The sequence below is a fragment of the Monodon monoceros genome, unplaced genomic scaffold, assembly GCF_005190385.1.
Source record: "Monodon monoceros isolate NGI ecotype Baffin Bay Population unplaced genomic scaffold, NGI_Narwhal_1 Super_Scaffold_19, whole genome shotgun sequence".
Taxonomy (NCBI): Eukaryota; Metazoa; Chordata; class Mammalia; order Artiodactyla; family Monodontidae; genus Monodon; species Monodon monoceros.
In genome coordinates, this window is record NW_021703775.1 from 60,978,550 (window position 1) to 61,050,638 (window position 72,089).

A 72,089-nucleotide genomic window follows, 5' to 3' on the forward strand; every position below is an offset into this window, starting at 1 on the left:
TTTTACTTCTTCTTTTCCAATTTGTATTCCTTTTATTTCTTTTTCTTCTCTGATTGCCATGGCTAGGATTTCCAAAACTATGTTGAATAATAGTGGTGAAAATAGACAACCTTGTCTTGTTCCTGATCATACAGGAAGTGCTTTCAGTTTTTCACCATTGAGAATGATGTTTGCTGTGGGTCTGTCGTACATGGCCTCTATTATGTTGAAGTAGGTTCCCTCTATGCCCACTTTCTGGAGAGTCTCTATCATAAATGGGTGTTGAATTTTGTCAAAAGCTTTTTCTGCATCTATTGAGATGATCAGATGGATTTTATTCTTCAATTTGTTAATATGGTGTACCACATTGATTGATTTGCGCATATTGAAGAATCCTTGCATCTCTGGGATAAATTCCACTTGAGCATGGTGTATGATCCTTTTAATGTGTTGTTGAATTGTTTACTAGTATTCTGTTGAGAATTTTTGCATCTATATTCATCAGCGATATTTGTCTGTCATTTTCTTTTCTTTGTAGTATCTTTGTCTGGTTTTGGTATCAGGGTGATGGTGGCCTCATAGAATGAGTTTGGGAGTTTTCCTTCCTCTGAAATTTTCTGGAAGAGTTTGAGAAGTATGGGTGTTAGCTCTTCTGTAAATGTTTCATAGAATGCACCTGTGCAGCCATCTGGTCCTGGACTTTTGTTTGTTGGAAGATTTTAAATCACAATTTCAATTTCATTACTTGTGATTGGTCTGTTCATATTTTCTATTTCTTCCTGGTTCCGTCTTGGAAAGTTATACCTTTCTAAGAATTTGTCCATTTCTTCCCGGTTGTCCACTTTGTTGGCATAGAGTTGTTTGTAGTAGTCTCTTAGAATGCTTTGTATTTCTGTGGTGCCTGTTGTAACTTCTCCTTTTTCACTTCTAATTTTATTGATTTGAGTCCTCTCCCTCTTTTTCTTGATGAGTCTGGCTAATGGTTTATCAATTTTGCTTAATCATCTCAAGGAACCACCTTTTAGTTTTAGTGATATTTCCTATTGTTTTCTTTGTTTCTATTTCATTTATTTCTACTCTGATCTTTAGGATTTCTTTCCTTCTACTAACCTTGGGTTTTGTTTGTTCTTCTTTCTCTAGTTCCTTTAGGTGTAAAGTTAGACTGTTTATTTGATATTTTTCTTGTTTCTTGAGGTAGGATTGTATAGCTATAAACTTCCCTCTTAGAACTGCTTTTGCTGCAGCCCATAGGTTTTGGATCATTGTGTTTTCATTGTTATTTTTCTCTAGGTATTTTTTGATTTCCTATTTGATTTCTTCAGTGATCTTTTGCTTATTTACTAACATATTGTTTAGCCTCCATGTGTTTGTGTTTTTTACATTTTTTTCACTGTAATTGATTTCTAATCTCATAGTGTTGTGGTCAGAAAAGATGCTTGATATGATTTCAATTTTCTTAAATTTACTGAAGCTTGATTTGTGACCCAAGATGTGATCTATCCTGGGAATGTTCCATGCACACTTGAGAAGAAAGTGTAATATGCTGTTTTTGGATGGAATGTCCTATAAATATCAGTGAAATCTATCTGTCCTATTGTGTCATTTAGAGCTTGTGTTTCCTTATTAATTTTCTGTGTGGACGATCTGTCCATTGGTGTAAGTGACGTGTTAAAGTTCCCCACTATTATTGTGTTACTGTCAATTTCCTGTTTTAGAGCTGTTAGCAGTTGCCTTATGTATTGATGTGCTCCTATGTTGGGTGCATGTATGTTTATAATTGTTATACCTTTTTCTTGACTTGATCCCTTGATCATTACATAGTGTCCTTCCTTGTCCCTTGTAACATTCTTTATTTTAAAGTCTATTTTATCTGATACGAGTATTGCTACTCCAGCTTTCTTTTGATTTCCATTTGTGTGGAATATCTTTTTCCACGCCCTCACTTTCAGTCTGTATGTATCCCTAGGTCTGAAGCAGGTCTCTTGTAGACAGCATATATATGGGTCTTGTTTTTGTATTCATTCAGCAAGCCTGTGTCTTTTGGTTGGAGCATTAATCCATTCACATTTAAGGTAATTATCGATATGTATGTTCCTATTACCATTTTCTTAATTTGGGGGGGTTTGTTTTTGTAGGTCCTTTTTTTCTCTTGTGTTTCCCACTTAGAGAAGTTCCTATTGCATTTGTGGTAGAGCTGGTTTGGTGGTGCTGAATTCTCTTAGCTTTTGCTTGTCTGTAAAGCTTTTGATTTCTCCATCGAATCTGAATGAGATCCTTGCTGGGTAGAGTAATCTTGGTTGTAGCTTATTCTTTTTCATCAGTTTAAGTATATCATGCCACTCCCTTCTAGCTTGTAGAGTTTCTGCTGAGGAATCAGCTCTTAACTGTATGGGAGTTCCCTTGTATGTTATTTGTTGTTTTACTCTTGCTGCTTTCAATAATTTTTCTTTGTCTTTAATTTTTGCCAATTATGATTACTATGTGTCTCTGTGTATTTCTCCTTGGGTTTATCTTGTATGGGACTCTCTGCGTTTCCTGGACTTGGGTGGCTATTTCCTTTCCCATGTTAGGGAAGTTTTCGACTATAATCTCTTCAAATATTTTCTTGGGTTCTTTCTTTATCTCTTCTCCTTCTGGGACCCCTATAATGCGAATGTCATTGCGTTTAATGTTGACCCAGAGGTCTCTTATACTGTTCTTATTTCTTTTCATTCTTTTTTCTTTATTCTGTTCTGCAGCAGTGAATTCCACCATTCTGTCTTACAGGTCAATTATCCATTCTTCTGCTTCAGTTATTCTGCTATTGATTCCTTCTAGTGTATTTTTCATTTCAGTTATTGTATTGTTCATCTCTGTTTGTTTGTTCTTTAATTCTTCTAGATCTTTTTTAAACATTTCTTGCATCTTCTCAATCTTTGCCTCCATTCTTTTTCTGAGGTCCTGCATCATCTTCACTATTATTATTCTGAATTCTTTTTCTGGAAGATTGCCTATCTCCATTTCATTTAGTTGTTTTTCTGGGGTTTTATCTTGTTCCTTCATCTGGTACATGGCCCTCTGCCTTTTCATCTTGTCTATCTTTCTGTGAATGTGGTTTTTGTCCCACAGGCTGCAGGATTGTAGTTTTTCTTGCTTCTGCTGTCTGCTTTCTGGTGGTTGCAGTTTCTAATTTTGTGTATTTGCACATATTCCTTAAGTACTCCTTACATTTCAGCTATCTTTGGTGTGGCTATTCTATTATTATGTTGCTATTTTTATTAATATTATATTTTAGATCACCAAAATGAATGAGCAAAAAATGAATCAACCAAGTTAGTGCCAGTGAGCCAAGTTCATGTCTCTTACATAAAATAGAGGGTTTTCTGCTAGCATAAATAGTCCCCAGAGTGCAGGTTAATAGGAATTTGTTTGTGTGTTTGATGCCAAGAATAGGCAAAGAGAATGCAGATATTCAGAGATATTTAAATAAGCAAGTTCATGTAATAAGCAAGTTCTGACAATCGTAATAAAATGAAGCAAAAGGCTTGTCCCCATTTATTTCACCAATGAGGGATATTAAAAATCTGATCATACATTGCCTTAGCATTCATCAAACACACTGTTCTAAATAGCAACAACAAAAACATAGCTCCAGATGGGACTGCAAATATTTTGATAATGCTTTGAATCCAGATTGAAGAGGAATAAGTCAGAACTCTTAAGCCCCAAATCCTAAAATACTGTTAGAAATATTTAAGCTTTCACCCCCTCTTCATCCACATTGCAACTGTATATTCACATAGGCTTTTGCTACTTACTACTAGGTTTTTTTATTGTTTTAAATTTATTTTTAATTATAAAAGTAACAGACCAATTCATTTTTACTGTAAAATTTTAATAAAGTCAGGTTTAAAAAATATTCTCCATGACGTGTTCCCCACTGTTTTCTATTTGTATACTTGTGGGCACATTTAGAAACAGATATTTTTTGGGGGTGTCCTAAATCTGTCCATGTCCACACACACACACTCACACACACACAATTCTTTTAAGAGGCTATGTAATATTACATACTATAGTATAATCATCTTCCATTTAATAAAACCTTAAGTTATATTCTTGCTATCTGTTGTTAGTAACAAACTACCCTAAAACTAAGTGGCTCAAAACAATGACAATCATTTGTTTGCTTGTAAATCTGTAATTGGGAAAGGGCTTGGTGAGAAGCGTCCTGTATATGCCATGTGGCATCATCTGGGGTGGTTTCACTAATGGCTGCTTAATCTGCTTCCAAGATGGCTTATCCACATGGCTGGCAAGTTGGTAATGACTGTTGGCTGAGATCTCAGAAGGCCAACCAGAAACTGTTACTTAACCTAGGAAGTCAAATAGCCTCCTGTGCACAGGACTCCGTCAGTGAGTGAAAGCACAAACTCAGCCCAGGTTTAATAAATGGGGAGATAGACTCTCTCTCAACAAGGGAGTGATATATTTCTGAAAATTTGTGTGATAAACTCTATCTCGACGAGGGAGTGATATATTTCTGAAAATTTGTGTGCAATGATAAATATTTTTATAGTCATCTTGAAAAAAATAAAATGTGCCACAACTTATTTCCAAATCTTTCAGTATATACCATTGCATACCTCTTGGTGGAGATGTTAAATCTATCTCTATGAATTGGAATAGCCATACCTCCCAGTATTTCTAATCTATCTATCAATCATCTATCTATTGATGGGTAGCATCAATCACCTATCCAGCCATTCTAATATTCTATCAAAAAGCAATACATATTCACAGTATATGAGAGGCTCAACTTTCAACACAAATAACTCACACTAGATTTTGTTTTTTCTTTTTCTGGTCAATCTTATGGGGGAAAATGATATCTCATTGGCTCAGTTTACGTTCCCTTAATTACTATTTGTGTTAAGCAATTTTCATAGTTATTACTAACTTTAATTTTCTTTTCTGTGCCCTATTTAATATTTTTCATGTCTCTCACTAGGTTTTTTAATGAATATGCAAGACTATCTTATAGTGGTCTTATTTTTTAATACTATATAATTTATTTTACAGATTGCAAATAATTATCTGGTGTTTTGTTTTGTATTTTTATTTTCTATACTTTTTACAGAGTTTTGTGGTATGTAAATAAGTTTATAGGTTGTCAACTCATTTTCTATTATGGCTTTTGTATTTTATGACTTGCATAAGAAAGCCTTACACACCATATACCACTACCTTAAAACCATATTTACCTTTACTTTCTTCTAACGAGTGAAAGGTAGTTTTTAAATGTTTATCTGTTAATCTAACATGAGTTTTGCTTGAGAATGATGAGAGGTAGGTAAACGGTTTTCTTTTCCTGAGAGGTAGTCAATTATTACAGCATTATTTATTGATAGCTCAAATTTGCCTCCATGAATTGAAAATATCAATATTATTATTCATACCTCTTTTTATATATAACAATTCTATAAGGATAATATATATAATATATGTAATAGGCACAATATATAGAATATACATGATATATATACATATAATATAACATTTATAGATTATTGAACATATCCAATTATCCATTTTTCCATTTCTGGGCCAATGTCATGCTTCTTAATAGTAACAGCTTTGTTGTTATATACTTTAGATACTATAAAATTCACCCTTTTAAAGTGTACAATTTAGTGGATACAATTCACAGAGTTGTGCAAGCATTATCAGTGTCTAACTCTAGAACACTTCATCACTCCCCAGAAGAAACTTCAAATCCATTAGCAGTCAGTCCCAATAATCCCCTACTCCCAGACCCTGGCAACCACTAATCTATTTTCCATCTCTATCGATTCACCTATTCTGGACATTTCATATAAATGAAATTATGTGATGTGTAGCCTTTTGTGCTTCTTCACTTAGCATGTTTTCAGGAATGATCCATATCACAGTATGTGTTGAGGCCAATTCCATGTTGACGTATTTATTATACTTCTATGGAGTATTCTGACATCCAGCAGGGTAAATCATCCATCATTGTTCTTGCTTAAAATGTTCTTAGCTGTTAACTGTACATTTCTTCTTCCAGTTTAAATTTTGTATGTGTGTGTCAGTAAGTTTACTGGGCTTGCTTTGAGCTTACAAATTAATTTGAGTAGAATTGTTGACTTTGCAATATCAACTCTTCTTATCCGTGTACATGAAACATTCCTCTATTCAGTCAGGATTTCTTTTATGCTGAAGATTTGTAATTTTCATCACTGTGAAAATTTCTTCTCAAGTGAATTATAAAGAATTATTTAGTTTTAGTTACTATTGAGTCATGATTTTTTTCCTGTAATATATTTTAATTGGTTATAACAATTATATTATCGGAAAATAATTTTTTTCCTTTCCAATAATTATAATTTGTATTTTTGAAATATTGTCTTTTTTCATTGATAAAGCAGTGGTTATAAACTGGGTACTGTTTTCTTTCCCCAAGGGGACATTTGTCAATGTCCTGAGACATTTTTTTTTTTTTTTTTTTGCGATACGCGGGCCTCTCACTGTTGTGGCCTCTCCCGTTGCGGAGCACAGGCTCCAGACGCGCAGGCTCAGCGGCCATGGCTCACAGGCCCAGCCGCTCCGTGACATGTGGGATCTTCCTGGACCGGGGCACGAACCCGTGTCCCCTGCACTGGCAGGCGGACCCTCAACCACTGCGCCACCAGGGAAGCCCCTGAGACATTTTTGATTGTCATGACTAGGGAGATGTTATTCACATCAAGTGATTAGAAATCAAAGATCCTGGTAAACATCTTACACTGCACAGAACAGTCTCCCACACAAAGAGTTATCTGGTCTACAATAACAGTGCCAAAGGTAGAAACCCTGAGTCAAAACATTCAGTACAATGTCAAATAGCAGTAATGAAATCAGGCACCTTATATTGCTCCTGGATTTACTTATAGTATCAGTGATGCTTGTTTTTTGGTTTCTAAAAATGAGCTTTATGAAATTTTAAAAGTTTTCTTCTATTCCTAGTTTGCTAATGTAAGTTTGCATGTTTGTATTTTAACCAAGAGTGGGTGTTGAATTTATTATTATTCCTGTAGCTGATGAGATGGTCATATGATTTTTTAACCTTAATTTATTAACACAGTATAACAAATAAGCAGATTTCTAATTTTTGTCTAAACTCATATCCCTAGTAGAAACCTTATTCACTTCTCTAAATGTATTTCTGAATTCTATTTACTTTTTTTAAAGTCTAGGTTTATTAGCAAAAATGACCTATAGCATTTATATTTGTGTTTGTGTGTATGTATATAGTCTCATACAGCTGTGTGTTCATATTCTTTAAAACTGTGATTTGGAAGTTATTTGAACTTTTTAAAATGAGTTTTTAAATTGATTTCTTTATGCTATAATATTATAATATATGCTATAATATTCTATGAATTGAAAGATTGCTATAACATGAATGACAAAGTTCTCTGAGGGTTGTTTCAATTTACTCATAAAACTATTTTGTAATGGTGCTATTTTTGAAGATAAATTTTTTAAATAAAAATAATATACTAGAAAATACATTGTAAAAGACTGCTTCCAATGTTTCAATTAGATGCTTTAATTATACTAAGACATTTAATCTCCTTAACAATCGTATGAGATACTTGCATTTCCCCCATTATACAGATGAGATACCACTGTACCCAAAATTTAGTAACTGTTTTTAAGAAGCTTTGTCTATTCTATTAACTAGCCCAAGTATTCAAATTCTTTCATTTGAATCCCAATGACAAACAGCTGTTGGGATTTTCTGTCTGGAGACATCTCTTTACCAAGTTAAGGTACAAAAATGTGACTTGAACCAGATTTTAGTTAAATTAATTCTTCCAAAGTCCTAGGTTCCAGATTTGGCTATGTCACTTGCTAGTTGTAAGATCTTGATCAAGGCATTTCCCCTATATGATCTCAACTTTCTCATGTGTAATATGAAGCAGCATGAGTAGATGATGTCTTGGGGACCTTCTAGATACATAAAATTTGGCAGGTTTTCAACCAGTGCTTCACTATAATAGCTGTGCAGTGACAAATATTTTATAAATGGACAAATATATGAGGCAAGTATGCAATGGATTCAACTAAAGAAGGCCTATGTATTACTTGGGTAAGAATTTTACACTTAGCCAGAATTCCAATGTGGCTTAGAAATCAAATATATTATATTATTAGAGCAAGAATACTCTTTTAATTCCCAGGCTTTCATTCTTTGTTAGTGTTTGGCCAGAGAACTGCTCTGTGAAGAAATCTGAGGTTACTTCTGGACATGGTACGAAGTAATATCTGTCATGGGCATGGAATGTGAGAGCAGTAGCACATTGTCATTTATTTGCCATCTCTACCCCAGATTTGTATCTGTCTATCATCTATCTATCTATCTAAATACATACATACATACATATAAACATACATACATACAGCTTTCGTAATATAAAGGTCACATATTGTGAGTGACAACAGAAAGCAAAGAATCTTCCCTGTGAACCCCTGAAAAAATAAATAATGAGCCAATCCTGGAGAGAGATTAGCCTAATGTTTACATGTTAATAAGAGTCATGATGATTTACAACGTGTTCACTTTTCAGCAGAAACAGCATTTTCTTTTAGCAGGATGCTACAGAGTGCCTCATTCTGTGATGGAGTCAAAAGGTAATTCTCTTTTTCTAGCTGTTCAGCCAAACATAAATATCATGCTTTAAAATATCATTTGATTTTTGTTACTTTTTTTCCGGTACGTGGGCCTCTCATTGCTGTGGCCTGTCCCGCTGCGGAGCACAGGCTCCGGACGCGCAGGCTCAGCGGCCATGGCTCACGGGCCCAGCAGCTCCGCGGCATGTGGGAAGCCCTGATTTTTTAATAGAGAAATCTTCAAAGAGTTCTCTAGAGTTCACTCTCTTAATCAAATGTTTGATGAGAATTTTTTTTTTCTTGGAGATTATGGTTCTTGCTAGAGTAGAAGAACTTTCATGGCTTAAAATGTTAAGTAGGGCTTCCCTGGTGGCGCAGTGGTTGGGAGTCCGCCTGCCGATGCAGGGGACACGGGTTCGTGCCCTGGTCCGGGAGGATCCCGCATGCCATGGAGCGGCTGCGCCCGTGGGCCATGGTCGCTGAGCCTGCGCGTCCGGAGCCTGTGCTCCGCAACGGGAGAGGCCACAGAAATGACAGGCCCATGTACCGCAAAAAAAAAAAAAAGATAAGTAGTAGCACTATACTAAGAACATATTGATTGCTAGGGTTTGAATAAGGATTATCCTTTTTCAATACCTATAATTAACTACCTTCCAAATGTAATACTAAAAGTATGAAATGTACTTCACATTTAATTAGAGCAAATTTTTTTTCTTTCTTTCTTTCCTTCCTTCCTTTCTTTCTTTTTCTACAGTGAATAGATGAACCTAGTTCACTATAAGCTCATAAGTACTGTTTTGAAATGTACAACTTTTCAAAAGACAATTTATGTGAGACACCAAAGGCAGAAATAGTAAATATACACATGTACATCCCAGTGTTGTACTTTATTTTTCATACCTAAATCCTAGGGTCTATATTTAACTATTTGAGAAAAGCAGAAGAACAGAAAGAAATGAACCCAGTTGCAACTCATCACATAAATAGCTTTCCCATAAGAATGTCACCAATTGTTTAGTTCCTTTGTAAAGCCAAGTTAATAATAAATTATACTTTATCGCAGATGAAATTAACATAGAAATCTCAGTTGTAATCATTTTCAAAAGCGAATGAAATATTTCTCTCACCTGAATATTGGTAGCAACTTAATGGTGAGAATCACTAATTCGGAATTAGAATCAACTATAGTTTTAATTATGTGTAAACAGTAATTTATCTAGAAAGGTTTGAAAATATGGGATTGTTGCTAAGTATATATATAGATGGATTGTCCATATTGTGAAGAAGATATGCCTACAGCTGATTAGTAAAATCAAGGTACCAGGTGGGGCCTTTTAAGAGAGAGTATAAACAGAAAAGGAAAGAATCCTTTGCTTTGAAATGTTTTGTGGCTCTTTGAATTTCTTGGATTAAGTTCCATACTACTTACTGCTCAAAGTTCTATAATATCTAACCTCAGTTTGTCTAACATTAGTTCCCTACTCAAATATGTAAGCCTAATCAAACTGATCTGTTCTTTGTACCCTAATCAATTCATGTATCAGTGTTTTACTCTGAGATGTCTTACTATCCCTATCTGATTTTATAAGTTTCATCCTTTCTTTAAGGTCTATTGCCAAGAACTGTAAAGGATCTCTACTTAAAAGCTAACAGGTTAGTCTACCAGAGTTTCCTGATGAAGTTTTATGACAGTTTTATGACAGAAGACATAAAACTCCTGGGTCAGAGACAAAGGACTTTATTACTCAAAGCATAGCAAGCTTCATGAACTTCATGTTTGCACTGGTTCTCCTGGCCCACAAATCTCATGAAAGCAACATGGAGCAACCCAGGTGGATGTTATGTATTCAAGGGTTTGTGTCACAGCCAAGGAATTCAAGATTAGGAGACCTGAATCTTTTACACTGGATGCAAACAAGCCTGCCCAAAATCTTCCCCAGAGGGAAGCATTATTTTTACCATATTGGACAGCCTTCTGTTCTGCAAGAAAAGATACACTATTTCTACCTTTCATGACTGTTTAGTATACAAACATGCTTGTAAAGATAGTTCAGAACAAAAGTTGTTTGTATAAACAGTGCCTGTGCTCATAAGACATGAGAAATGAATGAGACCCATGTAGAAGTACCTCCCAACATTCATTACTCTCATGAAGCTTACCATTATGACCCAAGTCCTGTCCCCACTACCTTTTCTGGACTTCCACCTAACATTTAGTGCATACTCTCACATTTGTAACTTATCATGAGAGTGTACTTAGTATAATGCTTGGCACCTACTGAGCATGTAATACATGTCAGCTATGATCATTTGCTTCATTTGCTTCATTCTGGGTATATGGCTATCTCACAAAAGACAGAATAAATCCTTTGATGGTAAGAACAGAATCATTTTAGTAATCTCAGGAACTAGCATAGGCAGAAAGAGTATATACCTAAGTTCTTCAGAGTCTCCCTCTAACTGAAACTACTCCCAAGATTCTTAAACTGTCTTTCTAAAAGTATGTGAGTCTAAAGGACAAATACTTCCTGCTCCAGAATTAGGCTCCCTTAATGAATGATGTCAAAATGTTCTACTGCTCCACTTTCTGAATGATTGGATGCCTTAAGTTCACCTGGCTCTCTTGGACAGTGGACAGATGTCAGCCCTCATATTTTATATATGCCTAAACCCTTTGGTCTGCCAAGATTTCCTGGATTTCTGACCTTAGATACCTCACTATCTCACATATATAATCCTGAATTTGTCTAGAAATCATATCCTCCCACTGTTACAGAGCATGTTAACATCTTTCTGGATGCATTCTGACCTCACTAGACTTATCTACACTCTGGTTCACAATCAACATTTAGTGAATTGAGGTGAATTATCCATGTCCTACCAACAACTGACCATCTCATTTTTCCTACCATCTTCAGATTTTCCTTTCCAGCAGCAATATAAAATGGTGGCTAAGAGTTCAGGCCCTGGGTATTATGCTTGGGATCATATTTTGTTTTTGCCTTCTTATGGCTCTTGGGTAAGTAATCACTCTGTACTTTCTCATGTGTCAAATGTAGATAATATTCCTCATTTCATTTAGTTGTTATGAGGTAATATATCTAAAGCCCTTAACAAAGTGTCAACACATGACAATTGTTCAATAAATATTAAGTATCATTGCTTATTATTATTATTGTTGTTATTAGTATTATCATCAATCCCTGAAGAACTTGGATTATGACTCATAAAAGTGGGTGGGATACTATTCACATGATTAATCAAATAATACAAGTGATAATCCTACCATAATTTCAATGCCCAGGAACCCAATTCAAGCCAGAGAGATTGCTTGATCCACTGAGATAAAATTCTGCTGCAAAGATGTTGGAATTTCCTTTTGCTAAATGGATTCTATTTTTGAGCCTGGTCCAGCAGAACCTTTGTGATACGTGTATCCCCCTACATCATTCTCTATCCCTCTATCAGGTGTGCATGATTTTCTGAAAAATGACTGCTGTGAAGAATCTGGAAAGGGACCAGAAGCAGTAATGGTTGAACAATCTCAAGAAGGAAGATAGAAGTTGGACATATTCTAGGAAATTAAAAAGGGAAGATGGTTTCATAACTATCTTCAACATTACAAATGGTAATCATCTCTCCTCAAAATGGAAAGAGGAGGAAATAGGAATAAAATATAATCAGAGAAATTCAGGTTGTTTATAATGTAGTTTGAAAGGAACCATGACTCAAATCCCACAGCAGAGAAGGAGGACAATAAGGAAGTATAAAGATATCCTGGAAATGTTTATAAATTCTGTACATTATCCACCGCTTTCTTATCTCTCAAAAGCCTCCGATAAATGTGTCATTATGTATGCAAATAAGAGAAACTGTGCCATAAAAAATAATTCTTTTCTTGTTCATAGTTTTAAGTACTATTAATAATTGAATCATTTGAAGTATTCACATAGGTCTACTTAAAATAAAAAAATATGAAAACAATGTAAGTAGAAAAAGTCATACACTTAGTAATTAAACTCGTACTTTTTTATATTGCCCTTGATTGAAATCAAAGCATTACTCAAAAATTAATAAATGAGTTAAATTTCTGAAACGCAAAATTTTATTTTCTGTTCGTTTTTTATTGTTTTGTGTGAAAGACAAGACTATTGAACAAATGCATTGCTTGTGTCCAAATACATGTCTGAGACAAGGCCTATTCTTGGTTTATATCCCATTGAGAGAATTGTGGCCTCATTTTCTCTTTCACATTATTTAATATTTGGTTGCAGCCGCTCTTTGGCAGTAGGTAGGGTATTTGATAATTCTTCTGTGTTGCATAAATATCTTTACTTCAAAGAGACTGCCTGTCTATATCCCACTGGAATTATTTCAAGCCAGATGTCTAACTCTGTCCAACATCTTTAATGTTTTCAAAATCATCTTGGGTGTTGTTAATGGGGTATCATTAGGTACAGTTTGAAACTTTGTAATGGGAAGTACATGAATTCAGTCTGTTTGTGCAACATGAGTTCTTGCTTCTGAAGTCTTTGGGGGTTTTCTTGTATATACCATTCTCTTAATATCTTAATTTCTTCTCCAGGTGACTTAATTATGTAGTCATGGTAAATATTATCTTTCTATTTGACAAATATTTATTAAAATACTAACAGAATCCAAACATTGCACAAGCACTGTGATAAGATGAGATGCCTTCATCATAGATGCTATGATACAGTTAGGAGGAAAAGAAGCACTGTAGAAATAAACGCTAGCACAAAAGAGGTCAGATACAATGGGCCATGAGATCCCAGACTTGGGGGCTCTAAATATTGTTGGGTGAGAGAAGAAACATTTTGATTAAGGCCTCTGTGTCCTAGAAGCACAAGGAAAATAACTCCAAGAAGGAGGGCATGATTAAGCAAAAGTATAAAAGGATGATATGTTTTTTCCAGAAGCAGAAAGTAACACTGCATCAACTGAAGGGAGGTTGGGAGAAAAAAAAAAAAAAAGTGTAATATGTTGAGGCATCTGGTTTTATCCTACAGAGCAAGAAAACTATTAAAATTTTAAAACAGGGTGTAGCATGGGCAGATTTATATTTGACAAAGATAAATCTGAAGGTCACAGGTTGGACAGATTATATGGGAGATAAACTTAAGTAGCCATATCACTTAAGAAGTACTTGAGTCACTACCCTGAGAGATTGAACTAGCACTAGAAATGGAGAGAAGAGAAATAATTCAAGAATAGGCTATTCAGAAGCTATTTCAGTTCAACATCTAACACACAACCATAAAAAAGGCTCAATAAATTCCACTTGAAAGAAAAAAAAATTAATGCATTAAAAATAGATTTCAAATTAAAATTGTCAGAGCTTTGAAGATAATGGAGTCATATTTTATGTTCTTACATATTTTCTTCACCTTTTTCCTCTGTATTGAAAGCAGGGTTATTTCAAATGTATTCATATTTGTAGATTTATGACAGGTTGGTAGATTCGTTGGTTTTTTTTTTGGTTTTGAAATATCTGTGTTGTAATAAGATGTCCCTCAGGATAGCTGGGATTACACTGCTTAGTCCGAGAGTCTTCCCTTTATGTCTTCCCTTTTGCTGATGAGCCCATTACAATTCAGTGAAGTCCCAAGAACATTTTTGCATTTCGGGTTTGGGTCATAATGGGAACAGAAATCTGGCTCTATTCCACAGCTCCTCCTATGCTACCAAACAAGAGGGTGTCAAGAAACTGGGTAAACCAAAAATCCTAGGAATTCTTACAGTATGTAATAAAGAGTGAGAATTTACTCACATCAACACCAATCACCTTTACCCTCCTCTCTTTTTACTGATTTTCATAGGCTCTTCTTACCTTCAAAGATATAACTTATTTATTTTTCAATTTTAGGAAATTTAACTTTGATAAAATACTTCTAACTAACCTACAGCCCATTTTCTACCTGTCCCAATAATATCTTTATAGAATTTGTTTTCTAGTTCAAGAAAGATCCGGGATCTCATATTGTATTTAGTTGATGCATCATTTTAGCCTCCTTTAATCTGGAGCAGTTACATTTAGCCTTTATTTTACATGACATTGATATATCTGAAGAATATAGGGCAGTTATTTTATAGAGTGTCTCTCAATTACAGTTTGATGTTTTCCCCAAACTTGAATCAGGCTATGGATTTTTGGCTTGAATATGACATTAGGCATATTATATCCTTAAGGTATCACATTCCAAGACATATGATATACATTTGTATTTTACTTGTGATGTTGTTTAAATGACTGCATTAAGGGATTATCCAGTTTCTGCACTTACAGTTTGTATGCATTAATATAATTTGACTTTTAGAATAAATATATAATTTGGAGACTATGTAAATATCCTGCCCTCATCAAACTTGATCCTCCCATAAGATGTTGAATTTGATGAATTTTTGCCTGAATCAATTTTTACTATGATAATTGTAAAATAGTGATTTTTTCACATTAATTACTTCTTTCATATTGATTAGTTGACATTTCATCATAAGAAAGAACTTTCCCTCACCTTATCTATCTTCTGTGTATCTATTCATCTATCATCTTTAATTTAAAATATCTATCTAAGTATGTCTTTATCAGTGTGGACTCATGGATTCTAATTATATATTGCATAGTTATTTACAGCTGTTAAATATTCATTGTAAACCATGACTTTTAGCATTTAAAAAAAATGTCTTTATTTCATTGAGTGTTTTTTCTCTCTCTCTCTCTTTTTGTTTTTGGCTTATTTCTCCTTAGTCTGGTATCTGCTTTCTTATTGCTTTCAGTTACCCAGTATATCTTTGTCCATCTCTTTATTTTTAGCCTTTTTGATTTAATTGGTTTCAGGTGTGTCATATATACATAGAGTTAGGTTTACCTTCATGAGACAGTTTGAAAATCCTTTTCTTTGCTAGGTGAGTTAAGCTCATTGATAATTATGGATATGATTTGCCTCAATTCTGCTGCATCATTTTATGCCATAATTACGGTGTGTATCATATTTGCTGTGTTTCCCTCACTGTTAGTTGTTTTCCTTGCTTCGTTATTTAAGAAGATTTATACTTTTCTAAAACTGTGATTACCTTTGTATTATACCTTTACTAGTGCCCTGAATTCCTCCTTTTAAAATTAATCTCTTTTCTATCTTTTTTTTTAAATGGCATTCCCCTCTTCAATAAATGGTGCTGGGAAAACTGGACAGCTACATGTAAAAGAATGAAATTAGAACACTTCCTCACACCATACACAAAAATAAACTCAAAATGGATTAAAGACCTAAATGTAAGGCCAGAAACTATCAAACTCTTAGAGGAAAACATAGGCAGAACACTCTATGACATAAATCACAGCAAGATCCTTTTTGACCCACCTCCTAGAGAAATGGAAATAAAAACAAAAATAAACAAGTGGGACCTAATGAAACTTCAAAGCTTTTGCACAGCAAAGGAAGCCATAAACAAGACCAAAAGACAACCCTCAGAATGGGAGAAAATATTTGCAAATGAAGCAACTGACAAAGGATTGATCTCCAAAATTTACAAGCAGCTCATGCAGCTCAATATCGAAAAAACAAACAACCCAATCCAAAAATGGGCAGAAGACCTAAATAGACATTTCTCCAAAGAAGATATACAGATTGCGAACAAACACATGAAAGAATGCTCAACATCACTAATCATTAGAGAAATGTAAATCAAAACTACAATGAGGTATCACTTCACACCAGTCAGAATGGCCATCATCAAAAAATCTACAAACAACAAATGCTGGAGAGGGTGTGGAGAAAAGGGAACCCTCTTGCACTGTTGGTAGGAATGTAAATTGATACAGCCACTATGGAGAAGAGTATGGAGGTTCCTTAGAAAACTAAAAATAGAACTACCATATGACCCAGCAATCCCACTACTGTACATATACCCTGAGAAAACCACATTTCAAAAAGAGTCATGTACCACAATGTTCATTGCACCTCTATTTACAATAGCCAGGACATGGAAGCAACCTAAGTGTTCATTGATAGATGAATGGATAAAGAAGACGTGGCACATATATACAATGGAATATTACTCAGCCATAAAGAGAAATGAAATTGAGTTATTTGTAGTGAGGTGGATGGAACTAGAGCCTGTCATATAGAGTGAAATAAGTCAGAAAGAGAACAACAAATACTGCATGCTAACATATATATATATGGAATCTAAAATAAAAATGGTTCTGAAGAACCAAGGGGCAGGACAGGAATAAAGATGCAGACGTAGAGAATGGACTTGAAGACATGGGGAGTGGGAAGGGTAAGCTGGGACGAAGTGAGAGAGGCATGGACATATATACACTACCAAACGTAAAACAGATAGCTAGTGGGAAGCAGCCGCATAGCACAGGGAGATCAGCTCGGTGCTTTGTGACCACCTAGAGGGGTGGGATAAGGAGGGTGGGAGGGAGACGCAAGAGGGAAGGGATATGGGGATGTATGTATACATATAGCTGATTCACTGTGTTATATATCAGAAACTAACACACCATTGTAAAGCAATTATACTCCAATAAAGATGTTAAATAAATAAATGGCATTCCTTGATATTTACCCAATACTTATATTACAATTAGTGTTCATATTCTAGTTTTCTCTTTTCCTTTCATTTCTTAGTTGCATTCTCCTACTTTGTGATAAATATGTTTATAAACAGATCTTCCACACCTTCCAACGGGGTTACATCTGATAAACCTATCATAAATTGAAAATATCATAAGTCGAAAATGCATTTAATACACCTAACCTACTGAACATAGTAGCTTAGTCTGGCCTTCCGTAAATGTGCTCAGAACTCTTCCATTAGACGACAGTTGGGCAAAATCATCTAACACAAAGCCTATTTTATAATAAAGTATTAAGTATCTCATGTAATTGACTACTGTACTGAAAGTGAAAAACAGAATGGTTGTCTGGGTACAGAAAGGTTGTAAGTGGATCAGTTGTTCACCCTCGTGATTGCGTGGCTGACTGGTAGCTGCAGCTTGCTGCCACTGCCCAGCATCAGGTGAAGGGAAAAGATCAAAATTCAAAGTATGGTTTCTACTGAATGCTCTTTGCTTTACCCCCATCATGAAGTTAAAAGGTCATAACTCAAACTATCCTATGTCTGGGGCCATCTGTATTATTCTTCCACCATGTCCTCACTCCTTTTTTAGTCTTAGATCTAGATCTAAAATTAAATATACTAAATACTTACCATTGTTGAGTTTTTCCAGGATGGAGCTCTTCCTCTAATAGATTTCTTTAGAGGGTTTTGCACTTTTAATATTTGAAGAACAGATTGGCTAGACATAAAATCTTTGGCCCACACTACATTTTCTTGAGTTTCTTGAAAATCCTTCTCCACTATCACCTTGCCATGGCTGATGTGCTCTTGAAATATCTGGTGACCATATTGCTTTCTTATTTTTATAAATAATTTTGTCATTTTTCCTGTAGGCTCTAAGAATTTTTTGTCTTTAAAGTCTAATAATTTTACCTTGATATGTTTTTGAGTAGTCAACCTGGCCCAAGCTTTTCCAGATACAACAATGAGTTTTTTTCAATATGCTGACATAGATTTAATTTTTGCTGGAAAATAGTTTTTTGGATTATAGTTATAAATATTAGTTTAGTTTCATTGTTTTGTTATTCTTCTTAAGAGATTCTAGTTCCAAACATATAGATATTCTTTTCATGTCCTCCATTTTAAACACTTTTTTTTCCTAGCTGTTATTAATTTTCCTCTTTTTAATGTTTATATTGGTGGTTATTTTCCTTTTCTTTCAATGTCCTTTATTAAATTTTCATTCAGTTTTATTCTCCCTTGAGCACCTTGAATTTTATCCTTAATATTTTATATTTTTAAGTTTTTAAAAAAATTTCTTTCCTGAGTTTTCTGTCAACTCTTATCGAACTTCACACTTTTTTGTTTTTGCTTATTTTTGCTCTTAATTCTTGAATTTAGAGTCATTTTTTAAAAATATACTTGATTTATTTAATTCATTTGAGATTGTTTTGTGATAGATTTGTTCACCATTTGACTGGATATTTAGAAACATTTTTAACAGATTAAAAGCTTTCTGTTTTGTTTTGTTTTGTTTGAGTAGTTTGGTATGGAATTGCTCTGATTTTTTTCTATTTTGAGGTATTTGTGGACAGGGTTCCTATCTCATGAGTGCTCTCTTCTGCTAGTATAGTGACATGTAGTTTCATTAAGGGTTGGCATTGAGGATGGATTGTCTTATTTTGTGGTCCTATGCTGCTTCTGCAGGGCCTTTAATTTTTCCCTCTTCTTTTTTTTTTCAAACACTACCATGCCTTGAAGGGGCATCTCTTCTCTCCCATTAGCTCTGAGGCTGCCTCCAATGCTACGCCCCTTCTAGGCCCCTTGCTCTAGACTCTAGTAAGTCTCTGATCTGTGTCCAGGATTTTGGCACTTAGTGTTGGACTTTCTCTTCCTGGGATTGACTTTCTTTCCTGAGCTTTGTCTACATTTTCATCTTCCCTTTTCTATTCACTACCTTTGCTCCATTTAGATTCCTCTTTCTCTGCATTAATCTCTGCATTCATAAGCTTGCAGCCCTGAAGGGAGTTCCAACAGTAACTGTTAGAATTTTGTTTCCCTACTCACTTTTAACTTGAAATTTACAATATTCTCTGACTCCTGTGAATACTGATATTTTTTGTATGATTGTCTCTTTAAGCTTCTCCACATGCACTATTTACTTACATTTTTATATGTTTGAATCAGTAATGCATACTGAATTTTTATTCTGCTTTTTCACTTTGCTTTATAACAATTATCCCATGTTTTCATAAACTTTACAATGCCTTTCCAAGTTTGAAAATTTTTAAACATAGTTTTCCATTACATAAGTAATACTGATTTAGAAATCTTACAAAGTATGAAAAATAACAATGAAACTGGAAAAGAGTAAGTCCATCTCTCAGAGGCAAACACCAGTGACACTTAAATTTTTCCTTTCCAGGATGTTTTTCTACACAGATTGATAGTGATGATACTGTACCTATAATTTGGCATACTGCTTTTTTCATTTATCTGTGTTTCATAATTGTTTTCTATGTAATTTAAATTATTCATAAACATAATTTTAAATGTCTTCCTAGTATTCCACCATATGGACATTCTCCTAATGTTGACTACAATTTTCATTACTGACAAAGACTCTACAATGAACATTTCTGTGCATAAATTTGCATCCATATTTCAGATTATTTCCTTAGAATATATTTCTAGAAGGGGAGTACAAACCCACCACATCATTATTACTGAATACTAAATTTTGATTCATTCTCAATTGCTTGGAAGCATGACTTTAAGTGCCCTCCTATAAAGGCATGGGTGTTAAGTATACTTTTGCAGTATGTACATATCTGGAATTGCTTATTCTCGCCCTCATATATGATAAGTAATTTGACATAGTATAAAATATTGATCCACATTTTAAAACTTTCCATACTCTACATATGTTGCTCCATTAGCTTCTGTCACTTAATAATGCAGAGACTCTTAGAGTAGCCTGATTTTACTCCCTTGTGTATTATGTATCTTTTCCACCTGGATTTTTATCTATTAATAACTCATGAACTTACATCTCTAGTCCAGAGTGCACCTCTGAACACCAAGGACATATACTTAACCAGCCTCAAAAACAGTACTCTTGGTCTCCTCCCACACCACACAGAAACACACACACATACATAATGCAAACCTGCTATACTCCAGCACACATACCTGATCATCCAACTAACAGCTTAAGACAAAAACCTGGATCCTCTGTTTCTTACTTTTCCTCATATCCTACATGAAGTATCTCAATAACTATATGAATCGTGCCTTCAAAGCATAACACGTTTACTTGTCTCCATCTGCACTGCTAACACACCTGTCAATTATATCTTACCTAGAATGCTTCAGTAACTTCTTGAAAGACCTCCTAGATATTTCCTTATTTTCCATTCTTCCACAGCAGCAAAGAAGATCTTTTGTTAAAAAGTAAGTCTTATTTTTGTCAATCCTGATCTTAAAAATCGTCCAATGGCTTCCAATAGTAGTAACAATAAAATCCTAAATCCTCACGCTGGCTTAGAGGGTCCTAAATAATCTTTTTTCTTCTCTGACCTGTGACCTTCCTCTTTCGCTTGCTCAGTATAGTCAAAATATACGTTTCTCCTTTACCCGAAATATACCAGCTTATTCCGATTTTAGAATCTTTTCAACAGCCATTGTTTCTTTCCAGAATGTTCCTGACTATTCCTGTTCCAGAGTTTTTTGTTGTTGTTCTTGCTTGTTGTTCTTGTTTATTGTTCTTGCCTTGGATTAAAGGCTGCTTTCTCAGAGGGGCTTTCCCTGACCACTCAACTTTAAGTGACCTCTAATCACATTCTCTCACATCACTCACCTATATTTTGCTCATCGTAACACTTATTAATATTGATGTCCTTTTATTTATTTTTTTATCTTTTTGTTTATTTTCTGTCCTTCTTATCATAAAAGCCAAAACATTTCCATATTCTTTACTTCTATATCCCCAGAATCCAGAATAGTATTCTATAAATAAATTTAAATACAGGAATGAATATTTTCTTTACATTGCAATGTTATTATGTTGACAGAATTTATCTAAATATGTTCCCTGACCTCCACATTTCTTAACTGTTTCATTAGCATTTCATCTCTTTGTCCTATTCCTCTTCTTTCTCAGGGACAATTTTTTCTTCCTTGTCACTGACTATCTGTTATGTCAGTTTTAATCTTTCTTACCTCCTATGCAGATTGTAATCTTTCAATTCCATTTCCAGGCTCCCTTCATCCTAATATTTCCTTCTCTCTCCCTTTTCCCTTGTCCCTTTATCTTGTTGATTTTAATTTCAGCTTGATCTCTCAATATTTATTTCTAGCCCTATTTCATCCAGATTTTCATTTTTTCAGCTACTGAGAATGCCACATTACTTTGTTATTTTTCATCTAACTACCAAAGAAACATTGTTTTTGATCTTCATAATAATGTTAGCTTGTTCTACAATATTTTTGTGAGCCTCACGATGTGTGTGTATATGATTGTTTACTCATTCTTAAACTAGGGAGAGATTTGGCTAGACTCAGTGTTTGCCCACACCAACAAAGTGGGTATATAGATTTTTCTTTGCTCTGAGTTTTTTGGTTGGATAGCAGGTAAGTGTGTATAACTCTGCCCAGTCCTTCCTCACACACTTTCTCTAGTGTAGATGTGTTGAGCTAAGCACTGATGTTGAAGATGAAAAACTAAATTTCCTAATACTTACTGCTTCCAGAACTCTTTCTCTTTCCACTTCCATATTCAATACTCGATTGTGAGGATTATGCCTTCCAAGATGCAGTGTATCACTGACCATATCCCTCTCCCTCTGTCTGCCCAGTTGCTTTATCAATATTAAAATGTAATTATACAAAGACAGAAACTTACAGGTATTTGGGTGTATTGTACTCTGGCTGCCTCAAAGGGTAGCACACGGTACTAGAATGATGGCTGCTCATATTTCTTGTGCGTAAAGACCTTTATTTATTCTGGAAAAAAAGCATGACAAAGGGCAGGGGAGTAATAAAAATTGTCAATAATTTCAGATGAGGCAATCTGATGTGGGCCACTAATAAGACACTTTAATTCAGTTCTTCCCCAGCCCTCCAGTTAGGGTAAAATCCTCCCAACTTTTGGCGGTTGGTTGCCTCTTTGTCCTAATTATCAGTGTTGTGGGTTTGGATATTTCGTTTGTTTGTTTTCCCATGTATTTTAATAGGAAATTGAAAGAAACTATTTTTGGGCGTGCCAGCCTGAAAAAGTTTTAAACATGAACCCCTCTATTTCTTAGACAAAACAACATTTCCAATTGTTTTCATTCAGATAGTGCTTTACTGTGGTGTAGGCTGTACATTTAATCAAGAAGAAACATCTTCTTCAGGAAAGAAACATCTCTGCCTTAACAGAGAGATGGGACCTGCCAATTGGTAAAATTAAAATAAAGCCAAGTATCTAAAATCAAATTAAAATAAAGCCAAGTATCTAAAATCAAACAACTACAATAACAAGTTTATTATGAACTTCCCAGAACATCTTATAGATTCACCTTTGAGGAGCTTGCATTGCTCATATTTATAACATGAGTAGTTTCTAGGATAAATATATATATGTGTGTGTGTGCGCATGTGTGTATTTGAAGAGTCCGGCACTGGGCAAAAGGCATATATGTGATTCCTCAGGCCTGACCACAGGCAATTACAAGGCTTTGCCTGGCAGGCTTCATGGGGAAAGCTGCCCTCCCCACACAAGACTTGGTGCACAGCCAGTGCATGACAGTTCTCTAGAGAGAGTTGCAGTCAAGGACCCAGGTTCCCCTGGACGATCCATACTCATACATATATCTTCATTCCTAACTCAGGCACCTCCATTCAAAGGTTTCCTTATCAGGGCCTCAGCTGAAGTACTTTCCAGTACCTCCATCAAGACCATCTTATCGGGGTGCCTTGGCTGAGGCATTTTTCCTCACTCTGACTCATTACATTTCCACTCCTAGCCTTTCCATCTCTCCTTCCCTCTCCTCCCTGGGTTAATATAAATGCAGGAGGCTTTTGGATGAATCTCAAGACCTTCTAACCATATTCACCATTTTCTTCTACATTTACTAGCCATTCTCATTCCTGGAATCCTCAAAATCAGATGAAGTGTAAGTAACATCTGTTTACTTCTTTTATTTTCCTTCATTGGGATTAGAATCAGCCATTTGTCATGTCCATGATCTTCCGAAATACTAAATAATCCCTGCATGGTAGAGCATAGTTGATACTCTAGAAAATGGTGTCATTCCTCAACCCAGAACCCCCATACAAAACACTTCCTACTTCCCCTGATGCTACATTCCTGTATAAAAATGTTCACATTTGATTCCTGCATACTCTCCAAACTTATCTACTACTTACTTCTTTTGATACAAACATAGGGAACTATCTTTCCTATCCCATATACATCATGCTCAGTAATGACTCTATACCTTTGCATATTTGTTCCCTCTCCCTGGAATACACTATCTTGTATTGTAAAAAGAAAACCCCTGCTTCAAGTACCTTCTTAAGGGCTACCTTCTCTGAAAGTCATCTTTGACCTCTACCATTAGATTTAGGCTGCCTTTATCATATTTTCACCCTAGAGTTTTTACACCACTCTACTGTAGCAACTATAACATTACAGTATAATTATTTAGTTGCTTCTTGACCCCTGTGTGCAGTAGCTATTTGTATAAAAAGTGCCTGAAATTTCTCTTGGCATATAATGGATATTTAGTGAATATAGTTTAAAAGAACAAATGAATGATTCTCAAAGATAACACAGACAGAAACTAATTAGGCTAGAGTAGTCCTTATTTTCTGTCATCCATTAATATTATATCATCTGCCCTGAGTTTTGGCTGAGAGTCTATCTTTTCCAAGCTCTAGCTGTGAATATAAATTTTAAGTTATATTTGTATTTTTAGTAATTTATAAAGATCTAAGTTTTTAAATTTGGGGTAAAGAAAGCATATTCATTGAGTTATTTAGTATCCAGTAGAGACAGACAAATGGACAAAATTATATAGAACAATACTTATGAGCACTTAGAAATTAATAAGAACATGTCTGTGAAATTATTTCTTAAGGTAGTTAGAACATGAGGTGACATAATTCATTTTTAACCACACAGTACATGTATGCAAGTTATATAATACATGCTAACAATGATAATGTGGGGTTATGAAAGTAGTTGGACATTTGTATCATGGAAAGATATTTAGGTAAATGGTTTTGCTTTTAAAATGGGTGTTTTAGAGCAAAATTCAATCATAAATAGGCAAGTCAATGATTGGTTGACTAGATTTAAAGGGCAGCTCTCTACTCTAATTGTAGCAGTGCCTCAGGACTCAGCTTTGCCTGAATGAAGGCATCCAGGCTGTGGGGTGCAATTTGAAATGCCTGGATTTTACAAAGCTTTGGCTGAGAGCAGAAGTGATTCTTTCTGAATAAGCAATGTAATTTGCTAGTACATACCAGAGAAACATGATATTATTACTCGTATTTCCACAGCAATTTGTTTTTCAGTGCAAGAGTGATCCTTCCCTCATGCTTACCAAAAAGAGATAAGAGAAATAAAGATGGCTTCTGCCTTCTAGACAAAGAGTATTGATTGTTCAACAAACCAGTAAGGATGAGTAAGTGCTAAACGGAAATCATAATAACACGATGATGATCTCTCTGGACAAAAATCAATAGAAAGGGAATGGTTTTATAAGAGATATACAATGTTATTATTCTAATACCTCAAGCCATAAAGCTGAGGCATTTGAGTGTGACATGACATATTACCTGAACTGACTGGGAAACCATGCTGGCCAAAATGATCTCAGTCATTTCTGACAGTACATATCTCACTACCTCCTCACCTCCTCCCCTACCCACATACACACAGGAATGAGCTCCAGCTACATTTCCTTTCAGTTCCTCAATTTGTTGCAATTCCTGAACTTTGTTCTCACCTCAGGGCCTTTAACCTTGCTGCTTCTTATGCCTGGAACATCAGGTACTAGGTATTTGTCATCGTTCAGGTCTCTGCTCAAAAGCCATTTCCTGAGAAGACTTGCCAAACCACTGTACCTAAAAAAAAAAATCTACACTTTATCCCTTACCAGTATCTGTCTAGCCCATTCCCTTCTTTGCATTTACTCCATAGCCTCTCTGTGGTTGTTTTAGTCTTTGTTTATTTATTGTCTGTCTCCTGCTTTGGTAGAATGTAAGCTCTATATTTTATCTTATTCAGTATTGTCTTCCCCAGACTCCAGAACTTTGTTTGGAATATAGTGGGTTCAAAATAAATACTTGTTTAATGAATAGACAAATATCTTTTAATAACTGATTTTCCTAGTATATGTCTGTAATCTTTTCCCCCATCAGATTGCAAATTTCTTGATAGCAGGGTTAGGACAACATTCCCTTCTTCTGCCCCTTCTGCCTACAGAAAACTGTACAATCCAGCTCATCCCTTTAAATCTTTTCCATTTTTGATTACTTGAACAAATATTAACTCTCTGTGGATAAAGAGGCTTGCTATTTTAGAAGTGTTTGTTGTTTATGTTTTTGTTTTCTTGGCCATTGGTTGGCCACATTTCTCTGTGGGTATAAGACAGATATAAGATATTATTACTAATTTTTTCTCTTTCCTCTCTGCTATTCCAGGAACAAAGTTACTATGTAAAATTAATCTTCCCCAAAACAGAAAATACTCTATATGAGGAAAATATTCTTTGCTTTTCAACTGTACATAGAAACCACAAATAAGGAGGAGAAAAAGCAAGTCAGCCTTTTTAAGCTTTTAGAGCTTCATGATATTCAATTGACTAACTGGTTCTTATACTTTAGTTACTGCTCATTAACTATAAAGGAGAAATTATCTTGGGTTCAAAGAGAAAGATAAACCATAGCTTTTTATTCCATAAGGGAAAATCTCATTATAACTTAAAGAATCAATGGGAGTAATATTGATATAAAATATAGAAGAGAACTATTAAATTGCCTCACTAAAGTATTAGTATTAGATGGATTTCTTCTAGGTCAGTAACTTTTTTCCCCATTTTCCTGGAGTGTTAATTATTTATTCATTAGTTTCCTTTGCTAACTGTGAAATTATTATCTTTTAGCTTAATCTGTACATTTTCTATATTCTCTATTCCTGTCTCATATCTAGAAAGTTTTCTAAAATAAAAATTTTCCCTCTACTGCTTGTGTATATTTATGGGTTTGAGATTAAAACTTAGATGCTATGTACATATACCCGAGAACTCAACATCTAAATTATGGCTTGCAAGAAAACTTGTTAGCATTTTCAATAATTTTCCCAAGTGTAAATTCAGAGAAAATCAATTTACTTTCTCTTTTTTTAATCTCAGGCTTAAGTTGTAATTTTGCAGTATCTAATATCTCTCTGAAGCTCATGGTATATTCTTCTACTTCTTTTCTATGTATTTCATACTGATCCTTGGAGTTGATCTTGAAAGAAAATTAATAGGCTATTTATTCAGTATTGCAGTGTTTCAGGTAACAAATGTATGACAGCTACTTAACCAATCCCTGAGTAGCCAACCAGTGAGTGTGGCATTAACGATTTTGGAGAAAGTTAACTAAGTACATCTATCACTTTGTCATGTGTGGTAAAAGAATGCATCAATCAGAGCATAAGAGGGATCTGTCTTTGTTTCTGTCTGTGGGTACTACTGAAATCTGTTACAAAAATCAATAGAACAGGTATGGTAAGCTGCATTTACGTTGATTAAATAAAACAAATGGAAAAATAGAAGGTATGAGACTGGTAATATAGCTCCTAGAATGAAGCAGAGGTCAGTTTCCTGAAATAGAAATCATCTTTCTGAATTTGGCATTCCTGAGCGGATTTTCCAATATCAGTGTCTTATAAACATGATCTAAATGATTGAACTGTTAACTTTGTAAAGGAATTATACTCCAATAAAGACGTTAAAAAAATTTTTTTAATGATATTTAACCTCATACAAGGAGAAGTAAACTGATAATCCAGTCATGGGTGTTTTATCCTGTTAGTTAATTCCACACTATATAGAAGTCATTTGGGAGCTTTTCAATGCACTTTCATCCTAGCACAAAAGCCTAATGTCTGCCCTGCAACAGTATCCTTCCTATGCCTTTATCTTTTTACTACTAGAATCTCTCCATCTCAGTACATTCTGCCATCTGTAATTTCATTAGCAAAAGCAGATGAGGAGAAAAGGATCTAACAAGAGATGAGGAAAAAATAAGCATTTGCTGAGTGTTTTGATATAAACGAAAGAACTGAGGGAGCAGATAAGAGGAATAAAGAGGTTTAAGATGTCAGTCCTTAAGACAGGCAAGAAAATCACATGAGCAAGGAAAGAATATAATTTTGAAATATATCTAAAAGTTATTAAAAACCAATGATAAAGGAAGCAATAAGTTACATTTCTTCAAAGAAGGATAAAACAATGATTCAGTTATGAGAGAATAAGAATTGAGGTCTACTTTCAAACAATTTGCAAGTACACATAAAATTCAAAAAATGTGATAGACATATTCTCATGCATATCTAATAAAGTGCAAGCTGATGCAACATATTTGGGAAGCAATTTAGTAATATTTGTAAAGTGCCTTAAAGTTGTTAACATTCTTTGACTCAATAATTGCCATTCGAGAAATTTATTTGAAGTAAATATTCTGAAATAAAGGAACTATACATGAAACACAATGCAGTGTTATTTATAATAATCAAAATATTGACCCAACCTAAATTTTCAACAATAGAGAAATGTTTTAATAAATATGCATATCCATTCAAATACGTTTTGGGGAATGATACATAGAAAATGATTCATTATAAAATGTTAGGTTAATAAAATAAAAGCCACACACCATTCCCTGTATATTATTATTACTATTTTTACAAAACATAAACATTAATTATTTATATTGTTGAGATAAAAGCATCTCAGTTTTTATTTGTTAAGCAAATCCTGAAAATAATTACATTGTTGACTGAAATGAAAATTACTGGAGAAAGCATAGTGTGGGCCTTGGAACTTTAATAATTTGAATTCAACTTTTTCAACTACATGGCAGAAATATTTAATGCTTACTGAAGTTTCCATGTGCCTAACCTCCCTTTGGCTTAGGTTGGAACTATAGGAGTAGTTTCAGGTCCTGATCAAAGGACTATAAAATATGTTGTTATCATGTCAAGAAGTTAAGCACCTACGTGCCTCTACCATCTTTCTCTTCCTTTGCAATGATCTCGTTCAAGGCTATGTGCTCCAGGTAGTGTAATTATAAAATGAAGGACAGTCCAACTCAGACTGTGACATGAATGAGAAATAGATTTACTGTTTTAAGCCAGGGAGGTTTAAGGCACTATCTGTTCCTAGAGCATAACCTAACCTATCCTGACTAATATACATTATTTAATAGCTCCTATGAACTTGAAATAGTTATTTAATCTTTCTAAGTCTCTTTTTCGTCACTTGTGAATCTAGGCTGAAGGGCAATGAAACATAACTTTTAGTTATGCAAGATGAATAAGTCCTAGAGATCTACTATACAGTATAATACCTATAGTTTAATACTATACTGTGTCAGTTGGCCTTCCAAATCCATGGGTTCTGCACCCACAGATTCAACCAGCCTCAGATTTTGATCCATGGTTGGTTGAATCTGCAGATATGGAACCATGGACACAGAAGGCCATGTACTATGCCATTTTATAAAAAGGACTTGATCGAGCATCTGCCAGTTTTATGGGGGTTTGCTCCTGAAACAAATCTCCTGAGGACACCAAGGGACAACTATACTTTAAAATTTGCCAGGAGGTTAAATCTTATGGTAGGTGTTCTTATCATCATCATTATAAATAAAGAAGGCAAGAGGAAACTTTTGGAGGCGAGGAATACATTTACAGCATAGATTGTGGTAATGGTTTCACCAGTGTATACTCATCAAGTTGTATACATTATGCACTCAATATGTATAGCTTTTTGTATGTCAATCATACCTCAGTAAAGTGCTTTAAAAAATAATTTAGTAAAAAAAAACACAGAAAACGATTGTACAATAGTTTTGGTTGATTTTGAATTTTGTTAAGGTAAAATAATCAAATCTCATATTTTACCTACACATACTCCTCATACACATGACCCTTTAGAATGGAGACCAATCACTACAAGTTCAATTATTTGTTAAAGAATTGGTCAAAATACAGAAAATGTATAAAATAGGTAAAGTCTCAGATTTGGGAGTGGACTAAGATAAGGAAAAGAGGAAAAAATAAAAAGATAAAGATAGAAGTGAAAGCTGTATGATCTGTAAGAGCAGAGTACAGTGACCTCATAATAACATAAAAAATAAAATCTCACGTTGTTTCAGGATTCACTTAAGAAAATCATCAAATACTATAAGTGAGATAGAGACATGGCTTCATGTTTGTCAGAATTATTAAATGAATCAGTTCACAACATATTATATATAAAAAGTAACACAGAATGGTTTTGTTCGTTTTCCAAGGAAGAAATTGTGTGTGGTGGCAGTGGGAATGAGCAAAATTAGTTTAAAAATAGCAAGGAGGAGATGGAGAATTATACGGTTTACAGAGAAGAAAAACAACAACTACAGCCATAGCCACAAAACTCATTACTGCACTCTTGCAAGTTGGCCAAACTGTTTTAATAGTATGTTTTTCTCTAGGGTTATAAGCTCCATTAACAGAAACTATGATATAACTTTGAAACTATCTGTATTAGCTCTAGCAAATTGTTTCCTTCCCCCAAACCACACTACATAAAGCAGCAAACCGCCCCCCCCACCCCGGTTAGTTAAGTAAGTACTAAAATTTTGGAAATATAATAAATGTATCTGTAAGATTTCTAAGATTCCAATACTAATCTCAAACGGAAACTATACTCATCCGATCACTCTGGTACTGCATGACAAGGCACTGAATAGAAAAGTCAGTAAAAGTATCCGAGCACAGAGAGGCAAGCTGTTGTCAATATCAGACTTGCAAGGGAGATGTCAGATAAAATACCATTTAGATTTACCAAAATTTACTTCCTAATATTTGGTGTTTAGACTGCATGGAATTCAGAGCATACATCCAATCTTATTTTTACCCCTTTTTCCTTCATCCTCTCCTTAACTTTCTATATTCAGTATAATAAGCTATTTATATATATTCATTTCAAGAAAAGTTTGCCAGTCTGAGTTTTCATTGGCCATTTCATAACATTTAACCAAATTTTTATTTGTTAAAAAAATAATTATCACTAAATTCATACATTAATATCTAGTCAGCTTAAACAAAGCCATTTTATAGGGAAAGAAATAATAACCAGAAATTATTTATTGATTTTGCTGTTGACTATTTCTAGCCACAGTTCTTACCTCAAAATTGTAATGTTTCCCAATATCTATCCATAAAAGATAGGCTAGTAAAGCCCTACTATATGTAGAAGGCAATGCTACCTGAACCAGAGAGCACAGCCTTTTAGTCATGATGAGATGGTGAAAGGCCATGGCCTTTGGAATCAGATGGGACTTTACACTGAGGCTCTGCTGAGATCACATAAGCAAGCCCCTTTACCACTCAGAAAATAGGCATGGTGTTGCCTCTGACTGACGTGAAGCATGGCTCTGGAGACATGGTTAATACAAATAACTTAGAATAGTTCTTTTTATCAACAGATGTGCATTCTTTTCTCTCACTCATTTCCCTCTCAATATAGGAAGTCACTTCTGTAGAGGTTAGCTTTTCCTGCCCGCCAAATTTCAATGTTACCTCCTGTCTTCAATGTGTAAGTCCTAGATTGAATTCAAGTAAAGACATAGGTCTTTTTATTCCTTTAGATAGTCCCACATTCATTCAAAAATAATTTTTGAAAGCATAATATTGTGGATATACAAACATGCAAAAATATTTACAGTACCTCCTCCTAGGGAGTTTATAATCTTATGAGGCCACAGCCAAAAACATACAGAACAGTTAAGAAAGTAAGATAAAATGAATCCATTTTGAAGGAACAATTAAGGAGGAATCAGAATGAGCTGAAGTCAGGTGCTAAGAGAATCTTCCTATGGAAGGTGAATCTTGAGCATAAAAGAGAAAATGTGTCTCCCTCACTAGAGCAGTTCTTTGCATAGCTATTTTGCATTTCCTGTTTCTATAAATTGTGGAGTAGAAATGGTGAATTTTACCCATCCCTGTAACTTCTGGGTACAAAGGAAAATTTTTGTGTCATACTACATGAGCTAATAACCCAATACCTCTAACTGCTCCTCACTAAACAATAAACATCAAAGCAGAAATTAAATGTGGATGTTATAAAGCATACTTTTACTAAAATATAAGAAAGAAGAAATATCAGAAATATTTAATGAGAATAATTAGAAAGGAAATGTTAGATATGGCTTAACAACAACAACAAAGCTGAGGAAAAAATAAGAAAGGGACAATAACCAGAAAAGCATACCAAATGTGCTCTTAAAAACTGAGCCATAAATAACGAGATGGCATTTAGCAGATGTCAAAGGAAAAAGTGCAAAAACAATATAGCATGACTATTTTAGACAAATTTTGAAGTCTCTGGAGAATTTAACAAGTAAGAAACCATTTCTTGAAATTCTCATTTGTGGATCTACATTCTGAAAACCTAGAGGCGTTCCATGGAAAAAAGTTACAGTGGTCCTGTAGGTTTGAGGATGTGTGCTTTCCTTACTGTAGCCCTTCTCAAAACCTTTAGTTAGTTAATATGCACTGTTGTAAATATTCAAAGGTAGGGGGGAGTATAAAAAATTTCCAAGGTTATTTGGCCACGGAGTTCTCCCTTACACTCAAAGAAAAGATTTAGAAATATCTTGAGAAACAGCAGTATTCTTCGGAACATAGTTTGGGAAATATACCACTTCACACATGAGTAGTCAAAGCCTATCAATATGGCAAATTTATATTGACTGTCTAAACTAGTGGAAAAGGGTTCTTCATTTGCTAATCATCAATTACGTAACTGAATTTTTCTATGTCCAGATAAATGTGGACAGATAAGTGCTTTAAATATGCTTTACTTGCAAAAAGAATGTAGTTGAACTTCTCCTTAGCTAGCCCCTGTCCAATTTTCCAGGTTCCAGGTAAGCTGGTGTATTCAGTAACACTGCAACAGGCACACTTTGGATAAGTACCCCAATGATGTGACTGTAATCACTATATTAAACTGACATATTGGCAGGGCTTAGGGGATGAACAGCAAAGGCAGAATTATAGAATTTGAAAGATAGAAATCACTTTGGAGATCTTCTAGTCAAACTCTTTTACAAGTGAATGGATGGAGTACAAGTGGTAAAAAGATTTTTCCAGGGTCTCATAGTCAATTGGTAGAAATCATTTCTCCCAGCACAGTCTAGTCCATGCCTTGAGCAACAGAAAATTAAAACAACTCTTTATGGGAAAAAAGAAGGAAAAAATACTATATCTGTTTGAATTTATTTTTAAACTGGTCCTTAATAGCCTTAAAGAGGAAAAATGACTGATTGTAATTAATTCTATTTTTTCTCACTTGCTTACCTCAAAACCATCCCAACATCTAGCAAGTTCCTTTATACCCAATGGGTTCTTATTAAATGTCTCAATTAAATGGCTGTGAACATCTGAATTCAGAGACATGAAAAAAATGAAGTGGTTGTTTCCTTTATAAAGTGATTCTTCCCATCACAAAGGCTCACACTCAAGCCCTTTTGTCTTTACCTGGTGTGCTGCAGAAAGCAGAAGCCCTGTGCTGAGAGCTAATCCTTGGAGCCACACCGACCGGGCTAGCTTTTCTTCTCGCAAATGCATTGTTAGGGAGAGGGAAATTTTCCTCTCTGCCCCTCTTGAGATTTTGTGACTTGACACAAGAGAGATTAAGAGGAGAAAAAGACACAAATTTAATTTGTGCACACGGTGGTCTCATAAAAAAGGACCTAAGAAGTGGCCAAAGCAGGGGGTTTTTATACTTTTTAGACAAACAACAAATTTGAGAGGAATTGACAGGACAAAGAAACTATGTTTGGGTGCTTAATTAGTAAGGAATTTAAGTCAAGTTTGAGTTTGAGTAGTAAATTAGTAAAGGAGTAACAAGGTTTACGCAGAGGCTCCTCAGCCCAGAACTCCCTGCCTCTGGTGAGAACGACGTCTTTTTACCTCCTGGTACAGGGAGGTCATCTTTCACATGGGAGATTTATTTCCTGTTTTCAGGGAGACAGAGAGGAGCGTCAAACTGCCCTCCTTGCATTGGTCATTTCTTAAGTAAGCTTAATTCAAAATAATCCAAGTGAGAAAATGTTTACTGATCCTAAGCAATCTCTGGATTTCCGGGAGCTCTCTTAAAAAATAAGTTAGATGGGGATCAGATTTTCAGCATATACAATCAGTACATGAGCTTGACAGATAAGTTTTTGTTTTTGTTCTTAAGCTGCTAAATTTAGTGTTATAAAACTGTCTTCAACGTTTGAAAGCTGAATATTGGATATATGTCACGTCAACATTGTTCAACACTTACAACTTTTTGAGTTAAAACTGAAAATGCCTTTTTCCACTTGGATACATTTTTTAAAATGGATTTTCTGTTCAAATGTTCTGGAAATAGTCATCCGTATATTGAAATATCTGCCATAACCTTACATCAAGAAGACAAAAAGCCCAAGTAAATTACAAGACAGTGAAAATGGAAATCTGTTTATTAAAATTTAGCATGTTTTGAGTATAATGTGATTACATCAACTCTTTCAATGTCATAGTTAATAGAAAATTGGCCTCAACAAAACTGGAAACTCCTTGCAATTTAGCAAACATTAATTGAACAACTTTTCTGTGTATATTCTGTATGTATTATTCTGCTGAAACTATGGTATAATATAGCATGGGATATTTCCTGTCCCCAAGAAGCATTTTTATATAGCACATATGCATGTAACATGAAGTGATATAAAAGTGATACACACATGAATGAATACGATGAAATACAGATCATGAAAGAATCACATGGATAATACAAATTGTTATGGGGTAAAGATTCTTAAAAGAGGTTTAATTAGAGATGTGCCTGGAAAAGTGGATAGAATTTCAATTGATTGAGTGAATGGAGTAGCAAGAACTAGAGTCAAGAATATTCCAGTAAGAAAAGGAGAACAATAAAAATTGTATTTACAGGCAAAAATCAATTAATATAATGCACTATAGTAATAAAGGACAAAATTACATTATCATTTGAAGAGATGTAGAAAAAGCATTTGAAAAAACCTAAAACCTTTATGATAAAAGCACTCAACAAAATAGGAATGAAGGGAACTTCCTCAATCTCATAAAAGGCATCTACAAAAACCTACAGCCAACATTGTACTTAATGGTGAAAGATTGAATACTTTCCCCCTAAGATCAGACATAAGAAAATGAGGTCTACTCTTGCCACTTCTATTCAATATTGCACTTGAGGTTCCAGCTAGGGCAATTAGGTTCCAGCTAGAGCAATTAGATACGAGGTATCTAGATTGGAAAGGAAAAGGTAAAACTATCTCTATTTGTAAATGACATGATCTTGTATATAGGAAATCCCAAGAAATCTTCCAAAAAAACATTAGAATAAACAAATTAAGCATGGTTGCAAGAGACAAGATCAATATACAAAAATCAGTTATATTTCTATACACCAGCAATGAAAATAATTCCATTCACAATAGCATCAAAAAGAATAAAGTACTTAGGAATAGATTTTTTAAAAGAAGGGCAAGAGTTGTACATTGAAAATTATAAAAGCATCATTGAAAGAAATTTAAAAAGATAAAAATAAACAGAAAGATGCCTTATGATCATGAGTATTATAGTCATGTTATTAAATTGAGTTGTTAAGTTATTAAAACTCCCCATATCAATCAATCCACAGACTCAACACAACTCCTATCAAAACCCCAGCTGTTTCTTTGGTTTTTGTTTTTGCAGAAATTGTCAAACTAATCCTAAAATTCGTAAGAAAATGAAAAGGACTCAGAATAGCCAAAATAAAACAATCTCAAAAAAGAACTGAGTGAGTGCACTCAACATCGCCTGATTTCAAAACTTATTGCAAGGCACAGTAATCAACACAGTATATTACTGACATAAGAATAGGATAGAATCCATGGAATAGAACTGAGAGTCTAGAAATAAACTCTAAATTTATGATCAATTCATTTTCAGCAAAGGGACCAAGATAATTCAATGGGGGAAAGAACAGTCTTCTCAAAAAATGGTTCTGGGACAACTGAGTATCCACATGCAATAAAATAATAATAATAATTTGGACCCCTTCTTTGAATGATATACAAAAATTAAATCAAAATGTATCCGATTTAAGTGTAAGAACTAAAACTATAAAATTCTTACCAAAAAAGCACAGGAGTAAATGAGTTAGGCAATGATTTCTTTGCACAAGCAATCAAAGAGGAGATACTTTATACTGTACTTCATCAGAAATAAAAACATTTGTGGTTCACACAGACTGGGAGAAAATATTTTCAGATCATATATATGACAAATGATTTGTATCTAGAATTTACAAAGAACTCTTAAAACTCAACAATAAAAGGATAAATAACCCAATTAAAAAATGACCAAAGGATTTGAAGGGACATGTCTTGAAAGAAGATATATGAATGTCTAATAAGCAGATTAAAAGATGCTCAACATTATTAGTCACTAGGGAATGTGATTGAAGCCCTCAATGTGATACCACTTCATATTTGCAAGAATGTCTATAGTGAAAAAGAAAAGCAGTAACAAGTACTAGTAAACAAGAATTGAAACTGCAATCCTTATACATTACTAGTGGAAATGAAAAGATCTTACAACCACTTTAGAGAATAGTTTGGCTGCTCCTCAAAATGTTAAATACAGAATTACTATATGACCTAGCAGTTCCACTCCTAGGTAGATACCCAAGAGAACTGAAAATACATATACATACAAAAATGGGTAAATGAATGTTCACAGGAGTGTTATTCATAATAGCCAAAAGTGGAAACACTCCAAATGCTGATAAATTGATGAATGGATAAACAGAATATAGTAAATCTATACAAGGGAATATAATTGGGCCATAGAAAAGGATCAAATGCTGATACATGGCACAATATGGATAAACCTTAATCATTATAATAGTAATGAAATTAGTAAAAGAAACTAGTCCCAAAGATCACATACTATATGATATGACCTATATGAAATGTCCAGAATAGGCAAATCCATAGAAACAGAATGTAAATTAGTGTTGGCCTATGACTGGGGAGTAGGGAAGGAAGAGATGGAGAGTGATTACTAAAAGGTGCAAAGCTTCTTTTATGAGTGTGAGAAAATGTTCTAAAATTAGAATATAGTGATGGTTGTACAATTCTGTAAATATATATTAAAATCTTTTAAATTATACACTTTAAATGGGTGAACTTTATGGTATGTAACTTATATCTCAAGTAGGGTTAAAGAAAAGTAGAGGTTAAATTTATATCTCATTTTCACCAGTTACTAGTGTGTGACTTTGAGCCACAATCTCTCTGTTCTACAAGTTCCTCATGTGACAAATTGGGATAGAAATACCTACATTACAGAACTATTAAGAACATTTAAATAAAAACATAAAATCTTTGTAAAAACTTTAAAAAAGTAAAGGTAGCAAAGCAGGGCACTTTCCTCTCTGTAATTCACTATAATTCACTGGAAGATAGATGACATTAAAGACACAATTCTACAACAATTTATTGATACCCTGTTATGTGCTAGACACTCTGCCAACGCTGCAAAAGCAGACGGTAAGCAAAAAAGTCATAGTTCCTTCCTTCATAGGGTTTACAATTTAATGGAATATACAGAGATTTTCCAAATAATGGTAAAAATATAAAATCTCATATTATTAATGCTTCAAAGGAAAAGAACAAGAACATATGGAAGGGGCTTCCCTGGTGGCACAGTGGTTAAGAATCTACCTGCCAATGCAGGGGACATGGGTTTGATCCCTGGTCTGGGAAGATCTCACATGCTACAGAGCAACTAGCCCATGTGCCACAACTACTGAGACTGCACTCTACAGCCCACAAGCCACAACTACTGAGCCCACATGCCACAACTACTGAAGCCCACGTGCCACAACTACTGAAACCCGCGCACCTAGAGCCTGTGCTCTGCAACGAGAAGCCACCACAATGAGAAGCCCAGGCACTGCAATGAAGAGTAGCCCCCATTCGCCACAACTAGAGAAAGCCCGTGCACAGCAACGAAGACGCAATGCAGCCAAAAATTAAAAATAAATAAATTTATATTAAAAAAAAGAACATATGGAAGTATTTGCTGACTGAAATAAAAACGCACAATGTGAGAGCTGTGAGTTTCAGCTTTATTTGGGGACTTATTGAGGACTATAGCCAGGGATACAGCCTCTCAGATAGCTCTGAGAAACTGCTCCAAAGAGGAAGTGGGAAAAAGCCAATGTGATTTTGGTTAGGAAATACAGGCAGTCAAGGATACATCTCAGTAAAAGGTTACTGCTAGGCATGAGGATCAGGTATCTCAGTTAATAATTTTAGTGCTTCTTTATGTATGGGAAGATGCAAGAATCTGGGTTTATTAAAATTTTTCCTGAAATATAACTCTCAAACTATCTAAGGGCCTGTTATGCTTGGTTTCCCAGAGCACAGAGAGTCTCAATCCTCATCTTCACCCTGAATTCCTTTCAGGGTGCACTGTCAGCAACTGTAGTAGTTAATGACTCAGTCCAGATGGGCTGATATAACTTCATTTGTGTCCTTAGCTTGCAGTAAGTGCTGCAAATTAATTGCATGGGTCTTAAAGTCTGAGTCTTAGCAGGCTGAGTCTAGTTTCATGAATTCATCTAGTTTAATATAATATTTCTAAAAGGTAAATGTTATCCTTCCTATTTCATACTAAGGAATCCAAGGACCAAAAAAGTTAAACTCTTTGTCTAGGTTACTCAACTACTGGCAAAACAAGTTTTAACTGCAGTTCTATAGGATTCCAGGGGTTGTCTTCTTTTCATTGTGTCAAACTGTTAGTCACACAGAAAACTGTGGAACTTAGACACCTGCATACTTGCATGTGTATGCATGTTTGTGTGACTCCCCTAAAGAATAAACCTAAGAGATAAGAAAACTAGTTAATTGTTTATTTTTTGATGTATGAAGAGATAGAGGTACAAAGAGGTTGAAGCAATATTGATTGATATTTTATTATAATACTCCCAACAGAAGAAAGAGTTGGATTTAAAAATTTTATCACATATATTGAAAGACTTAATTCTAAATTTGTGTAAGTAAAATCTCTGTACAGTAATATACCATTACAGATGTAAGGAAGAAAAGTAAACTGAATAAAAAGATTTGGCTGGAGATGTGCAGTCCAAGAATACAAAACATCACTGCTAAACCCAATGAATAAATTTCACCTGTAAGAAAATGAGTGTACAAATAGTCTTTGCTCTAAATCTGTAATTATGCCAAGCCATACATTTTCTTAAACCCTCTTCAGATTTGTTTAAATTTTAAAATGTGCTCTTCTAAGAATTGCTTCAGGGAGAAACAGCTAATAAAAGCATTAAAAAGAGATTCCTCATGACATTGCAATTTATATTGCAGTGTAACAAAGTCAGCTATAAAATTTTAAGATGCCACCTGAAAATCTCAAAACTGTATGCCTCATACCAGCTACTGAGAGACCAAATATTAGTTTTCCAGGCAAAGACAGTCAAAATCGTCCTTAGATGATATCATACCAATAAATGACCATGCCCTGACTTCCCAAAGGTAGATTTCAGGCAATAACAGTAGGAGTATATTGGCTTATCTCCCTTATTTTGAAATTTCAGTTGGGAACAATAATTTATAATGTAGTGAGAACTGCAAACACTTAGAGGTTTTTAAAGTAATGTCAACACCTTAAATTACATTCAGGAACAAGGTAGTGGCCTATGCAATCTGTCTTGCTATGTACTGCGTGATGCAATTATTCATGTAAATTGAATAACAGAAAACTACATGAACAACTCTTCTAAAGAAGTGTAAAGTAAGTGCAGTGAGACGACTAGTTTAATCAGCCTCAAACACCTAGAGAAATGTAACTTTACAAAATTAGTAGCCAGTAAGGCATTAATTGAAAAATAGTGCAATTATTTAATTAACCAACATTTTATGCTATAATATGCCTACATATTTATTTCTGTAGCAAATTTAAATATTTTTGGAAGACTATAGGACATACATTATAAATGTAGAAAGTTTCTATTCCTGCATTTACCTGGTAATCTGTTCCTTATATAAGATAAAGATATAGTCCTGATAAAGCAAATACTGACCTGAAGTCTTTTTATAAATTTTTTTCCCCAGTGGCTATTCAATTGGCAGATATCATCCAATAAATTTCATAGAGAAGCTGTTATATATGGTTCCACTAGTTTAGAGTTCAAAGCAATGTCACTCAATATTGACACCTTAAAGACCACAATTCTGACCTTGTACTACACAGCTTTGCAATAAACTCAGTTATTTCCCTCCACTCCCAATATGACCTCTTTCTTGAATATATAGTTTTGACTAGAATTATTCTTATCAGTGCAAGAGGAAATCAAGAATGCTGTTTCATTACATAAATGCTCAGGAAACTAGCAATAGTGGGAAACTTCCTGTATCTAATAAAGTATTTCAAAAAAACACACTTTTAACCCACATACTTAATAGTAAAAGACTGATTATATTTATTTTAAAATTGGGAACAAAAGGAAATCCATTCTCACCACTCTGATTCAATATTGTGCTAGAAGAATTAGCCAGTGAAATAAGAGAAGAAAAAGAAATAAAAGACATACAGATTGGAAAATGTGAGATGAAAACTGTCCTTATTCAGAGATGTCATGCTTGCCTATGTAAAAAATTCCAAGGAATTTTGAAAAACTATCCTAGAACTAATAATAACTGAGTTTAAAAACTATAAAACACTAATAGAAGAAACTGGAAACCTAAATAAGGGAAAAGACATATCATGTTCCCTGAACTGGAAGACACAATATAGTTAACATGTTAATTCTCCCCAAGTTGATCTATAGATTTAATGTAATTCCAAAAAAGAAATCCCTGGAGTTATTTTTATACATTTAGTCAATCTGATTCTAAAGTTTATATGAACAAGCAATGGAAGTAAAACAAAAATAATACTGAAAAAATAAAATTGGGAGACTCATACTACCTGTGCTTAACATTCATTATAAAGCTTCAGTAGTCAAGATAGTGGCACTGGAGAAAAGAGAGGAACATAGATCAATGGATCAGAATAGAGAGTTCAGAAACTGACCCACACAAATATGATTCATTGATATTTGATGAAGATTCCAAGGTAATTCAATACAGAAAGGGCGGTTTTTTCAATAAATGATGTTGGAATAACTGGACATCCATATACCAAAAAAGAAAACCCTCAACCTAAACTTCACACTTCATAGGAAAATTAACTCAAAATAGGTCATTGCACTACAAATAAAGGTAAAACTTCAGAAAAAAATCATAGGAGAAAAATCTGACCTAAGCTTTGGCAAAAAATTCTTACATATAACAAAAACAAAAAACAAAAACATTATCTATAAAAGAAAAAGTTGTAAAATTAGACTTCATCAAAATAAAGAGAAACAAATGTTTGCTGTATGAACGTTTCTGAGAATTAAAAGACAAGCTACAGAGTGGGAAAAATATTTTCAAATCACATATTCATAAAGGACTTTTTATAGAATTTATAAAAAATTCTCATAACTCAACAGTAACAAAAAAAAGCAATTAAAATAAACAAAAGATTTCAACAGATACTTTACCAAAAAAAGACACACAGATGGCAAATAAGCATATTAATAGATGCTCAGTACAGTAGCCATTAGAAGCATGCAAATTAAAACTACAATGAGACTACCCTCCATACCTATTTAGAATGGGAGAAAAACAAAATTTGACAATTTCAAGTGCTGACACCAATGCAAGACAACTGGAACTCACACACTTCTGACAGAAATGCAAAATGGTGCATTTCTTATAAGGATATATATATATATTAATATATAAATTTTATAATAAATTTATATCTATTATATATGATATATAATTATATGTATAAAATATGTTATGATATACATAATCATATAATATAAAATTTATATTTTGTTTAAAGTTAAAGACACTTACTTATATGACCCAGTAATTTTACTCCTAAATATTTGCCCTAGAAAATGGAAACTTATGTTTACATAAAACCTCTGTACAAATGTGTTTATAGCAGCATTATTCATAACAGCCCCCAACCAGAAAACATAAATGACCTTTAACAGGTGATTGAATAAACAAAATGCAGCATATCCATACAATGGAATAATACCCAGAAATAAAAAGGAAAGGAATATTGACATGCAATAACATTGATGCATCTCAAAAGCATTAAGCTGAGTGAAAGAAGCCAGTCTCAAAAGATAACAAACTGTGATTCCATTTATTCAACTTTCTAGAAAGGCCAAACTATAGGAATGGAGAAAAGATCAGTAAAAATCACAGGTTAGGGATGGGGGAATATTTGACCACAGGCGAAAGCTTGAATAAGTTTTTGGCAAGATGGAACTCTTCAGGATTCTGACTGTAGTGTTGGGGCTCAGGGCAGACAACCCCAAAATATGTCACAACGGCATATTGATTATTTTGAATTGAAGTTACTTGAGAAGCAGCCAATGTAAGAAGGAAACTCCAACCCTTCTCTGTCCCCCTGAAAGCAGGAAATAAACCTACCATATGAAATGTGCATCTGGAGGTAGAAGGACATCCTTACCGCCAGAGATAGAGAATTCAGGGCCAAGAAGCCTTATAAAACACTGTTACTTCTTTAATTTAGTACCCCAAGCCCAAACTCTGTCTAGAGTCTTGATTAATTAAGAACCCCAAATCTAAGTTTGTCAATTCCTCACAAATTTGTTTCTTTGTCTAAAGTATAAAAGCTGCCTGTTTTGGCCACTTTTTAGGTCCCACTTCTGTGAGACCTCCATGTGCAAGAATTAAAATTTGTTTCTTTTCTCCGGTTAATATGTGTTGGGTCAATTTTTTTATTCGTCTAGCCACAAGAACTCAAGTAGTGTAGAGGGGGAAATTTCTCCATCCCCAACAGTGGTAAAAATTTACCTGAGTCTATTCTTAATCTTATAGTTTTTTTTTTCATTTTTAATCTTTATTGGAATATAACTGCTATATAATGCCGTGTTAGTTTCTGTTGTACAACAAAGTGAATCAGCCATATGCATACATATATCCCCATATCCCCTCCCTCTTGAGCCTCTGGCACATATATATAGTTCTTTATAGCAATAAAAATAATTATGAAGAATATTGATGAAAATAATAAAGAGCTTGTTAAAAAAAACCACAGAGAAATATTATATCAACACATGCTTGCTTTTTAAAAAGCCAAGAAAAGATTTGTTTCAGCCTTTTGTGTTCACCAAATGTTTTCTTTAAGACCACTTTTTAATGGTTTCAAGAAAAAGGAAAAAAAGAAAAATGCTCATTCAGTGCTTCATGGCAGATGCTCAGGATTCTGGTGGTCAAGGAAAGAAGAAATTTAGCCTCAAAGTTGTGTTGCCCTATAGTGAAAAAACCCTTGCTCTGGCCATCATAGCTTAATGCCCTCTAAGTGCTCTGATAACTTACTTAGACAACATTGCCATTGTTGAATGCAGAGCTGAGATTTTATGTGCTGGAGTCCTAGCATCCCTGGGTCCAAGGCATTATCAGCGTCCCTTAGTTGAGGCACCCCCTCTAGTCACTGACACTCCTGACACTGTTACTACTGCAATCACTGCTCAGAACAAAGTGGTTCCTCAAGGTCAAGTATAGAGGCTCCTACCCTCAGAGACAAGTTAACTCAAGGCAGGTACACATTAATCAGCCATACTTTCAATGGCTGAACTCCTGGATTCACTTAGACAAGCTAATTCTAGGGAAGGCTAGGGAAGGACGGCAACTAACCTCAGACACATCAGAGAATTAAAACAAATGGTTTCTTTCCTCTGCCAGCCTTCATGCAGAGTTCAAGCTCTATGATAAATTCTGTCTCCAGGTCTCCCTCCTTTTTTGGACATCTGGTCATGGCCAAAGTTATGTGAACATGTATATAAGTAGGTAAAAAAGCTTTGCCCAAACCCTCCCAACAACAACCAAAAAATATGTTCAGGTAAATATGTCAGTTGAAGGCTGGCTGACTAAATGCCACATTACTAAAACTTGAATGCAAGCTTTGGATCTGTCAAACCACAGTTATATCAGTAGTATGGATCTAGTACCTGGAAATAAATTTCAATATTATTATATTTAACTGTCATACAGAATATTCCAGAAAGAGGGTCTTCATTGTTCTGCTTAAATAGTTACTTTATTGGAGGGTTCATTGTGAGTCAGCTTTAGTTGTTAGCAAGCATTTAACATAATTTATTTTTTAGGCCTAAACACCAGAATTTGTATTTATCTGTATATATTTGTGTTCGTTTTGCCATATCCTTCTAGCTTACTGACATATGAAGTCTTGATTCCATCATAGATAATATTAGTAAACCACTGAATTTTGTTACATTGCATTAGAATAACCTTTTAATTAAAATCAGTTAGAGCAATCACTGGGATAGGAGTCTAGTATTAATAAGACACTTTTCATGACCATTGAAAATGTCATAATTCTCCTTTAAATGGAGAATAATAGATGAATTTATGTAAATGATATAATATTTAAAATGTTGCATTTCTAGTTATGCCCTTTTTTAAATTTAAGTGTTTTCCTTTATTCTAATGCTTTGAGATTTCTTCCAAATGAGGCCAATTAAAGTGGCTTTTAAATGACTCCCAGGAATATAATGCAGATACACTGGCTATAGGGTCAGACAGCCTAGATTCAGATCTCAGCTCTATCATCTACTCACAGAAGAACCTTGGGCTTAGTTTCTCCTCTGCAAAATGGGAATAATAATAACACTAATAGTACACTAAACACCATAGAGTTTCTGTGAGAATTAAGTTAGTTATATGTAAAGTGCTTGCTGAGAGCTTCCCAGAAGAGCAAAGCAATTTATAAGCTCTTGATATGACAAAACTGAGTTTATGGCTTATCCAGGAGAATAAAACCTCTGCAGTGTCTGACAGCATGTTGTAGTGGAAGAGAACAAAGCTGGATTTATTGAAATTTTGAAGTCTGGTTAAAAGCAGATTTTTCACAAAATATGGGTCCTGATGAGGACTGGCTAAGAATCATAACAGTTTGGGATTGATAAAAACAACAGGGAGAGCATTTTGAGGAGAGAGAGTCAAGAATTCTTATACAATACACTGTTAGTGCTTTCTGTTGAAGAGGTAATGGGTCTTGGGAATTCCTGTAACAAGCAATGCAGTTATTTCCAACTTTAACCATCCTGGGCAAGAGTCTTCTGGAATAAGACAGTTATGCTAATGAAGACTCTGGAATAGTCAAATCATGTTAAGATCATTTTGGTCCTCAGTGTACAACTGGTGTGAAGGTATCTTAAAAGAGTCCTTGCACATATTAAACACAATACATGCATTTGTTGTTTTCATGTTTATTGATAACCATTATTATTAAAATCAACTATGTCAAATTATGTATAAACAATTCAAACTACTAATGTGGCCCATTTTTTTCTCTGCTCTTGGCTCTGATGGGTGTTTGTTTTAGGATTAAGAAACAGAAGCCTGCTTTCTTGTATGCCCATCTGCTGTTCACAGTAATATCCCCCCAACCAGTTTGCCCATGGTGAGCTACTGTCACTCTGCACCAAGGATGGCACAAAGTGACAAGACACACATTCTACTGGGGGAGAGGGGCACATCCATGAAAAGTTACAACATAATAAATTAAATGCACTAAAAGAGGTGTGAATAAAGGAGTTAAGAAGCATGGAGGACAGTGAGCCCAACTGTGCTTGAGTGAACCTAAACAAGAATTATGGGTGACTCCCACTAAGTCTGATTTCTCAGGGAGCACTCTAGGTATTCTTACAAACCTTTGCACCAGGCTATATCTTAGACTACGTTGTATCCCAGTTTTGAGTTTGACTGCTACAATGCACTTCTTAGAGAGATACCTTTTTCTTAAAACATAACTACATTACATACTGGGGAGTTAGCACCTTCAATCATCATGTTCAAAATTCAACTTAAAAGAAATATGGTGGTAATATCCCAGACCATTCTTATTTATACTTTATGTCCTGTTGCACCAGAACAGTCCTGGTTGACGCCTGTTGCCCAGTGTGTTTCTAAATAGTGCCTTGTTTCTCTCTTAAAAATATATGGTCACCGTTTGTACTACCTTTTGCAGTAGTAGTAGTGAAAAACAGACTAGGAACTAGAAAACAAGTGTTACTTACCTTGGATAAATGACACATCTGAAGTTACAATGATGATAAGCATGATAATAGAAATGAAAATGTGGCACGCATAAAAGGTGATCTATAAATGTTTGGTTAATCTGAACAATGTCCTATACAATTAGCATCACATGGGTTGGAAATAAGTGATTTAAGACAAATGCAAATATATTTTACAAATATTGTCTTCCTAATACAAATGATTACACTTCACTGAGTTACCAATATTTATGCTTCAGTCTCAGGTCCAGGTGTCCTATCCAACAGAAAGCAAAGGATAGTAAGAACGAGAGATCTGGGTCAAAAATTAGTTCACTGTGTCATTGTGGATAAGTCTTAGCTTAGAGGTTCAATGCCCTCCTCTCTAAAATAATACAATGAGCTAAGCATTCTTAGCTGAAGAGTGGAAACCTTCTTGTTGAGTGAGAAAGATGTGGAGTCACAGCTTGTGGGTAGGTGGGGTGGGAGATTTACACACAGCCTGAACTAACTGTTTCATCCATGCATCAGCCTGTGCCAACCTGCTCCAGTTCTGGGTGCTAGAGGGAGCTAGCTCTCTGAGATTTAGCAGCCCCGAATGTTGTCAACATTGGGCTGGTTAGTCTCTAAGCCTTAAATACCTACAATATCATAAATGGAGAGGTTTTATAAATAAAAACTGATGTTTTTTCTTTTTTCAAATGACAATTCAAGAGGGCACCAAAATATGTATTTGTTTCCTAAAGTTTAAAACAACAGCAATTTATTTTCTCACAGTTCTGAAGTTCAGAAGTTCAAAATCAAGATGTCAAGGTGTAATCAGGGTCAAGTTACCACTGAAGGCTCTAGATGAGAATACTTCCTTGTCTCTTCCAGCTTCTGGTGGCCCCAGTTGTTAACTGGTTTGTAAAATTATTTCTGAGCTTCAGGCTCAGACATGGTAACTCATAGCTACATCATCATTTTGGCTAAATCTAAGTAATTTATATAAAGAATGGTGTCTGGTACCTATGAAGATTCAACATATCTTTAACAAGTGAGAAAAAAATTTTATTTTTCTCATTATATTCTTGCATTCAAAGGAATAAAATAAGTAATAATTAGGAATAAAACATCTAGAATTTAACTTTCAAGATTCAAGTTAAACAAAGAAATGCCAGGCAATGTTCAAGATGAAATTTTAATGTTGACATCAACTGACTCATGAGGAACAGTATAAACAGTAAAGGAGTAATTACATGCTATGCTAAATATATTGTTATGAAAGCTCTCTCTATTACATTTTCTGAATAGTTTCATTCATAATGATGAACCAATTATATTTTAGCATCTAATGATCAGAACTAAATGAGCTAACTTCAAAGGCCACAGCTTTCTTATTTCAATATGTATCTTTGATCTTGTAATAATGTTTTCTTCTACAAGTAAGAGGGAATCTAAGTATGTTGCCAGGCACTAAAGGAATATTAAGCTTGTTCTCTTTGCAAATGAGCATTGGTAAGTTTTCTGGATAATTTTCATGTAATATTATTTTCCATTTATTTTGTCCAGATATTTGTATGGCAAGGTTTCTCTTTCTCATAAGTACACAGTATCAATAGCACAATATGCTATTGATGTTACAGAAAAGCTAAGTCCTTTATTAATGAGAAGAATAAATATTGCCTGTTAAAAGTTTGTGGAATTTCAATTATTAAAAATAGATGCCAATCTCATTTAAAATTAAGAACTGAGTATGCAGATCAATGTTATTTATCTTTAGCTACATTTTTATCTTGAATAAATGAAGGGCTAGTACAAACTACTTTTGCTACATTGGGGTGTTATCCCACCTGGTTTAGCGAACAAAAGATGTAAACAAATAATGTACAAAATACCAGTTTCTAGAATAAAGGTAGCAGCAGAAGACATGGATACTCTGGTGTAGTGGATGCCATGTAGTCCTGCATCCACATCTCCTCAGCAGCTCTTTAAAGGTGTCAGTCCTCATTCCCCCAGCTGATGACGTACGAGTTATCCACAGCTCTTAGCAGAGTCCCTCTCTAGGACTGACCCTGGGCTTTACCTCATGTCTCACCTCTTTCTGGGGCAATCTGCATACAGTGACTTTCCAACATTGAGATATAAAGGCCAAGTCCCCTTGCCTGAATTCAGGACAACTCTGAAGAGTCATGCTAGCTATGACCTCCCCATAAAATTTTCTGAGGCCTTTTTTGTGACTGCATGACTGTTCAACTTCTCTCTCTGGATATCCCTGCTTCCTTCCCACTCTCCTACTCACACAGATCACACAGATAATGATTCTAAGAACATTTAACCAATAAACTTTCTGCAGGTAAATCTCTGTCTTACAGTCTGCTTTCTGGGGAAACTGACCTGTTATACCTAGTCCAGAGAGGTCAAGAAAGACTTTTTATAATTTGAGACATCTCTCAATATTAATAAGAGTTTGTCTACTAGAAAGGAAGAAACAGAGTGCATTCCATGTAAAAGGAACAATGCAAGAAAAAGCAGAGATAAGAAAGAATATGCCTTATTCACCTAAGTCATGCAATTTTGTTAGAATACCAGAGAGGCGATCTATGGCACAGCTGGGGAAGGTAGGGCCCAAATTATAAGCGGTCTTGGTTACCTATCTGAGGAATTTGGATTTTTCTCTATAGGTAATAGGCAATCATTTTGCAGATTGTATGTGCAAGATGACATATAAGAGTTGTTTCACAAGGAAAACCGGCAGTACCATAGAAGGTAGATTAAAAGGGAGTCAAGAGACAAAAGCGGGAGAGAAACAAAATGGAAGGCAGTTATAATTTTAGAAGCAAAGATTTTCAAGGGTTAAACTGAAGCAGAGATGGTGAATAGAGAAGGAACATGGGCAATGCAATGGAGGTGGAAACAACTTTATCAGGAAAGATGGAGGAAAGATAGAGATTCCTTGCTTGGGTCCATGAAGGCAGCTGTGGTTGTAAGTGGTAAACAGAACAGGTGGACAGGGTATGGTTGAGACTGTGACACTGGGGGAGAAAGAAGATTAAGAAGAGCCTGCTGAATGCTCTGCTGAAGCTATCTTCTTGGGTGGCTGACGCTCTGTATTGCACAAAAAGAAATGGTATTCCCCTCCAAACAGTGACTTGGAAGCTGTTAGCATATCACAAGTAGTATTAAGTTTTATAATGCCGAGAAAAAGGTTTACCTTGCAACAGTAACTTAATACAGGAATCAATATGACATGACCCGAGATAAGGTCAAAAGTTAGCCGGACCATTTACCAGAGAAAAACAACATGTAGTCCCTGAGTGAAGCAGCAATAGGCACCACTGAAAATGCTCTGCAGCAGGATGATGGAGAAGTTATGACTGGCTTATTTTCTCTGACAGCAGGGATCCTGGAAGCAGTCATCTGCTACAATAGTTTTCTTTTGTGGGACACCAGATCAGACTACATGCTGTAATTGTGTAGGCGCACGTCTTGACAATGGAGCCGACAAGGCTGTCAGACTTGACTAGACGGTGTGGGTGTTAACCCTGGCTGGCTTCCCGCTAGTAATAAGAAGTCATGCTGGCTGTCCGTGAAGCTCATTTTAAGTACTCCATATCAATGAAGATCATATGCACTGGTATAAAATACTGAATGTTTTAATTGAATGTTCTGTATACCTAATAATTTTCTCACGTGATTGAATCACAGAGAAATAAAATAATTATTCAAAGGACAAATCTGCATTTTGAGAGCCTGTGAATCATCTATATCAGATCATATAGAGTACATGTTAAAAATGCAAAATTCAAGCTTCCAGTTTACTTACTGAATTACAATCTAAAGTAGGGTTTATCAGGTTGGCCCTATTTACTTTTGGGGCTGGAAAATTGCTTGTTGTGGGGATTGTCCTGTGTTTTATAGGATGTTTAGCAGCATCCATAGTGTCCACCCACTGGATTCCAGGAGTGTGTCTACACACACACACACACACACACACACACACACACACACACACTGTTCGAACAATCAAAAATGTCTCAAGGGCTTCCCTGGTGGCGCAGTGGTTGAGAGTCCGCCTGCCGATGCAGGGGACACGGGTTCATGCCCCGGTCCAGGAAGATCCCACATGCCGCAGAGCGGCTGGGCCCGTGAGCCACGGCCGCTGAGCCTGTGCGTCCAGAGCCTGTGCTCCGCAATGGGAAAGGCCACAACAGTGAGAGGCCCACATACCGCAAAAGCATAATAATAATAAAATGTCTCAAGACACTTCCAAATGTTCCCTTTGTGGCAAAATTACCCCTGGTGGAGAACCACTGACCTATAGGTATAGGCCTGAAATACTGCTTTTCTCCTTCATATCTGATGAAGTGTGGAATTGCATGACCCAGATCATTAGCAGAGTCACAATCCCAGCACCATGGAGGACTATTTTCTTTAGTCTTTTCCTATTTTCTGTCTAATAAATTAATGTGTGGGTGGAGAGGCAAAGGGAGGAAAGTATGTGTGTGGGGGGGAGTGAGGAGAGTCTCTCCCCTCTTTCTTGTGTATGTTTATCTGTTTGTTTAAGCAAAATTTTACCCAATGGCAGCTGATGACTTGACATACAAGTGATCCACTTATTGTTGGATAAAAGAGGGCAAAACACTATTGTGCACTAAGAAAAGGAAGGAATTAATAAATTTTGCAAACAAATTATGTACACAAAACTGATAGGCACTGAGGATTCAGAAATGAATAAAGCACATCTCTCAGTCTCCAGGGTTTACACGCTATTGGGGAAAAACAATTGTTAACACGCAATGTAGAACCTGCCTATTAAAGCAACCTAAAAGATATTGGATCCAGTAAATACATGATGTAACTGCCCCACCACCACCACTGGGCCACAGCTGCTCAACTCGCATATTAAATGGGTTTTTCAACTTGTCATTTTTTGCGCCTCAGTAAGCAAGTTTACCTTCTCTGGGAACAATCAAGTAGGAAAAGCTTTGATAATTGTCCCATTTAGAAGAAAGAAAGGGATGGATACAGCCTAGAGAAGGTTATGCCTGGGATTAAAGAACCAGACACTGGAACAATATTTGTTTATGTTTGTCCATCATCTGTTTTGGACTTTGGTCAACTGCCAAAGGAATTGAAACTGATTAATGAATTTTTATTTGTTTTTAGTTTTTTGAGTGCCTAAAGCAGTTACGAACAGTTCATGAAGAATTATCACCAACCAAATTCTTTTTTTAATTTTTATTTATTTTTATACAGCAGGTTCCTATTAGTCATCCATTTTATACACATTAGTGTATACATGTCAATCTCAATCTCCCAAATCATCCCACCACCACCACCTCCCACCCTACTTTCCCACCTTGGTGTCCATACGTTTGTTCTCTACATCTGTGTCTCAATTTCTGCCTTGCAAACTGGTTCATCTGTAACTTTTTTCTAGATTCCACATATATGCATTAATATATGATATTTGTTTTTCTCTTTCTGACCTACTTCATTCTGTATGACAGTCTCTACGTCCATCCGTGTCTCTGCAAATTACCCAGTTTCGTTCCTTTTTATGGCTGAGTAATATTCCATTGTATATATGTACCATATCTTCAATATCCAACGTCTGTCGATGGGCATTTAGGTTGCTTCCATGACATGGCTATTGTAAATAGTGCTGCAATGAGCATTGGGGTGAATGTGTCTTTTTGAATTATGGTTTTCTCTGGGCATATGCCCAGTACTGGGGTTGCTGGGTCATATGGTAATTCTATTTTTAGTTTTTTAAGGAACCTCCATACTGTTCTCCATAGTGGCTGTATCATTTTACATTCCCACCAACAGTGTATGAGGGTTCGCTTTTCTCCACACCCTCTCCAGTATTTGTTGTTTGTAGATTTTCTGGTGATGCCCATTCTAACTGGTGTGAAATGATACCTCATTGTAGATTTGATTTGCATTTCTCTAATAATTAGTGATGTTGAACAGCTTTTCATGTGCTTCTTGGCCATCTGTATGTCTTTCTTGGAGAGATGTCTATTTAGGTCTTCTGCCAATATTTTGATTGGGCTGTTTTTTTAATATTGAGCTGCATGAGCTGTTTATATATTTTGGAGATTAATCCTTTGTCTGTTGATTCATTTGCAAATATTTTCTCCCATTCTGAGGGCTGTCTTTTAGTCCTGTTTGTAGTTTCCTTTGCTGTGCAAAAGCTTTTAAGTTTCATTAGGTCTCATTTGTTTATTTTTGCTTTCACTTCCATTACTCTAGGAGGTGGGTCAAAAAAAATGTTGCTGTGATTTATGTCAAAGAGTGTTCTTCCTATGTTTTCCTCTAAGAGTTTTATAGTGTCCAGTCTTATGTTCAGGCCTTTAATCCATTTTGAGTTTATTTTTGTGTATTTCTAATTTCATTCATTTACATGTAGCTGTCCATTTTTCCCAGCACCACTTATTGAAGAGGCTGTCTTTTCTCTATTGTATATCCTTGCTTCCTTTGTCATAGATTAGTTAACCATAGGTGTATAGATTTATCAGTGGACTTTCTATGCTGTTCCACTGATCTATATTTCTGTTTTTGTGCCAGTACCATATTGTCTTGATTATTATACCTTTGAAGTCAGGGAGCCTGATTCCTCTAGTTCCATTCTTCTTACTTAAGATTGCTTTGGCTATTCGGGGTCTTTTGTGTCTCCATACAAATTTTAAGATTTTTTTGTGCTACTTCTGTAAAAAATGCCATTGGTAATTTGAAAGGGATTGCATTGAATCTGTAGATTGCTTGGGGTAGTATAGTCGTTTTCACAATATTGATTCTTCTAATCCAAAAACATGGTACATGTCTCCATCTGTTTGTATCATCTTTGATTTCTTTCATCCATGTCTTATATTTCTCTGACTACAGATCTTTTACCTCCTTAGGTCGGTTTATTCCTAGGTATTTTATTCATTTTGTTGTACTGGTGAATGGGATTGTTTCCTTAATTTCTCTTTCTGATTGTTCATTTTAGCATATAAGAATGCAAGAGATTTCTGTGCATTAATTTTGTATCCTGAAACATTACCAAATTCATTGATTAGCTCTAGTAGTTTTCTAGTTGCATCCTTAGGCTTATCTATGAATAGTATCATGTCATCTGTAAACAGTGACAGTTTTACTTCTTCTTTTCCAATTTGTATTCTTTTTATTTCTTTTTCTTCTCTGATTGCCATGGCTAGGAGTTCCAAAACTGTGTTGAATGATAGTCGTGAGAGTGGGCACCCTTGTCTCCTTCCTGATCTTAGAGGAAATGCTTTCAGTTTTTCAGCATTGAGATTTGTGGTGGGTTTGTTGTATGTGGCATTTATCATGTTGAGGTAGTTTCCCTCTATGCCCACTTTCTGGAGAGTTTTTATCAAAATTGGTGTCGAATTTTGTCAAATGCTTCTTCTGCATCTATTGAGATGATCATATAATTTTTATTCTTCAGTTGGTTTATATGGTGTATCACATTGATTGATTTGTGTATATTGAAGAATCCTTGCATCCCTGGAATAAATCCCACATGATCATGGTGTATGACCCTTTTAACGTGTTGTTGGGTCTGTTTGCTAGTATTCTGTTGAGGATATTTGCATCTGTATTCATGAGTGATATTTGTCTGTAATTTTCTTTTTTTGTAGTACCTCTGTCTGGTTTTGTTATCAGGGTGATGGTGGCCTTGTAGAATGAGTTTGGGAGTGTTCCTTCCTCTGCAATTTTTTGGAAGAGTTTGAGAAGGATGGGTGTTAGCTCTTCTCTAAATGTTTGACAGAATTCACCTGTGAAGCCATCTGGTCCTGAACTTTTGTTTGATGGAAGATTTTTAATCACAGTTTCAATTTGTTTACTTGTGATGGAACCTTTTCCTGGTTCCATCTTGGAAGTTTATACCTTTCTAAGAATTTGTCCATTTCTTCCAGGTTGTCCATTTTATTGGCATAGAGTGGCTTGTAGTAATCTCTCATGATCCTTTGTATTTCTGCAGTGTCCCTTGTAACTTCTTTTCATTTCTAATTTTATTGATTTGAGTCCTCTCCCTCTTTTTCTTGATGAGTCTGGCTAAAGGTTTATCAATTATCTTTATCTTCTTAAAGGACCAGCTTTTAGTTTTATTTTTCTTTGCTATTTTTTCTTTGTTTGTATTTATTTACACTCTGATATTTATGATTTCTTTCCTTCTACTAACCTTGGGTTTTGTTTGTTTCTTTCCCTAATTCCTTTAGGTGTAAGGTTAAATTGTTTATTTGAGATTTTTCCTGTTTCTTGAGGTAGGGTTGTATTGCAATAAACTTCCCTCTTAGAACTGCTTTTGCTACATCCCATTGGTTTTGGATCATTGTGTTTTCATTGTCATTTTTCTCTAGGTATTTTTTGATTTCCTCTTTGATTTCTTCAGTGATCTCTTGCTTATTTACTAACGTATTGTTTAGCCTCCATGTGTTTTTGTTTTTTACATTTTTTCCCCATAATTTATTTCTAATCTCATAGCTTTCTGGCTGGAAAAGATGCTTGATATGATTTCAATTTTCTTAAATTTACTGAGGCTTTATTTGTGACCCAAGATGTGATCTATCCTGGGAATGTTCCATGCGCACTTGAGAAGAAAGTGTAATCTGCTGTTTTGGGATGGAATGTCCTAAAAATATCAATTCAATCTATCTGGTCTCTTGTGTCACTTAAAGCTTGTGTTTCCTTATTAATTTTCTGTCTGGATGATCTGTCCATTGGTGTAATGAGGTGTTAAAGTCTCCCACTATTATTGTGTTACTATCGATTTCCTCTTTTATAGCTGTTAACATTTGCCTTATGTATTGAGGTGCTCCTATGTTGGGTGCATATATATTTATAATTGTTATATCTTCTTCTTGGATTAATCACTTGAACATTATGTAGTGTCCTTCCTTATCTCTTATAACATTCTTTATTTTAAAGTCTATTTTACCTGATATGAGTATGGCTACTCCAGCTTTCTTTTGAGTTCCATTTGCATGGAATATCTTTTTCCATGCCCTCACTTTCAGACTGTATGTTTCCGTAGGTCTGAAGTGGGTCTCTTACAGACAGCATATATATGGCTCTTGTTTTTGTATCCATTCAGCATGCTTGTGTCTTTTGGTTGAAGCATTTAATCCACTCTCATTTAAAGTAATTATCGATATGTATGTTCCTGTTACCATATTCTTAATTGTTTTGGGTTTGTTTTTCTATGTCCTTTTCTTCTCTTGTGTTTCCCACTTAGAGAAGTTTCTTTAGCATTTGTTTTTCTTTTGAATTTTATTTTATTTAGTTTTTATACAGCAGGTTCTTATTAGTTACCTATTTTATACCTATTAGTGTATATATTTCAATCACAATCTCACAATTTATCCCGCCACGATCACCACCACCCCCTGCCATTTTCTCCCCTTGGTGTTTCTTAATTGTGTTGCATTTTTTTGGTGGCTCTTTTTCTTCTCTTGTGTTTCCTGCCTAGAGAAGTTCCTTTAGCATTTGTTGTAGAGCTGTTTTGGTGGTGTGAATTCTATTAGCTTTTGGTTGTCTGTAAAGCTTTTGATTTCTCCCTCAAATCTGAATGAGATTCTTGCAGGCTAGTGTAATCTTAAACTTCGTTGTAGGTTCTTCCCTTTCATCACTTTAAATATTTGTGCCACTCCCTTCTAGCTTGTATAGTTTCTGCTGAGAAATCAGCTGTTAACCTTATAGGAGTTCCCCTGTATGTTATTTGTCGTTTTTTCCTTGTTGCTTTTAATAATTTTTCTTTGTCTTTAATTTTTGTCAATTTGATTACTGTGTGTCTCAGCACGTTTCTCCTTTGGTTTTTCCTGCCTGGGACTCTCTGTGCTTCCTGGACTTGGGTGACTATTTCCTTTTCCATGTTAGGGAAGTTTTTGACTATAATCTCTTCAAATATTTTATCAAGTCCTTTCTCTCTCTTCTCCTTCTGGCACCCCTATACTGTGAATGTTGTTGTGTTTAATGTCTCAGAGGTCTCTTAGGCTGCCTTCATTTCTTTTCATTGTTTCTCTTTATTCTGTTCCATAGTAGTGATTTCCACCATTCTGTCTTCCAGTTTACTTCTCCGTTCTTCTGCCTCAGTTATTCTGCTATTGATTCCTTCCAGTATATTTTTCATTTCAGTTATTGTATTGTTCATCTCTGTTTGTTCTTTAATTCTTCTAGGTATTTGTTAAACATTTATTGCATCTTCTCGATCTTTGCCTCCATTCTTTTTCTGAGGTGCTGGATCATCTTCACTATCATTATTCTGAATTCTTTTCCTGGAAGGTTGCCTATCTCCACTTAATTTAGGTGTTTTTCTGGGGTTTTATCTTGTTGCTTCATCTGATACATAGTTATCTGCCTTTTCATTTTGTTTATCTTTCTGTGAATGTGGTTTTCGTTCCACAGGCTGGAGGATTGTAGTTCTTCTTTCTTCTGCTGTCTGCCGTCTGATGGATGAAGCTATCTAAGAGGCTTGTGCAAACTTCTTGATGGGAGGGACTGGTGGTGGGCAGAGCTGGGTATTGCTCTGGTGGGCAGAGCTCAGTGAAACTTTAATCTTCTTTCTGCTGATGAGTGAGGCTGAGTTCCCTCCCTGTTGGTTATTTGGTCTGAAGTGACCCAGCACTGGAAGCTACAGGCTCTTTGGTGGGGCTTATGGCAGACTCCAGAGGGTCGTGCTAAGGAGTAATTCCCAGAACTTCTACTGCCACTGTCCTTGTACCCACAGTGAGCCACAGCCACCCCCTCCCTCTGCAGGAGACCCTCCAATACTAAAAAGTAGGTCTGGTTCAGTCTCCTACGGGGACACTGCTCCTTCCCCTTGGGTCCTGATGTGCACACTACTTTGTGTGTGCCCTCCAAGAGTGGAGTCTCTGTTTTCCCCATTCCTGTCAAAGTCCTGCAATCAAATCCCACTAGTCTTCAAAGTCTGAGTCTCTGGGAATTCCTCCTCCTGTTGCCAGACCCCCTGGTTGGGAAGCCTGACGTGGGCCTCAGAACCTTCACTCCAGTGGGTGGACTTGGGCCTCAGAACCTTCACTGCAGTGGGTGGACTTCTGCAGTATAATTGTTCTCTACTTTGTGAGTCACCCACCCAACAGTTATGGGATTTGATTTTATTGTGATTGAACCCCTCCTACAGTCTCATTGTGGCTTCTTCGTTGTCTTTGGATGTGGGGTATCTTTTTGATGAGTTCGAGTATCTTCCTGTCGATAATTGTTCAGCAGTTAGTTGTGATTCCGGTGCTCTCACAAAAGGGAGTTAGCACACATCCTTCTACTCCTCCATCTTGAACCAATCTCCCACCAAGCATATTCTTGTTAATGATCTTTAAAAGCAAGCATATATAGTTTTTCAATATAAATAATTTTCATTAAGAATTTATCTTCTTTATATGCAACCAATCAACTGTTTATTAAGTGCCTAAAGTGGCTTGGTATAGTTATTGTGGCAGCTGCAAGAAGAGATAAGACATAATCCCTGGAATAAGCACTTTAGATATTAGTTGGGAAGATAGGAAATACATGTGTATAAAGGACAATTAAATTTTTTTTTTTTGCGGTACACGGGCCTCTCACTGTTGTGGCTTCTCGTGTTGCGGAGCACAGGCTCTGGACGCACAGGCTCAGTGGCCATGGCTCATGGGCCTAGCCACTCCACGGCATGTGGGATCTTCCCGGACTGGGGCACGAACCCTTGTCCCCTGCATCAGCAGGCAGATTCTCAACCACTGCACCACCAGGGAAGCCCAAGGACAATTAAATTTTTAAGGCATTATATGCATAGGCCAAATGATCTATTATAGCATAAGAGAGCCAAGACGTATTTCCATTCTGGACGGTCAGTGATGACTTACACAGAATATGGGAAATAGAACAAACTGTAAATGATCCATGGAGTTCTTAGTATGTGGTAAGAAGGAGAGGAGAAATCATCCATTGGGGAAACAGCATGGACAAAGCCATAAAAACAAGTTCAGACAAAATATCTACCTAGGACAGAATATAACACTTAAGCTGAGATATACGTTGAAGTGAGTAAGTGTCAGAAAGTGCCATTGCAGGCTTGCAGACTTGCCTGTCAGGCCTTTGACATTGGGAGATATTGACAGTTTTTGATGGTGGTCACAGACTGATGATATCCATGTTTAAAAAATAAATTTGACAGCAGTGAAAATAGAGTACCTAATGGTAGCAGTATAAATAAAAACAAACAAAAGTAATTGTAATTTTTAAAAAGGAAATTAACAGGTTTTAGAAGCTCATTAAATAGGTTAATAAAAGGGGAGGATGATGAATACAGGTTTAAACTTGAGTTTCAACACTAGGAGATTAAAGGTATTGCCAACAGAAATAAAGGGAGATCATCATGCTGAGTGAAATAAATTTGAGGTTGAAATGAGATATTTGTTTTTTAAAATACTAAAATATTAGTTATAGTATGTAAGATGATATTATCCAGAGGATACTTTGGTGAATTGGCTTTAAGAGAGAATTCAAAACTAAATATATGACTTAGAAAGTCATTCATATTAGATGACTGATACACTATCAAACGATGAGCTCTATCAGAAAAGGGATAATAAGGATGGAACTTCAAGGTATTACTGCAGTTGCAAGTATAAGAAAAGCATGAGAAAAAAATAAAGCAGTTAGAGAACTGGAGATAGGAAGAGAATTAGACAAAATTCAGGGTTATAGAATTTAAGGGAAGAGAGAACTTCAAGATACAGGAAGTGGTTAAGGGTGTGCACTACTGCATAGAGGGTAGGAAGATATTTGGAAAGCTCTTAGTGCTTCATTCTCCCATAAAGTGCTATGGAAATGTTTCATATATTTGCTGATATACTCTAAGACCAGAGTATATCAGGCTATGAATTGCATGTAAATAAATTTCTTAGTTAAAATAATCATGTGTCGAGTTTTATAAAGAAGAAGAAAAATACTGACTACTAATGATAAAGAGGTACTCTGTCTTTCCTCTGCCTTTGTACTAAGGATGAGAGAGCCAGGCAGCACTGTAGCAGGAACCAGAAGGAACAAAGAAAAAAGATTAGCTTCTTTTATGAAATGGCTTTTATTCTACTAGTATCTCTTTAAAAATAAAAATCAAGGAATAAATGTCCATTTAAATTGATCTTCTGTTGGACTATACTATTGGTCTGACATATAAATTAGTGTTTCTTAGATTTAACTATCCCCCTGGGATAAGACTGAGAAACAACAATAATATTTTATGGAGAGTGTCAAATAGCTTGCCTTTACAGCAATTCTATTCTCCGTATCCTTTTTTTTTTATTTTTTGGAAGATGGATGATGGAGACCATTATAATCAGAAAGATACTAATCTGGAGCTGTGATGAAGCAAATATCTTTAGTCACATGTTATTGGAGTTTAAGGACTTCTATGTTTATAGGAGAATTTCAAACAAAGTTTCTTCTACTCACTGCCCTAAACCTGCCCCTTACTAGCTGTGACCTTGAGAAACTCACTTTATCTTTTTAAGCCATTTCCCTCCTCTGTGAAATGGGAATGTTAACATCCACCCTTATTACTCCCAGAGTTCATGAAGATCAAATGAGATGATAAAAGTGAAAGTGTTTGTTTAACTATGAAATGCCACATAAGTGTTGTTATTATGAATCCTTTCTAGACTACAAATAGCAAGGAGGCAAAGAGCAGACCTATGTTGTTCCTATGAAACTACAGTACTTACATAGTGCCTGACATGAAGTAAGAAACGAATAAATATTTGTTGAATTTAATTACTGCTTGAGAAGTATAATCATGAAAATGGTTGTATATAAAAGTATCAATAAAATATACACTGAACCCCCAAATAGAAGATTATTATGAAAACAATGGCAGGCTCAGCTCTCACAAGAATGCTGTTCCATTCCTGTGCCTATGACACTGTGTGAACCAGCTTACATCTGACCTGAATGCTGAAACCTCTCCAAGGAAAGAGACAGCACAATTTCCACTGTGCTTTTTATTTCATGTCTAATAGCCTTTCTAGCCATAGCCAAAACTAGAGACTGTTTATTAGTAAACCTGGGATATACTGCTAGAGGAACTGATAACACCCACAGAATAGAGTTGATAAAAATTCAACAAAAGATGAAATGAGGGACAGAAAATAGACTAAATGTGAAAACAGGAAGGCAATACCAAACAATGTGGAAGCAAAGAATAGTAAAATAAAATGTTGCATGGAAATATCTATATTCACTGGAGTTCATGGATGAAAGTTCATGGATACACTTTATTGAGATACCAGAAGCATGTCCAAATAAATTTGACCTCAGAATAAAAGCAATACTCACTACAGAGAAATTAATTATTTCACTAGGGCTCTTAACGTAGTAACATTTACAAATGGTGGGCATGGAGTTGGTAATAGCCAGCTGTTGAAAGGGAGAAGGGACAGTCTAGCTAGTAAAGCTAGCTAGTAAAGCGAACACAGAAAACACTGGAGTATAATGGAAGATCTGCTTCCCGTTCCCCCTCCCCACTCCCCAAATTCCTCAAACAAATCTTAGTGATGCCACTTTCAGTGGCTTATATCTGAATATTGTTCTTGGGCATCAAATAATGCCTGCTTTAACATTAATACTTTATTGCCTGATAATGATTTTATTTCACTCTCACCTCCCCCCAAATATTGGCATTTTAAGTGAACATGCAAACTAAAAACAGAAACGGTAGCATGATCAACAGTTGAACTAATGGGGAAGAGGACACAGCTAAAGACCTGGTCTGTAGGATGCTTCCTACTCAACATAAATGATAACCATGCTATATTTATTTATTTGCTCCTATCAGCCAGTATTCTCTTAGAAAGGTACCAAAGGATGCCTGGGTATCATTCACACCCTCTAGGTACAAGGGCCAGTGGTAGAATGAAGCCACAGACTGGGTATGGGTCAATAAGAGTGAGTCAGGTCACTAAAGCCAAGTCTAAAATATGCTGAGACAAGCACAAGTCAACAGAAGAGCGTTAATAAAATAATCAGGGCATGTATGTGAGATACCCAGAAATGTTTACTTCAGAGAACCTTCTGAAGACCAGACCTTCCCCCAGGGCATCATTCCCATTTACAGCTTGGCATTTTATCTAAAACATAAAAGAGGCATGGAGAGCAGTCCTCACAGTTGCTAAAACTGTGCCAATTCCCTAGGCCAATGATAGTCAGGTATTCCAGTTCTCACACTGAAAAAGAGGGACCTGCAACACCTTTGTCTGCAGCAACTCTCAGCTGAGATGGCGGGGAACAGCAGACCTACAGGGAAGACTACCTCCACTTTAAGTCCTAAAGAGGGCTATTTATTTCCTTCTCCCAGATGACTGTGTGGCAATTGAGAAGCCTCTGGGATCACATCCATGCTGCTTTCCTTAGGCCAAGCAACTGATTGCTCTCTCGGAAAACAGGTGAAAAAAACCAAAGGTAAAGTACTGTCCACAACTGTATTACATGCATCATTAGCTTCCATCCTCTCAAACAAATGACAGAGATGATGAAATACAGGAGCTTTTTTTTTTCTTTTCCCTTAACAACATTCTGGATTATAAATAATACAATAAAAGATCATGTTTTATTACTCCCAATTTCATATGGATTTGAAGCATATGGCTTTTATTTTGGGGGGATGGCATGGAGGGAGCAGGTGAATAGTGAGTTGAATTGATGATTCTTGGGAGTGATATAAAATATTTTATTAAGTAATAGTACAGTGTTATTACATGCACCAGAGACCATTCCAACACTAAACACACATTTTAACTCAGGGTCAGGGTGAGGTAAGGGAGGCAGTGGTACACCTAACTAACCTCATAGGTCAGAGATCACAATACATGGTGTAAAAATCTCTGTCGCGTACATGCAGCATTAGCATTCAGTCCTGGAACTCATGGAACAGATGCTTTTTCTAGTTTATAAGAGATTCAAAAACCTCCAGTTTTCTACTCTTGGTTTCACTGTGAGCATTCTGGGTAACAAAACTGCACATTTATAATATATATTCTCTCTCGCAGGTCTTTTTCTCACAGATTTATCTTTGTTTTATTGATTTGTTGCATTTTGAACTATTTTTCAATCCCAGGAAAATTACTCCTTTTGTTTCTCACAAATTTCCCTTTCCTTCCTGTTTGTTATTCATGAGCATCCCCCTGCAGCCTGCTTCAAGAAATTGAGTTTTATAATAAGTGTTGCAAGACTGCCTTTCTTCCCATAATATGGGAGCACTAAGAAAAAAAAAATATTTTTGTCCACTTCTGAGATTGGGCAGGGGGAAAAAGGGAGAAAGAGCAAGGGACAAAGGAGAACATTTCTGAGCAAGCAATCCTACCCACTTATTCCGTTGTCCTGTCGTGAGTTGCACATCCAACATAGTTAGGCCAAGTTAGACAGGCAACGTCTAAGGAAGATATGGATTCTTCTGGAAATGTGTACTAATGATTCATTGTCTGACACTTTCAACTTTTCTCACAGAATTGGATTTAAATCATTGACCTGGTATGGAGCTGCAGGGTAACATCCTGTCTTTTAGAAAGATAGTGAAATAATAATGCCCAATATGTGGCAGTTTAAAAAGTTTTAGTAAACTGAGGGGCTTCCCTGGTGGCGCAGTGGTTGAGAATTTGCCTGCTAATGCAGGGGACACAGGTTCGAGCTCTGGCCTGGGAGGATCCCACATACCGCGGAGCAACTAGGCCCGTGAGCCACAAATACTGAGCCTGCACGTCTGGAGCCTGTGCTCTGCAACAAGAGAGGCCGCGATAGTGAGAGGCCCGCGCACCGCGATGAAGAGTGGCCCCCGCTTGCCACAACTAGAGAAAGCCCTCGCACAGAAACGAAGACCCAACACAGCAAAAAATAATTAATAAACTCCTACCCCAAACATCTAAAAAAAAAAAAAAAAGTTTTAGTAAACTGAAAAGGCTGGAGGTGCTGCCCTTATCCAAATACCATGCCAAGATGGAAAAAAAAAAATGCTAATACGCTTCAAATTATCCAGGCAAAGTGCTAACACATACCCTATTACAAAATCCCTAGACTTGCTCCATCTCTAAGACAGGACGGGTTATATTTGAATCAGTATTAGAAAACGATGGCCTTCTTTATGAACACAGGGGAGGGGGTACGGTGGTAGGAAAGGAGAAGGAACAAGGGTGAGAGGAAGTGTACTGACTGTAATCAGTAAGATTTGTTTATTTAATGTTAATTTCTCCCATCCATTCTTCTTAAGCAATTCAACCAGCTTGTCTTCAGAAAAGACTAGCTAGAAAACTGCTTCTGGGTTTAGTAACTTTAAAACAATTAGAAATTTATGAGAGGCTATGCTGAAGACTAAGGGACAGAATCTAATTCTTAAGTTTAAGAACCTTACAATTTATCTTCTATAACAATGCTAATTGAATTCAAGTGCACTTTTTGAGTTTGTTCATGTACTTGATGTGATGAGCAGTATGAAGATGATTAAATCAGATTTCCTTCTCTCTGAAACTTGCCAACATGGGTAAAGTTCAAGTGGTATCAGGTAAAAGTCTTAAGTGAAGTCCAGTAAACTGTTAGGTAAATCCAAGGAAGGAGGCACTACATCAAATCAATAAGTCAGTTTTCCCAGAGCAAATGGTGATTGACATAGATTTTGTAAATGGATAACATTTCCGTAAGTTCAGGGAGTAATAAGGACAGAATCTCTGGCACCATTTTGAGACAGGAACAAATGTTCATGCACAACAAAGTGCATGCCAAATGAATTTAGACAAATGCAAGTTATAGGGCTGGTAAGGGGTACAAACTTTCAGCTATAAGATGAATAAGGTCTGGGGATCTAATGAAAAACATGGTGACTATAGTTCAGCGGCCTCCAACCTTTTTGGCACCAGGGACCAGTTTCATGGAAGACAATTTTTCCATGGACTGGGTTAATGTGAGCGATGTGGGGGATGGTTCAGGCAGTAATGAGAGCAATGCGGAGCGATGGGGAGCAACAGGGAGCGGCAGATGAAGCTTCACTCACCTGCCTGCTGCTCACCTCCTGCTGTGCGGCCCTGTTCCTAATAGGCCACAGACTGATGCCAGTCCATGGCTGGGGGTTGGGAACCCCTGCTATAGTTGATAACACTGTATCGCGTAATTGAAATTTGCCCAGAGTAGAACTTAAATGTTTTCACACACACACAAAACAAACAAAAAACTTAGGTAACATGGATAAAATCCTTGAAAGACACAAATTACCAAAACTGAAATAGAAAATCTGAATAATCCTATATCCAAAAAATTGGAATTGTGAATTAAAACCTTCCTACAAAGAAAATTCAGTCCCACATAGGTTCACTGGTGAATTCAATTCAAAATTTAAGGGAACAATTAATATTAATCCTATGGAAACTCACTCAAAAAATAAAGAATGAAGCAATGAGGTCAGCACTGGTGGTTGGTTTGAGTGATTCACAAGGAAACAGAATATTGAGGAAAATAAAGCACTAGAAATTGTTAAGTATAAATAGTTAAGTAGAATGGCTGATTGTGGAGTTAGGGGGGAAACAAATTGACTCTAAGAATATGGAGGGATAGAAGGTATGAAGGTCCTGGTGAGGATGGAGAGGAAAGTGATGGAGTGTGATGTGAAATCATGGTGGTCAGAAAGAGCAATTTCAAATTTTAAGATTTTAGAACTGTTCTCAATGATAATATAGTCCAAATTCTGATCACTGATGTGATATGTATGAATGTCAGGTAATTTTGAAGTTATCTAAAATAATGATGGAACAGAGTGAAAAGGAAAATTAGGGGGCCAGTGCTAAGACTGTTATGGAATAGAGAAGGCTGTGCTCAGGTGTGTCTAGGGACAAGAACAAAGATGGGAAGAATATTCTGTTTCCATGCCTTGTCTATCATTTGTGAAGCAATTACTATACACCAGCCAGTGTTTTAGTCAGAAACCTTGATTATGACATTTTATCCTCACTATAGAGTTATTAAGTAGGTATTCATAAGTAGGTATTCATGATCATACTGAGATGTCAAGATTAATATATTATCCAAGATCTTCCATCTACACAGTGGTGGATGCAGAACATAAACATCTTTAAAGTGCCTTAAATGTCCATATTCTTTCTACTAAATCATCGGCCTCATCACACAAAAAATATCTGAAAATATGGTAGTATGATTAGAGAAGTATGGTAACATTTACTGAGTTTTTACTACGTGTCATGGGAAGTGCTAAATACTTTATGTATATCAATTTATGTGATATAAATTGTGTATATCAATTTACTCACAAGAACCCAAGCCAATATTGTTTATTTCCATTTTAGAGAAGGAAGGAATTTATAATTAAATAAGCTTTTGAAACTTTTAGGTAGCAAAGTTAGTGAACTCGGATTGCTAATAAGTTCTGTCTGACTCCAAAAGCTACGATGCTACACTCCTTCTTCAATTGTGCCTGAGTTTCAATAAACAATGTGTCATTGGGCAAGGGATAACCTGCTCATCTGGAGATAGAAGCAGAAATTAAGAGTAATGCTTACCCTTTGAAATGATGTTATGAAGAGAATTCAGGTTTTAATTAAAGCAAAAACAAGGAGGTAGAGACCAAAAAAAAAAAAAAAAAAGGTTTGTGAGAGAAATAAGGGAACAAGGTTGGACACAGAGATACTGTCTCAGAGTTGTGGAATGCACAAAGAAACATAGCATAGCAAAGTTGTTTGGAAAGCCTTATCAGGGAATTGCATTCAGCTGGAGGCTGAGTACTTCCCAAGAGATTGATAATACTCTAGGGAAAAGAATGGCATATAAGTTTTGCCAGATGCCTTGAGTTCCATGAGACAATTGGGAATGCATCACTAATCCTAGGGTATAGCCTTCCCACAGAAAGCTGAGGAGTGTTCCAACGTTCACCCAAGCCATTTTTGCCAGTCTTCTATCCATCACAAGCAGCAAGGCACAAACTAACAGGGGCTGGGAAAAGGTAATCAAGAGGTAATTGGTCCACTGGTTATGGTGATATGACTGAATGGAAATATTCCTTATGAGGAAGAAAGGAATAAAAGGAGAAGGGAAGGAAGGGTAGCTCAGTGAAGCCATCACTTTGTTCTTGCAGCCATGGGATGTATTAAACTGAACTTCTATTTATTACATAAGATATATTTGTGTCTACCCAGGATGGAGGTCACAAAATAATCTGTTGGGATTAAACTGTATAATTATGACACAATATTTATTCCTACTGCTTTAGGTTAAGAGTGATTATCTATCAACCCATTAACAAAATATGTATAGCTCCTTAATCTATACTTTTTGGTTGTAGCTACAGAAAATCAAATACTTTAAGGGACTGTAGAAATCATCACCACTGTTTACTCACACTAAACTGATAAAATGATCTAATGCATGAAAAAAATTAAATGATCTAATTTAGTTAGAAAAGTTAATTTCTGTGTAACTTTTATAATATTCAAAATATGTACAAATAAAAAATTCCTGGGGTGATTAATAGCAATTGAAGACATGACTGACAAATGTGATGATAATAACCTATTATTGAACACGAATCTTTAATAACTCCATTAATGAGTAGTCACCAAGTTACTAGATTATTTTACTTTAGTCACTATAAAATGGTGACTCTGGATGGGGCTCTGGATCCCTCTGGATGGGGCTCTGGCCTTTTGGCCACCATAAGTGTGTCACACCTGGTTAAATATGTCCCTGTGAGCATGTAGCATAAATGGGCAGGAATATCATGCTTCATCCACAGCAGCAGGTGAATTCTCCTTGATGATGTAAATAATAGCACAAGCCTTAATCTGCTGACAGTAGGTAGGCATAGAAGCTGTGTTCTAGCTTGGCAAAAATGACAGGAAAATGAGAGTTTTGATATATTCTGGTGGGAAAGCTATATGTTTCCCAATTGTATAAACTTAGTCCCTTCTTTATACATTCCCAAGACTGCCATCTTTTCTTTTTCAACTCTTTCGGTAATGGAGAGTTACAAAAGAGCCATGAAAGAGAAATTCTTTAAAAATATTTTAAGGGGATTGAGCATAAACGTCAAAATATATTTTTAATACAAGGATTGTTCTTTCCATGATGCTATGTTATTCTACAGAATATACTTAGTCAAACTGTGATGCTCCTCAACAAAACTCTTATGTAGAAATTAATTGCTCTATACATCATTTTAAACTGCAATAATACTTTTAAAGAGTTGTGATGTGCTAGAAGAGGGGACATGCACCTTTTTCCCTCCCATGGTCATGGGTAAAGCTGATAGTCACCAACTTTTTTGTGGGAACAAGCTATATCCTTACTGAGGCTTTGGAGCAGTAGAGAGATATATGAAAAGGAATGGAGAAATTTATGGGGAGAATGGAGATTTTTATGGGGAGACTGGAGAAAAGGAGCATAAGACATCTAGGCAAATCCTTTGCCTCACTAGAAAAGCCATGAGCCAGGCTGTAATGATCAACTGATTTTGGTTCTCCGTTTATTAGTGTTTTATACCTTACTCTGAAGGATCTCCTGATGTGGGAGCTCTACAAAGAGATGAACAGAATATTTCAGTGTGATTACTGCTATGATCAAAGTATGTACAGACCACAAAGGATGGGTGGGGCCCCTAACCCTGACTCAACAGAGAAGCCCTTTGTCTTCTATGGGAATTCCTTTCCTACAGGGGCACATCAGCAGAAAATTCCCATTTCTTTGCCACTTTGTATTAGCTCCGAGCATTAAATGAAGTTACTGCTTAGACCTTGTATTTAAATTTTAACCTATATTTGAGAAGCAGCCTGAATGCAGGATGGGCAAAAAGAACACTGCCAAGTTTTCACTTTTTATGCATTTAGGGAAGATTCAGATGTGTTACCCACTTTCAGTAACAGAGTTAAAGATACAATGAAAGCATTTGCGTTACAGACTACAGTGGAATCAGGTGTCGAAACATAAGATATCCTCCTTTACAGGGGGACACTGTCTGGCGGTGCCCTGAATAGCCCTCCACTGTCCTCTCCCATGTTTTTTAATTGCCTTTCCTTGGCATTTCTACAAGATATGGGATGATACTCATCATGTCTAATTTACATAATACAAAACTAAATCGAGAGAAGGAAAATGACTTCTTTAAGGTCAATAAATAGTGTAAAATCAAGTCATTCCTTCCTATCTATCTCAGAATATTACCTGAATTTTGACAAAATACCACACTTCCCAGACATTTTTAAAATGAAATCAATAGTGCTGACTTGTGTATTAGAATGGAATAGCCTCAGGGAAGGTCTGTAGTACCATATTTTTGTCCTGCCTCTGTGCTGTGGCAGCTAGGTAGGTCTGATGCAAACCCATACTTTGGAATCACTTTTTAGTGCTCAATGCCTTACTAATATCTGAAGATAGAACATGGTTAAGTACAGACAAAAAGTTGAGCATTATAAGTAGTAATTAGGGAGGTGAACACTGAAACAATTGATTGTGCATTCTGTTTCTAAAGTCTTCTTAAAAATGTCATCAGCAAAGTGTAGTCAGATTGATTCAGAAACCACAGTTAATCGCGGCATCGTTCAGTTAGCTTTAGCTAAAAGAAGAGACAATAAAAGCTATCGTTCTTTTATTTATTTATTTATTTTTTTGCGGTACGCGGGCCTCTCACTGTTGTGGCCTCTCCCGTTGTGGAGCACAGGCTCCGGACGCGCAGGCTCAGCGGCCATGGCTCACGGGCCCAGCTGCTCCGCAGCATGTGGGATCCTCCCAAACCGGGGCACGAACCCGTGTCCCCTGCATCGGCAGGCGGACTCTCAACCACTGCGCCATCAGGGAAGCCCCCGTTCTTTTATTAATAACAAAAAATACTGTACTTTCTTTCCTGTCAAGTTTCTTCTTTTGTAAAGGATTATTTATCGCTTTTTCCTTTAATATCCTACCTGAACATTTATTTTTTGTTGTCCCCTAATTTGACTAGTTGCATCTTCTTTGCCTCAGATGTTTTCAGTTCTCTAACGGCATGACCAGCACTTTCAGGAAGGGCTTTTTAATGTATCTGGTCAATTAAATACATTCCCAGGAATAAAATAAATTTTACTCAATTTTCCAAACAGAGAAATATAAAAATTTCAGAGGTTTAAAATTTTTTTTAAATCTTATTTTTATGTCCCTAAAGTCTCCTCAATCTGTTTTCAAACCCAAACTAGACTATATAGGGAAATAAGAAAGGATTTTCTCAGAAGGCAATCTAAATTGTCCTTTGCTAATAGTAACACTAATTTCACTATAGCCATCAATTAGCATTTACAAGGGCTAAGGTTTGTTCTGATACTTTTTTCAATTCATCCTTTTCATTATACATTGTATACAATGAAGCATAATTTAACTTGTATCATGTCAATAAAATAATGATTAATCTATAATTAAGTAGAGGTGGGCCAACAGAGATTTCTGTTTAGTAAAGGGAATAGAAATTATTTCAGAAATATTCACATTTTACCAAAAGAAACCCCAGTGATGAGCTTGCAAATACTTTACAGCTGGAGTGGGTGAGGAGCAAAGGATCCAAAGCTATGGCCCTCTCCTCTTGTATTTTAGTAATATATTCCATCATTTCATGGTGCGCACTACTAAGGTGCACAGAATCATTTAAGCAAATTTTAGTAATGCCTTTAGTGTCGTATGTATTTAGTCTCTGGATAACCTTCCGAGTTCTTTTTAAAAATATATTTATAGGGCTTCCCTGGTGGCGCAGTGGTTGAGGGTCCGCCTGCCGATGCAGGGGACACGGGTTCGTGCCCCGGTCTGGGAAGATCCCACATGCCGCAAAGCGGCTGGGCCCGTGAGCCATGGCCGCTGGGCCTGCGCGTCCGGATCCTGTGCTCCGCAACGGGAGAGGCCACAGCAGTGAGAGGCCCGTATACCACAAAACAACAACAAAAATTATATATATATATTTATTTATTTATTTATTTATTTATTTAAACACATTTTTGATTTTATGAGAAGACTTCAATAACCTGGGTAAATGATGCAAAAAGGAAAAATGATTATGCACTATCACAGTTCAGCAGTTCTTGGCCATAATCATGGACTTTTTTAAAAGATAATTTTAACTTTCTTTTGAGATTTTCAATAGGAGAGTTGTTTTCAAAATTTTAGAACATGTCTTAATATATAGGTATCATTACTAATAAACACTGTTAATAAACATTTGTACTATGAAATATATTAACTTTGTTTCTATTAAGAAATCTTCTTTTTCTCTGTTACAACCTTGACTTATATCAAATTAAGCAAAAGGATGTTGAAGAACTGGTGGGCAGAAGTGTTTCATAAGAAAGTGACTAATATAAGCTGAATGGAAAAGAACAACAAACATTTTCATCTTCATTGTTATTGAAATGTGTTATTCAAGGAATTGAAAAATGTTCAATTTATCCATGTAAAAATGCAGTTATTGCTATATGTACCTCAGAAAGTGCCTAAAAGCAGGAACAGTGTTATTATATTTACAAAGCACGTTGAAATTCACAAAGTGTGTCCCTCTTGATCTCTTAACTCTGTAGGGACAAGTATCATTTCCTCCATTTTTGAGCAGGAAAACCTGAGCTCAGAGAGATTCTCTGTAGTGAATTTCTGGTTTCCACACATAGCCAATGTGAACAGGTGTGGTCAGGCCTTCTGCTCCATAATCCAGTGATGTTTCTCCAGAGGAGAATGAACTGGGTTGAGAAGAAGATGTATTTGGCATCTTTTATGGCCTTTTTAGAACCTTCAACTCCAACTGGCCCCCACACGTTAAAAATGCCTGTGAGCTGTGTTGTAGGCACGGTATAAGTTTCAACACGTTTATCTTTTTCACCTATTACATGGCAGTAAATGAGAAGTTACACAAATATTTTACTTGTCACACTCCCACAGTGATTTTTATAGAAAAATAATAGGGGCAGGGGTTATGAGATGATTCCTGAGGTCCCTTTCAGCTCTCATATTCTGTGACTTTACTGTGCTGGAGCAGAATAATGCTCACAAAATGCACACCGAATGAATTAATCCACTTCAGACAAATGTGAGTTATAGAGCTGTCATTTCTGAGAGATAATAGTACTGACGGCATCATATTACTGACAGCATGCCTCACAATAATTCTTAGCTTGATATAATGCTGGAAAAATAAAATATTTGGAATTTGTTTTTTCTCTGTTAATAATTTTAGACTACGAGTCTGCAGACTTTACAAAGTATAACCACGGACGTAAATTTCAGCTATCAATTTGTTGGCTCAAAATCTCTTTCAAGTTCCTTCTCCTGCCATCCTGGAACAACTTCTTCAATACCTCCAGAGATTCACATAAATGACTCAATAAGGGCAAGAACTAACCTGATGACATTTACATTTTAAAGTGATTAATTTGATCTGAAGTCTTAAGGAAGAGCTTTAAGAAGAGGCAGGGTCACTGATTATGAAAGAGGAGGTGAAGACATTTCAGAAGGGATGAGAAGGTGATTACAGGAGAGGAGGTGAGTACCAGGCTCCTGAACACTAAGGTTTGCTGGCAAAACTTCAGTGGGGATTAAGGACAGCTGGCCTGAAGGCATCTGAAAGGAAAAAAATGAAGTGTGACTGCTATGAGGAGGCCAGTTAGGGAGAGATCTTTAAATCTGCAGATTTTTTTTCTGCAGCCTCTGTGCAGTTAGCATCTCCGGGGGTTTCCTACACTGAAGGAGGCTTTTAGATGTGGAAATGAATATTATTTGTCTTCCACTTAAAAGCTTGCTCTCACTTTTGCTCTATAAAAATGGAGAAGGACCTGAATGCCCCTCTGGGAGCTTAGACCCACAATGTATCCAGGTATGCCCTGGCTGTAGCAGACCTCTCTGAAGGATGTTCATGTATCTGCTGACCCTGACTGTAAATTCTAGCCTGAACTAAGTGACACTGGGTAGGTGATCCAGAGCCCCATTTTTAACGTGTGGGGGCCAGTTGGAGTTGAAGGTTCCAAAAAGGCCATAAAAGATGCCAAATACATCTTCTTCTCAACCCAGTTCATTCTCCTCTGGAGAAACATCACTGGATTATGGAGCAGAAGGCCTGACCACACCTGTTCACATTGGCTATGTGTGGAAACCAGAAATTCATTACAGAGAATCTCTCTGAGCTCAGGTTTTCCTGCTCAAGCATGGAGGAAACGATACTTGTCCCTACAGAGTTAAGAGATCAAGAGGGACACACTTTGTGAATTTCAACGTGCTTTGTAAATATAATAACACTGTTCCTGCTTTTAGGCACTTTCTGAGGTACATATAGCAATAACTGCATTTTTACATGGATAAATTGAACATTTTTCAATTCCTTGAATAACACATTTCAATAACAATGAAGATGAAAATGTTTGT